This window comes from Microtus oregoni, unplaced genomic scaffold, assembly GCF_018167655.1.
Source record: "Microtus oregoni isolate MIOR12 unplaced genomic scaffold, Mior012 000000F_ref0000247, whole genome shotgun sequence".
Taxonomy (NCBI): domain Eukaryota; kingdom Metazoa; phylum Chordata; class Mammalia; order Rodentia; family Cricetidae; genus Microtus; species Microtus oregoni.
The window spans coordinates 73709439-73781527 of NW_024543059.1; the positions used below are offsets into that span (position 1 = coordinate 73709439).

The 72089-nt window shown below is 42.6% G+C and overlaps 2 protein-coding genes across 4 annotated transcripts in view; both read right to left on the reverse strand.

Moving 5' to 3' along the window:
- Positions 1–3638: 3638 nt before the first annotated feature.
- Positions 3639–31113, reverse strand: Etnppl (ethanolamine-phosphate phospho-lyase). The gene is made up of 13 exons (XM_041634066.1): positions 30946–31113; positions 28112–28230; positions 27727–27886; positions 25838–25912; positions 15315–15405; positions 13642–13758; positions 11352–11434; positions 10620–10845; positions 9364–9518; positions 8194–8283; positions 7347–7477; positions 5524–5591; positions 3639–4389 (listed from the first exon to the last, which is right to left on the reverse strand). The coding sequence occupies exons 1-13, from the start codon at positions 30999–31001 to the stop codon at positions 4270–4272; spliced, it is 1491 nt and encodes a 496-aa protein (XP_041490000.1). The 5' UTR covers positions 31002–31113; the 3' UTR covers positions 3639–4269.
- Positions 31114–49600: 18487 nt separating this feature from the next.
- The window catches only part of Col25a1 (collagen type XXV alpha 1 chain), a 385869-nt gene continuing 363380 nt past the window's right edge, over positions 49601–72089 (reverse strand). For all 3 annotated transcript variants that reach the window (XM_041633950.1, XM_041633896.1, XM_041633829.1), the window contains 5 exons: positions 66738–66791; positions 64254–64307; positions 59620–59697; positions 57858–57896; positions 49601–54401 (listed from right to left, as the gene is read on the reverse strand). In XM_041633950.1, the coding sequence (XP_041489884.1) occupies positions 54399–54401; positions 57858–57896; positions 59620–59697; positions 64254–64307; positions 66738–66791 (228 nt within the window). In that variant the 3' untranslated portion in view covers positions 49601–54398. The remainder of the gene's footprint in view (positions 54402–57857; positions 57897–59619; positions 59698–64253; positions 64308–66737; positions 66792–72089) is intronic.

Below are 72089 nucleotides of genomic sequence, written 5' to 3' on the forward strand. Positions count from 1 at the left end.
GATCTTGGACTTCTAGCACCCAGAACTGTGAACCAATTAACTACTGTCAATTCTGCTTCCAGTCTGTGGTATTTTAGCAGCCCAGACCAACATACAAGCATCACTAGAAGCAAAGGAGGACTCAAATATTATCTTTCCTTTTCCCTTGGAGATTTTTGACTTATAATTCTCCTGACAGCTATAGCCCCTGGAATCAAGCATATAGGGACAAGAATGAAAAATTTTGTTTTGCTTCCCAAATTTTTATGTTTGCCAGTAATGAACTGAACTATCAATCTGTAAAGTCCTAAGGGAGTGGATTTTCCTCTCTATAGTCGATACATCAATAAGCCTGAGTAAAAAAAAAAGAATATCAATGATTGGTCGACAGTTTTCCATAAGAAAAGCTTGCCATTATTGGATTTATCTAGTTTCAGAAAGAAATATTTAGAAGTAGCTTAATGTTTAAAACCCAGATGTCTGTTTCTTACCTCCCCTTTACAGTTGTTTTGGTTCTTTGCATTTAGTAAAGAGAAAAAAAAAAAAAAAGAAAAGGCCCATCCTTGAGGCTTTTACTTGGAAGTGGGTTGGTGTGTAATGGGTTTTGGCATAATTCCCTAAGAGGGCTGTTGATCTGCCTAAGCCTAGTCTTTTTCAAAACCGGCAGACTGACTTTTGCAGAAAAATGTTTATTCTTTTAAGTGTGTAGTAGGTGCACACAAGAAAATGAGCACACACCCCTACACATACTCTAATCCATCTCCTAAGGGTCATTATAAATTCTTGCAAGCGATGCAGACTAAATATATAAAAAACGAACAACTTTCCTAATGACTCATAATGTTAAGGTTTACTCTTCCCACAATAAAACTGGGCAATAAACCCACCCACTTGGAATTTTTTTCCTTCACCAAGCCACTACCCCTTATAAGCAGTTTCCTTTGACACACGATTCTCTTCCTCCAGTCTTTAACCCTATATTTGTCAAAATATCAAGCAAGTTATGTAGGATGACGGTGAAGGATCTAGATACTTGAAATAAATATCTAAAGGGAATCTAAGATGTTCAGGTATCCAGATGTATAGAACACTTACTGTCACTGTTGCTTCTGTAGAAAAACACCGTCTTCACCCACCAAACAATTCCTTGACACTTACATGGATCTACTTTTGAGCTCTTTATCCCATGCCACTGGTGAACTGGTCTACCTTTGTGCGAGAGCAGCCCTTGTCAGTGGCTCGAGCTAATCCTGGGTTTCTCATCAGGCATTTTCCATCTTTTTATCTATGAAATGCTGCATGTGTAAGAACCTTGCTGCATTAGTTACTTTTGCTGTAACTGTAACAAAGTATTCTACAAAAGCTACTTCCTGAAAGAAGGAAGCGTCTATCTTGGCTTATGGTTTAGGGGAACACAGTCTAGCATGGCGGTAAAGTTATGGCTGTGGATTGTGAGGCAGCTGGTCACAGGATTCAGAAAGAGATGAATGCTGGCATTTTAGATGGCTTTCTCCTATCTCTACTTTTAAGTTTGCTCTGAGGTCTCAGCTCATGGGGTTGTTCTGCCCACATGCAGGGTAGATTTTTCTTCTCAGTTAAACCTCTCTAGAAATGCCCTTCTAGACATACCCACAAATGTGTCTCCTAGGTGAGTCCAAACGCAGTCAAGTTGAAAATGAAGATTAAGAACCCAGATATATCACTTTAAAAGATAACATTCCATACCTGGCCCCTAAAACCTCATATCAACTCATCTTATAAAGCAATACACATTTAGCTCATCTTGAAAAGCCATCTAATCCTTAGTAGTGCCAACACCGTTCAAAAGCACAGATTCTAATAATCTCCTCTAGGCTCCAAAGCAATCTCTTATTTATGAGTCCTCATAAAACACAATCAATTGGTTACATCCCACTGATGTTCCGTAGCACAGAATAGACATCTAGCTCTCAAATGGAGTGACGGCGCCGGGGGGGGGGGGGAACTAGCAAGGAAATCAACAAATCTTACCTGTTAAATCTCACCTGTTGCTTCAGTGGCAGGAGAAGCCCTGAGTGGCTACTTAGCAGTCTCAACCTTCAGTTCAGTGGAACCATCATTGTTCCCCTTCCCACACAGCAGGAGAGTTATTACCCTGGGACCAAGACTTCTTTATTAGTAGTGCCCAAAGTTGCAGTTACAAGACAGATGATTTTTTAGTGGTTCACTGGGATTAGTAGTGAGAACTGCCACTGTGTCTGCACCGGCTGATATTCACCCCCATGAATCTTGGCTATGGGAGAAATCAATACCATCACATACTGGTTACTGACTTGGGTCATGCACCTACACCTAGAAGGTATTTCTCCTGCTATGAAAGATGTTGCCCTCTGGCTGATATCATAAAGGAGTCTTCAAAAGTCCATTTCACTGTCCTTGCAACCAAGTTAATTCTAGGTGATGGAGAACAAGGGAAGACCAGTGAATTCCATGAGCACAGGCCTTTTCTATACGTCACTTGCCGTGACCAAGTAACTCCTTAGCTATAAATAGTATAAGTAGTGCATGTAAGATACTGTGCCAATGGTAACCGCAAATGGTAGCTTTAGTGGAAGAATTGCAGACAGGAAAAGAAAGGTCACAGCCGGAGTAACTGTCTCCTTTAATAAAACAAAGCTCTACTCTTGGTATAGTTGGAGGAGTAAACTTACTAAAGCAGGCTGCTACTAGGGCTCTGTCTGGTGCTGCAGGGAACTGTCAGACAGTGGATTAGCACTAAACTCCTAGCCTTGCTGGCTATAGCCAGATTGACTTTAGTGAGTGGAAATCATAATGCTTAGCCTCCACATGGTCTGCAACCTTGCCATTGCTCTGTTCATGAGCATATTGGGCAATAATAAAAGTGCCCAAATGATTGGTTTGGAATGCTGGAAACTGGTGTTTCTAGAAGAGCAATCTGTATGATGGAAATTCCTGAAAAATTTTAAAGTTATTTTACAATATATTTTGTGTTTTTCCAAGATCCTCCTCACCTCTCTACCCAAACAACTTTATGCTCTTGTTCTCTTTTCACAAAATAAACAAAAACAAAACCAACTCAGACACACACACACACACACACACACACACACACACACGAAAATCAAGCTGGGCTGTGGTGGTGCATGCCTTTAATCCCAGCACTTGGGAGGCAGAGGCAGGCGGATCTCTATCAGTTTGAGGCCAGCCTTTTTTACAAGGGCTAGTTCTAGGATAGGCTCCAAAAGCTACAGAGAAACTCTGTCTCTAAAAAACAAAACAGAACAAACAAACAAAAAAATGAAAATCAAAATAAACAAACAAAAGACCAATAAGAAAAAAGCCCAAACAAAGCAAAATGAAACAAAAGGGTCTCAAAAAAAAAATACCACAAGATGAGTTCATCTTGTGTTGGCCAGCTACTCCAGGGCACGGGCCTCCCTGGGGTTGTGATTAACACACCCAATGACACTTTCCCTTTGCCAGTGGGTATCAAGTGCAGATAGCTTCTTGGTTAGGGATGTGACCCTGTGTCTACCTCCCTCTCAGTGGACCCTGTCTGGCTTGAAGCTGAGCAGGTCTGGCGCATGTTGCCACAGTCTTTATGAGCTCACATGTGTATTGGTCCCATATGTGTATTGTGTCTGGAAGGCATTGCTTCCTTAGAGTTAGCCAACTGTTTATTGTGATTTTCATTTAGAGTAACTTAGACTTCACGTGTCCCATTTCAGTTCCCCCAGGGTGGCCAGTGACCAGGTTTCTCGGGGACCACTGACCTTTTCCTCTGGGCTCTGTGGTTCCATTTGGAATGACTTTGATTTCACTGCTCTGATCTGTACTGCTCGCTGCATTTTATAGTCATCATCTTTGTTTATATCATCTTTTATTTGATTAAATACATATATTTTATATATTAACCAATTTAGAGTATTTCTCATATTAAAATACTTTAATGTACTAATTCTCTGAATTTAAGGAATCCACTTGGCTTGTTTCTCTAATTTCAAACATTAAGACAAGAGAAGTGCAGCATTCAGTTGAGTTCTGCATTTGAAAATTCAATTTTAGGAGAACAAATATTCCTAGAATTGCAGGTAAGGAATCAACAGGCCAGAGGTTGAACTAATCATGTTGATGTGGTTTAGCACTTTGTTTATCTCTGTTACTAATCTACCCTTTAATGTACAAACTAGGCAGACTGAAAACTCTAGTTTACAGGATGACTAAGAGGTGAAGTGCATCCACTCGCTCTCTTTATCCATGGATGTTTATCTGCCGTTTACTGCTCATCCTTCATGTCTTGAGTCTTTTGCTGAGCAGCGTGCTCTGATCTGAGCATACACCGTTTCTTTTTCTGCTGTGGTTTTCCCTGGACTCGGTGGCGCCATGGTCGGGCTGTTCCACGTGGACTTCCTGCAAGACAGGCCCACAAAAAGTCCGGTAGACGTCCTCCTCTGCTGTCAGCCAACCCCCTTCCTCTGAGTTAACAGGACATCCCCACCCCTAAGAAAACCCCAGGCATTCGAAAGATGACGGCGACATGGATTCCGAGACTCCGGACAAAATTTTGTGCACGCGCAGTAACTGATTGGCTTCAGGGTGCAACTCCCTGCTGCGAACTCTTGTTTGTTCAAGCTGGTCAGTGAGTGTGGAGTGAATCCATTTTGCAACCATTATTGTGACCCAGATTTGATAAACGATTCCTGCCCTTTCAGTAATAATGGGTCCCTTGACTGGGTTGTGTTGTGTGGGGAGACAGAGGGTGTCTTGTTAGAAATCATTTGCTCTTTTTCAAACACCCCAATGTTTTTTTTTTAACCATGAAAAGGACTTTGCTGACTGCGCTGGGTGTGCAGGCAGGCCCTGGGCACTGAATGTTCCCTTGCCATCTGAGCTATAAACAAATAACAAATTATGCAACAAAGCCTCTCAAGGTTTTGCTTTTCTGTTTCCAGGCCCCGGGTGCTCTTTCTCACACCATGGGCAGCTCGGGAAGAAAACGGAAAAGCTTTCTGCTGGAAGCGCATCAAGAGCAGAAACTAGGCCACTCGGTGCTAGTGATTCCCCGGGGCTCCTGGCTGCTGTGGAAGCTTCCATGTAGCTCATTTCAGAACCAGTTCTTGGTGTTTCAGAGCTAGGCTGCTAAGGCCTGTGTAGATGGTGAAAGAGCATTGTGGGAACTGAACAGCATCATGGGAACCAGAGGCCATTGCAGGCGGCTTTCTGAGCCAGCAGGAGAAAGCTCAGAGCAGGTTAGTCTCTCCCCATTTTTGAAATGAAATCTTAATAGGCCAGAAGAGGGAGGTCCTTTGTTTTTATTTATTTTATGTGAGAATAAACCTGTGAGAATGGTAATTTGGTTTCATTTTTTGCAGACGATACACTATTGGCTCTAGGAACTTAATTGTGCTCTCAGAATTGCAGTGATAACCTTCGTTTAGCAAGGCTGCTTTTGTTCTTAATAGTTATGGTGCATTAAACAGAGCTATCCCTTAGTCCCCCCAATGCTCTAAGCTTTTCCCAGAAATAAAGGAGGCCACCATTTACCTTTGTTCTGCAAACTGTATTCTCAGAGATCACCCCATCACTCTTGGTTTCCGTGACTTCTTCTAAAACTAAATCAAAGAAGATACAGAGTTTGACCAGCATACTTAAAAATAGTGTCTAGGAATATCCTTAGGAAGGAAGGAGTTGAGAGGCAATGTAATGCGCTTAACAAATGTTACTATTCCAATTGCTGGCTTGCATCTTTTCAACCTTCTTTTATTGCTATTATTTCATGTGTTTGGGTGTTTTGCTTGTGTGTATGTTTGTGCACCAAGTAGGTACCTGATGCCCTCTGAAGCCAGAGGGTGATGGATCCTTTGGAGTTGGTGTTACAGATGATTGTAAATTACTGGCTGGGTGCTGGAAATTGAACCCTGGTCTTTTGGTAGAACAGTGGCCACTCTTAACTGCTGAGCCACCTCTCTAGGTCTAGTTTATAATTTGATTTTAGTTTTTCGTTGATAATTTGTTTAGGGAAATGGCACTGAGATTGTTTTACCTGTGTCTTGTTCACATAGTCAAGTTCTTCTGGGCTGCTAGTAATATCACTTAGTTCAGTCTGAGTAGGCTCAGACTTGGTAACAGGGTGTTTTACTCTGTACTCTTCTACCTGATGCTGTGGGACTACAGGACACACCATTTGGTAAGGATGTTTGACAGCGTTGAGTATGAGAGCATTCTGAGTCCAAGGAAAAACCCTACTATGAACAGCAGGATGATATAGAAGTTTCCAAACGTTTCTGAGCTACGATGTGTTGACTTGTGACTTCTCATAATATTTTAACCCCAATGGTTGGGAATTGAGCAGAGAGGCTGAATACATATCTATATAATATGGGTAAAACTAAACAACAATAAAAATTGGCTTACTATTTCAATAGTTCTAGGATTTCAACACTGTTTTACAGTGATTATTTACTTCCAATGCAATTTACATTTATAACAGAAATAAATTAGTTTAGTTCTAGAATATGAAAGAACAGAAGATAAAATGCCCACGGTGGGTCAGAAGTCTAGATGATCAATGTGTTCTCGAGGTAAACAAACAGGTTGAAACCATTTTGACATTTGAGGATTTCTTAAACAAAAATAATTCAAAGTGAAATGATTCAGCGTATGGCCAAAATTTGTTCATCTATACCCTGTGATTTTTATTAAAAAAAAACATTTCAGATCTCTCTTGTCTCCTTGATTTGACTGTATTTGAACTGGGGTCTTTGTGTACAATCCAGGTTGACCTTGAGTCCCTTGTCCTCACGCCTTGTCACCTGAATGTTAGCTCGGCTTGTGAATGGGCCCTCCCAAAGCAGGCTGATGCATTGTTATCTCAATGGCTCAATGTGAAACCACGCAGTGTTAGTGGCGTGATCCCAGTGCAGACACACAGTTTGAAAAGCCTACTTATTGTCCACAGGGAAGAGAAATGGTTAACAAAACAGGGCGAGCTGAGCGTGATGGTGTGCACCTATAATCCCAGCAACTCACAAGGTTGAGGCAGGAAGATCGTGACTCTAAGGCTAGCCTTGGCTACACAATGAGACCTTATCTAAAAAGCAAAACAGCAAACACCATTTCACAATTAACCAAACTAGCGATAGCAATAATGTGCTAATTTACTAAAAACATATTTGGAGTTGTGTGAAGATATAAATGGGAATGTTTGATTTACATAGTTTACTTCTGCAGTTACCTGATTTTCTTTGAAGAGGAAGTTATTCTTTTATATTTTTCCTTGTGTCATGATCCTGCTGAATAGGAGGGAAGGGCAGGGCATTGTAGAGCATGGGAAGGAAGGGAGAAGCATCTTTAAGAGAGTGACCAACCTGTTAAGATGCCATCAAGGTGGTCCACCATGAACTTTGCATCTTCTTCTGTAAAGCACATGGGTGGCTTGATTTTGAGCACATTCCTGTGGGGGCCATCGGCACTGAGAAGCACCCCTTTCTCCTTCATCCTAATCAGTGCAGGAAAGGACCATGAGCATGTGCAGTGGGGATGAGGGACCGTGAGCACATGCAGTGGAGGATGAGGGGCAGGCAGTGAGCACGTGCAGTGGGGATGAGGGGCAGGCAGTGAGCACGTGCAGTGGGGATGAAGGACCGTGAGCACATGCAGTGGAGGATGAGGGGCAGGCAGTGAGCATGTGCAGTGGGGATGAAGGGCAGTGAGCATGTGCAGTGGGGATGAGGGGCAGTGAGCACGTGCAGTGGGGATGAAGGACCGTGAGCACGTGCAGTGGGGATGAAGGACCGTGAGCACGTGCAGTGGGGATGAAGGGCCGTGAGCACGTGCAGTGGGGATGAGGGGCCGTGAGCACGTGCAGTGGGGATGAGGGGCCGTGAGCACGTGCAGTGGGGATGAGGGACCGTGAGCACGTGCAGTGGGGATGAGGGGCCGTGAGCACGTGCAGTGGGGATGGGGGCCGTGAGCACGTGCAGTGGGGATGGGGTCGTGAGCACGTGCAGTGGGGATGAGGGGCAGGCAGTGAGCACGTGCAGTGGGGATGAAGGACCGTGAGCACGTGCAGTGGGGATGAGGGGGCAGTGAGCACGTGCAGTGGGGATGAAGGACCGTGAGCACGTGCAGTGGGGATGAGGGGGCAGTGAGCATGTGCAGTAGGGATGAGGGGCAGTGAGCACGTGCAGTGGGGATGAGGGGGCATGAATTTACTTATAAATGACGTGCTGGGCTTCGGCTGTTGCAGGTGTCCTTTTCTCATGGTCCTTCACCAAATCAATGCCAATAAAAAGGCCAACACCTCTGAAGAAGAGGAAAAAGAGTCCATGTGTACTCTCTGAGCCCCGCACTGTCACCAAATGACATTTAATGTCAAACTGAGTGTGATGTTAAGTGGAAACGCAACTGATTTTAACTAGCTCAAGAGGCCACTAGCATCATAGTTGCTTCTCATGTTTGAAACAAGTTTTGCCATCAGAGATTTCCCACCTCACTTAGTTTTATAAGAGGATCATACTTTAAACAATTGTGTTTATATATGCATGTATGTGTGCGTAGGGAATGCATGTGTACACAGGCACGTGTGTGCATGTGACTGTGGTGGCCAGGGGCCAGCCTCGGCGGTGTTAGTCAGGGGCCATCTCTCTTAACGATAGCCTGTGTGCACTACGGTTGCAGGTGAACACCACTCACCTGCCGTGGTAATGAAGGTTTCGGGGACCGATTTAGGTCCCTGCGCTTGTACAGCAAACTCTTTACCCACTGAGCACACTCTCCAGTCCTCAAACAACACTTGATGCCATTTAATTTCTCAGGCTACTCCTTACAACTTTTTATAACTATCTATGAAAAATACCCAGCAATGAAGATAGCATTTCCCTCCTCATCCACACATACTTGGAATAATCCTATCTTCCTTCCTTTCCCGGGCTTAAAATTATCCTAACTTTACAGAACAAAAGTCTGCAATTTTTAAAAAATATTTATTTATTTATTTATTATGTATACAATATTCTATCTGAAAAAAAAAGAACAGCTATGTAAAAAAAAAAATTCTGTCTGCATATATGCCTGCAGTCCAGAAGAGGGCACCAGACCTCATTACAGATGGTTGTGAGCCACCATGTGGTTGCTGGGAATTGAACTCAGGACCTTTGGAAGAGCAGGCAATGCTCTTAACTGCCGAGCCATCTCTCCAGCCCCCAAAGCCTGCAAATTTGAGGAAAGATATGTACCCCCATGTTGCCAGGGTGGTCCCTGAGTCCTGGATTAAAACCCCTGCTCTCTCTGTTTCTCAGTGTTTTAGAAACTTGAGTTCAAGCTTTCAAGTTTACAAGGTTGTTATGGAGAAACAAATGCATACATGATGGTCGGTCAACCCACCTGATATCCCCTATCAAAGGGTGCTTAGCTTTCTGTGCCTCCAGTAGCTCCATGAGGTAATTCCCCACTCGGACAGCATTTCCCTGAAGGTTTTCTTTCTCAATTACGTCCAGCACAGCCAACCCAACAGCACAAGACACTGGATTTCCTCCATACTACAGACGAAGATGAGAAAACAGCAATGGAATTAGTGGTATTTCTTCATTCATGAGAAATTTGGCATTCAACGTATGTCTGAAAAACAAAACCGATTTTAATGCCTTCAGCAGTCCCCACAAAAGTATATATTATTAAAGATAAGAATGCTTATGTAAATGCCATATATATAAATTTTTAAAATATATTTTATTTTGTAATAGTAACCTATCAGACTTAGAAGACAGAATGATTTTGCTCATTGGAACGGAGTGAAAATTCACTCCTGGAAAATTCTCCAGGATATGTATCTAGTGTGAGGGATTATAAGGGGTTTATTGGTTCCCCCAAGCAACAGAAAATATTAGATTGTGAATTAAAGATTCTGAAGTGTGGTTCAGTAATGGAAGTCAGTGTTTGTGTCCTTAAAGAGCTGAGAGAAAACAGCTAAGCAATATTTTCTCTGAATAACAAGCTCTTTCTGTGCTTGCACCCTTGCTTTTGCTGCTGTGCACACAACAGCGACTCTTCCAACCTAAAGCATTTACTTGGGAGGATAAAGCCAAAGACAGCTTTCCAAGGGTCAACACGGAGTCTCTCTTATGAGAGTTGACAGATATTCACGGTACCAAATCATCTAAAGCTTTCAAAGTGTTTAAGGAATTTCAACACAACACAAGATAAGGAAGATCACATCATCTGTTAATGAAACAACCCCCAAAGATTAGCAGGAAATCTATCCTGACAAAAATCTAACAAGCATGTTATCAGAAAAGGAAAAGTTCAAAGGGAATCCAGGCTGGTGTGATTGAAGTTTGAGTATTAGAATGATATGCTGGTAATTTTTTTAAAGATTTATTTATTATGTATACAGTGTTCTGCCTGTATGTCTGCCTGCAGGCCAGAAGAGGGCACCAGATATCATTACAAATGGTTATAAGCTGCCATGTAGGTGCTGGGAATTGAACTCAGGACCTCTGGAAGAGAAGCCAGTGCTCCTACCTCTGAGCCATCTCTCCAGTCCAGAATGGTATGCTGGTTAATTGGAGCCCTTTTCTTTATTATCTAAGAATATGCATTAATTTCCCCTCTTAGAATTAAAGCTGCGAACCCAAACTTACTGTATTGAAATACTCTATGCCAGTGCTGCTGAAGGTTTCTGCAATTTCTTTGGTTGTCACCACACAGGCCATGGGGTGACCGTTGCCCATAGGCTTCCCCATGGTGACGATGTCTGGAATGAAGTCTTCGCCATGCATTTGGAAGCTCCAGAAATGCCTCCCAGCTCTACCAAAGCCTACTTGAACTTCATCAGCGATAAACACGCCCCCTGCCCTGCGAACATGTCTGAAAAGCAAAGAGATATGCGGAGGAGTGTCCCCAACACTACCCAAAAAAGACGATTGGAAGCAGAGAAGTATTAACCCAAAGCCTCCATCTGAGGACTCAAAACCATGTAGCAACATTACAGGCCAATCGCAATTTCTAGATTAGATTTACCCCATAAGGGATGTATGCTACTTAAAGTAAGCTGTATTGCAACATTCCACTTGGGGAGAGAGTTGGACAAGTGGCTCTATCCAGGGCTATTCTTCATGTCTACTAATTGACAAGGCTTAGTTATGGGCCAATGAGACAGGATGCCCAGCAGGAGCTGGGGTATAGTTCTGCAGGCTGGACTATGTTAAACCCTGTATCTGCTGATCTTGGTTAAGATCAGGGACATCCTAGAGTCCCAAGGCAGCAGGCAGACAGCAGCAGTTTTTTTTTTATTAGCTAATCTGGAAGTATGACCTTGTAGACTTGCCACAGTACCCTCAGTTTGACCAAGGATGCCCAAGTCAAGTACATACTCAGCCACTTTCTGGAAGTAGCCTGCTGGAGGAATAATTTGTCCACCGCAACTCTGCATGGATTCAGCAATAAAGGCGGCAATCTATACAAAAGAAGATGGGGTCACAATCTTTACAAGACACCTACCCCCTAAAAAGTTTCCTATATGACAGGTTTTTATTTTTAAAGATTTATTTTTATTGATGTGTACGTGGGTGTTCTGCATGCCTGTTTTCTGTTCTATGTACATGCAGTACCCAAAGAGGCCAGAAGAGGGCACTGGATTCTCTGCAACTGAAGTTACAGAGCATTCTTAACTCTGCTCTGTAGATGTGGGAACCAAACCTGGGACTTGAAAGAACATGCACTCTTAATGACTAAGCCATCTCTACAGCCTCAAGAGCACACCATGGTAAAGAAGATTTATCTTTAACTTTATGCATGTGTGTGTACATGTGTGCAGGTGTCGGAAGGCATGAAGCCTTCCCCCCTCCCCCGTCCCCTCGAGATAGAGCTGTGAGTAGCTGTGACTTTGGTGCTGGGAACCAAACCCGGGTCCTCTGCAAGACCAGTGTGTGTTCTTGACGGCTGAGCCATCTTTCCAGCCCTTTGAGTAGGTTTAAAATGACTAGAAACAGACCTGTGGTGCGTGCTACACAGTCTGCTAATTAAAAACAAAAGCTGCCTGTGGCCATGACCTAAATAAAGTCCTGCCCCCTGGGGAAATGAAAACCGCACGAGGAGAGCTTAATTAAGGGCCAATCTCTTTTGTCAGGCTGTGCCGAGTAAAAGTATTGTTTTGATGTCTATGACATGAACCTTTGCAAACTGATCGAGGTTCAGAAGGCATGACCTTGGTGCCCGTTCCCTAGTTAGTAAAATAGGACTGTTTGAGGCTAGAGTCTGCACCAGGGGAGCGGGCACACAGCCTGGAGCTCCACACAGCACTCGGTCTGTATTGGAACCAGACTTTCCTCAAAAGTTAGGCATCTCAACAGAAACTACAGGGGAAGCATGTCAGGAGGAGAAGTTCGAAGTGGCAATCACTGACGGAAGAAGAGAAAGCTCAAAAAGGCACGAGGAAAGAAATGTAGAGAACCAAGTCTGCCCCTAGACTCCTACCAGAACCGGCGTAAACGCTTTACTTCAGAGTTACTTAGTGTCTTAGCTCTAAAATGAGGCTGCCGGAGTCTAGAAATTTCTGCTCCAACCTTCCATGATATCACAAGCACAGCCGACATTTAGAAGTGTATGCCCCGTATTTATTTTTGCATAGCTTTCAGCATTGGTAACACAGTGCCATCAGGTCCCAAACTGTGTAGCACTGATATTGATAGAAAACGAAACAAAACTAAAACAACAAAAACCAAAAATCACCTAGACCCTCCATTAGCAGCAGACTCCATATCATTTTGCTGAGGTAAAAACAAAAAAATTTTTTTGAAAGCATCAAAACTGCAGGGAGGAGACTCGGAAGCTTCTATGGAAGGTAGAGATTTAGGCTCATTTGCACCAAGATGTCATAAAGGACCTGAAAGCAAGGCAGGGGTGGGGGTGGCAGTGTGGAGGTGGGGAGGGGGGTAGGAGAGCTACTCTAGAAAAAAAGAACGGATCTCCTGTCACGAAGGCAAAAGAATTTTTAATTCACTGGAAAAGGCAAATCACTTTTATTTAATGAAGCATTCATATCGTCACGTCTGTGCCAAAAACCAGTTTAAAGGCTGCGTGTTGTCTAGTTGCTTCTAATCTGCACCTACGCAGCCCTGCAGTGGTGGAGACTAGAACACGAATCTGCAGACAGTGGGGTGAAGACCGAAAGCAGGAACTCCTTTCCTACCCTCTACAACTCCGGTGCCCTCTGGGAAGTCCGGGCCTGGGGGCGGGAAAGGTCGTTTTTCTGCCTTGGGGTAGTGAGGAGCCGAGCTTCAATTCTGTGGTTCCAGGAGCCCCCTAGCTCCAACAGCATCATCGCTCCCTTGAGGATCTGAGAGCTGGGACTGCCCTGGACACTGAAGCCCCTCTGCCGCTTTGCTTCCCCACGACCCTCACAGTTGGGAGAGCCTGGCTTTAGGAACCAGATTCTTTGCGGTATGTGAGGGATCAGAATTAGCTAGCAGCATTGGAGAAGAGAGTAGTTTTATATCTAAGATAGATAACATTTTACTATGACAGTGTAACACCAAAACCAAGTGAAAATGTAACCAGCAAAGAACAGAATGGAATTTTCGATTTAATCTTTTTTCTTTTCTGTAGAGAAAACTATTATAACTATTTCCGTAAAAGACGTTAAGTGTTTCCCATAGTGCCCACCTTCCTTCCTCTGCTCTGAGCATCTTTGATGATTTTCTTCACTTCGTCGGCATAGGCTGTGGCTGCGTCTTCGTGGTCCTCTCTGTATTTCCCTCTGTAAGTATCTGGAGTTGGTGCCTAGAGCATCAGATGATACGGTTTCTCATTATTTGCCTCTTGGCCAAACTTGAAAACCAAGAGGTCATCTATTCCCCCCGCCAGGGCATGTTGGAGAGTGGTTGTGTTGACCCAAGAACCCCCAGTGCCTTTTATCTCTGTACATTTCTTTTTTTGGTTTTTTTCGAGACAGGGTTTCTCTGTGGCTTTGGAGCCTGTCCTGGAACTAGCTCTGTAGACCAGGCTGGTCTCGAACTCACAGGGATCCGCCTGCCTCTGCCTCCCGAGTGCTGGGATTAAAGGCGTGCGCCACCATCGCCCGCTTATCTCTGTACATTTCTGAAGGCTCCGAAGAACTGGCATCCTTCAATTTTGAGCTGGGCCCAGACCCTCTAAATCAAAAATTTATCCCTATTCACATAGAAAGCAAATACAGATTGGCAGATGCAATTATGTTATATAAAAATAAAAAGAGGTGGAGACTGTACTAATGAGTGTTTGTAGAACAAACTTAGGCTGTCAATTATATCACAAACTACGATCACTTAGAAAACTTGGGTTACCTTAGTGCTTATTCTTAAAGCCTTGAAATAAAGCAGTGAGGTCTCTAAGGGTCCACTGACCCTCAACTAACACAACCATATGAAGTGAATTTCACTGTTTCAACAACTTGTCTGGCTTCTCCATTTGATGTAATATACCTTTAAAACAATTCACATTATTTACATAATTATGATTTATATAAAATTTTAAATTTTATTAGTTTTTAAAACGTTTTGGTCATTCCTTGTGGATTTTATTTTTTTTATTTTTTGGTTTTTCGAGATAGGGTTTCTCTGTAGCTTTGGAACCTCTTCCTGGAACTCCCTTTGTAGACCAGGCTGGCCTCGAACTCACAGAGATCCACCTGCCTCTATCTCCCCAGTGCTGGGATTAAAGGCGTGCGCCACCACTGCCCGGCTTCCTTGTGGATTTTATATCATGCAATTCTAATCCCACTCATCTTCCCATTTTTTCATATCTACCCTCTGCCCTTGCAACCTCTCCCCCCCCAATAAAAGAAACTTTAAAAGAAAAACAAAAAGCAAACACAAAACCAAACAGAACAAAACAAAAAGTCTCGGCATGTGTGCCACGCCAAGCTGTGGCATGACACAGAAATCGCGCAGTATACCCTGTAGTCCATAAACTTCTAAGTATTCATTGCAGTGAGCCATTGGTCTGGCTTGAGGCCTCAGCTTTCTGCTTTATGTAAATTATTTTTATGATCGTCATAGAAACTCTCTTAGCTCTGGGTGTCGATCTAGTACTAGTAATTGGAAGAGTAACTGAAGACCAGTGGGCACAAGAACAAAACAATAGCTGCTGAAAATCTCATCTGTCACTAAACTCTCTGACCAGGATTCTCAGTGTGAGCCACATGCTGCCAGTACGTGGCCCTCTGAGGTCAGCATGTTATATGACCGCTCTGATTCTCAGTTTCTCTCCCATGGGTCCACTCTGCTCCGAGGGTTGGGCTGGATGGCACTAGGCATTCTAGCCCCAGCATTCTGATGATAGGACGTGGGGATACTTACCACATGTACAAATTCCTTCTTGACATCTTTGCCCTTCTGAAACTTATAGGGACTGATCTCAATTAATGATGTCAGGTGACCGTGGTAAGCACTGAAATGGTAAAGAAACGCAATGGAAATTGTTCCAAGAAAGGTGTTTTTCCATATGAAAGCCAATATTGTATACTACTCTGTATTCGTCGTCTGGGGAGAATTTCCTTGCTGGTGCCACATATAACTGTATGACTGGATCCAGCCCTTCCTGTCAGTACCGGCCATTTGATATGTCCATTTTCTTTTCTACATACAATGAAGTACACGAGAAATCTAATGTGTCCTCATAGGCAATGGTTTTTTATTACAGTAGGAAAATAAACATTTTTGAATTATATTGCTAAATTAGATTCTTTAAATTTGAATGTTTTCATATCTTCATGCAATCCTGTGATTTGAGTTTTCTAGATTCTTTTTTGTTTCATTTTGTTTCCTTCCTTCCTCCCTCTCCCCTCCTTTCTTTCTTTTTTTGACACAGTGTTTCCCTGTGAAACAGTCCTAGCTATCCTGGAACTCTCTTTGTAGACCAGGCTGGCCTCAAACTCACAGAGATCCTCCTGCCTCTGCCTTCCAAGTGCTTGGATTAAAGGCGTGCGCCACCATCACCTAGTTTAGTTTTCTACATGCTTAACCACTTTAAGCATTTGTTTATTTCTTGTGTGTGCATATGCAGCCTGGACAACTGGAAGGAGTTAGGGCTTTTCTTCCTCCATGTGGATCCAGGGGCATCAGACTCCGGCTGCCAGGCTTGCCAAGCCTGCTGAGCCACCTTATCAGCCTAATTTTTAATTTTTTAAAAATATTTATTTATTTGTTATATATACAATATTCTGTCTGTGTGTATGCCTGAAGGCTAGAAGAGGGCACCAGACCCCTTTACACATAGTTGTGAGTCACCATGTGGTTGCTGGGAATTGAACTCAGGACCTTTGGAAGAGCAGGCAATGCTCTTAACCCCTGAGCCATGTCTTCAGCCCCCCAGCCTAATTTTTTAAAAAACATACATCTCTCATACTGTTGTCTGGTCTTGAACTCCTGGCTTCAAGTGATTATTCTGTCTCAGTTGGGACTACAAGCATGTGCCACCATGCCTGGTTAGTAAGTCTGAATTTGAATGTTTCCATATCTTCATGCAATCCTGAGATTTGAGTTTTCTACATTCTTTTTTGTTTCCTCCTTCCCTCCCCCCTTTCTTTTTTCTGAGATGGGGTTTCTCTGTGAAATAGTCCTAGCTATCTTGTATATCCCCCACCCCCACTGTGGCATTTCTTTTCTTTTTTTTTAATTTTATTTTTACATCCTAGCCAAAGATTTCTCTCCCTCCACTTTTCCCAGCCCCCTACTTCCCCCCACCCCCATCCACTCTTCTTCCCCTGTTTCTCCTCAGATACAGGTAGGCATCCCATGGATATCAGCCAGCCACAGTTTATCAAGCTGCAGTGAAAGCAGGCATCCCTTCCTCCACTAAGGTTGGATGAGACAATCCAGCGGGAAGAGTAGGTCCCCAAACCTGGCCACAGAGTCAGAGACATTCCCTGATCTCACTGCCATGGCTTTCCATTGGGGATGCTGTCTAGTGAATGGTTGGTTGGGGATACTAGGCTAACACTAGTTTTCTGGAAGAAAAACTTGAACTGAGTGGCGACTGAGTAGCTACAAGATACTTTTCTCTCCCTTAAGGCACAAATGGCGATGATATTCCTCTTTCTATTTCTTGCCCAGAAATATAATCAGCAGATGTGGAGAGAAAGGTCTAAAAACCCATCTACAAATAATTCCAAATAGAGATCCTCTGACCTAGGCTGTATAGAAATCTGCAAAGCAGCAGCAAAAGGAGGAAACTCCTGACTGGAAAAATTAAAAAGAATACGAAAAGGCAACGCCAAGGAATGATAAAATCATAAGATTTTTGAGGAGATTCTCAAATCAACAGTGCCAGTTAAGATATGTTACACCCATTGGATTAGCAACAGTTGGGAAAAACAGAAAGCTGGGTAGTATTGGGTTTGGTTAGACTTTGGAGAGGGGACCTTTCTTGTGCTGTGTCTGGAGTTGTAACCACACTGGAGACAAAATATTGAAACCTTTAATGGCACCTTCATGTACCTTGCTGCCCACCTATCTTGTTTCTGGAATTTATCCCTAGGGAATTCTCGGAATATCCTGTGGAGGACCGTGTAGAAGGATTTCTGCTGGTGCTGGGAGCAGATGCAGTCAGTGACCGTCACTGGGGGTACTGCCCAGTGAGAACAGCACTGTTATAATACCGTAAGGCAGCAACTCCTCGCGTGGAGCTATGGGCACTGGCAGCATCTCTAGTCTGACCTTAGAGGTGCTGTAGTGTAAAACAGACAGTGGACTTTCGATACTCAGTGAAAAAAAAAAAGAAATGAAAGATATGTCAATGTAGTTTATGCTGATTACATATTAAAATGACAGCATGTTGGCTACCCCAAACTACTGGAAGATTTAAAATCCCATACATAGCTCACATTATGTTTCTATTGTCAGAACTGAGTTAGAGGAATGCAATGCCTTTCAGGAACTCTGTGTGGGATGAAACATGAAAAGAGAGATCGACACTAACTTTGGTAAAGCAGATGCACGTAAGATAACATGTTTTACATGATGTAAAAAATGAAAGCACGTGGAAGTACATGCAGAGCTCGTTGGGAAGAGGAAAGGGATCCTTGGAAGGAGGGAGACAGGAAGGGTAATGGTGGAGAACATGATTGGAAAACACATGCACATGTATGAAAATGTTGTAGTGAAATCCATTATTCTAGAGTTACCATGTACTAGTAAAACATTTCAAATAGCATAACATAGATGCTAAATATATTATTATAGTCTTCCATAGGTCCACAAGTATATAAGTAAGTAAGTCAATAAATATATGGTAAATACATTATTATACTTGTCCATAGGTGATGGAGGATGAGAATTTTAAAAAAGAAACACCCCACCTCCTATACACAAAACCTAAGAATATGTTTCATAGCAGAGGTGATTTTTTAGGTGTATTGAGGACCATTCAATGAGAGCTTTATTCTGGATCATCTGGGAGGAGCCCACACAGTAACAAATGTCCTATAAGAGAAAGTAGGAGGCAGGAGCAGGATGGAGGTGTGGGGAATTGAAGCAGAGGCTGAGTCGGGTGATGGCTGACTTTGAAGGTGAAGGCCGGGACTGCAAGCCATGAGACACAGACATAAGACGTGGGAGAGTCAAGAATTCCCACAGATAACCCTGCTTTTAGCTCAGGGAGTCATTTTAGCTTTCTGACTTACAGAAACAATACAGATCACTTTGTATTATTTGAACCCAAAATTTCGTAGCAACAAATGAAGAAGCGACAGAAAATGAATCCCATTAAGAGGAGTCTACATGAGGTCCGTATTTAATTCCACTCTGTAGATTTTTGGGCATAATGTGAACCCATATGTGGTGGCATGGAGGGATACAAGGGCAGACAAAATAATTTTTAAAATGTTAGTAAACATGGATGCCAAATATCTTGTTTAAAATTAGCAAATTCATGTTCGAGAGGTAATAAGATCATTCGTAGCCATGAGCAAATAAAAATACTAAAGTTTTAAATTTGCTATAAATTGCTGTCTTTAATATTAAGTACAGCGGATAATCCCAATAGAGAAGCAAATGTTTGGATTTTAAAGAAATTATTCTTATTTTTTTTAAAAAAAAAAAAAATTTTGGGCTCTTTGTTTCTATGGCCTGCCTGCACCAAGCAGGGTAGGCGCTTTGTTTGCAACCTGCCCACCAGCACGGAGGCCTGATCTCTAGGCGCCAGGAGACCCAGCGTTGGGGTGAGTTTCTGACCCTGCGGCGCCAGCCCGGGAAGGGGAGTTCAGAGGTTCCTTGGCCCCCTGTCCTTCTTGAGCTCTCGGCAGGGCCCCCACTCCCTGCATACCTCCTCTTTCTTCCTAGCCCACCCAGCTCCCATCCAGAACCCTCCCCACTTTGCCCCACCGCCTTCTTTCTGCACATAACATCACCCAGCCCAGCCAGTCTGGGCACTGGGTCCGAATCATCGGGGCACCCAAGCGGGCGGGAGTCTCTTTGTTTCTATGGCCTGCCTGCACCAAGCAGGGTAGGCGCTTTGTTTGCGACCTGCCCACCAGCACGGAGGCCTGATCTCTCGGCGCCAGGAGACCCAGCCTTGGGGAGACCCAGCGTTGGGGAGAGACAACGTTGGGGAGATCCAGCATTGGGTAGGCAAGGAGACCTGATCCGGTAAAGAAGATCCATAAGGGAGCATTTGGAAGAAGAGATGGGTAGACGCCAAGGCAAGAATTCGCCCAACAAGCTGAAAAGCAACATGAAGCCACCAGAAACCAGCGACCTCACAACGGGAGGACATGAACACCTTAATCAAGAAGAAGTAGAAAAGGTTGACTTCATGAAAGTGATTGACGCCCTTAAACAGCATGTAAAAAATGCCCTTATAGAAATGGATGAGAAATATAACAGAAAGTTTGAAGATCTGAATAAATCAGTGAATGATACCCTAGAAAACCAAGGAAAAACAATCAAACAGATAATGGAAACGGTGCAAGACTTGAAAACTGAAATGGAGGCAAAGAAGAAAACACAAACAGAGGGCCGGCTGGACATGGAAAATTTAAGTAAACAAACAGAGTCTACAGAAACAAGCATAACCAACAGAATAAAAGAGATAGAAGAAAGAATCTCAGATTCTGAAGATACCATAGAGAAAATAAACACTCTGATCAAAGAAAACAGCAAGTCCAACAAACTCTCATCACAAAATATTCAGGAAATATGGGACACAATAAAAAGACCAAACCTAAGAATAATAGGAGTAGAAGAAGGAGAAGAAGTGCAGCTCAATGGTCCAGAAAATATATTTAATAAAATTATAGAAGAAAACTTTCCCAACCTAAAGAAAGATATACCTATGAAGGTTCAAGAAGCATACAGAACACCGAATAGGCTGGATCAAAAAAGAACATCCCCTCGCCATATAATTATTAAAACACAAAGCATACAGAATAAGGAAAGAATATTAAGAGCTGCAAAGGAAAAAGGCCAAATTACTTATAAAGGTAAACCTATCAGACTTACACCTGACTTCTCCATGGAAACCATGAAAGCCAGAAGGTCCTGGATAGATGTACTTCAGAAACTAAGAGACCATGGATGCAAGCCCAGATTACTATACCCAGCCAAGCTTTCGTTCACTATAAATGGAGAAAATAAAATTTTCCAGGATAAAAACAAATTTAAACAATACGCAGCCACAAATCCAGCCTTACAGAAAGTAATAGAAGGAAAATCACTAACCAAGGAGTCCAACAATGACCACAATAACTCAGACATCTAGAGACCCTTCACCAACACAAATCAAAGAAGGGAAACACACAAACTCTACGACTAAAAAAATGAACGGAGTTAACATCCACTGGTCATTAATATCACTTAATGTCCATGGACTCAACTCACCTATTAAAAGGCACAGGCTAAGAGATTGGATACGAAAACAGGATCCAACATTCTGCTGTTTACAAGAAACACACCTCAACCACAAAGACAGGCACCTACTCAGAGTAAAGGGCTGGGAAAAGGCTTATCAAGCAAATGGACCTAAGAAACAAGCAGGTGTGGCCATACTAATCTCTAACAAAGTTGACTTCAAACTTAAATCAATCAGAAGAGATGGAGAGGGGCATTTTATACTCATAACAGGAATAGTTCAGCAGGATGAAGTCTCAATTCTGAACATCTATGCCCCTAATTTAAAAGCACCCATGTACATAAAAGAAACATTGCTAAAACTCAAGGCAGCCATCAAACCGCACACACTAATATTAGGAGACTTCAACACTCCTCTCTCACCAATGGACAGGTCAATCAGACAGAAACCTAACAGAGAAATAAGAGAATTAATGGAGGTAATGAATCAAATGGACTTAACAGACATCTATAGAACATTCCACCCAAATAGGAAAGAATATACCTTCTTTTCTGCAGCTCATGGAACCTTCTCAAAAATCGACCACATAGTCGGTAACAAAGCAAACATCCACAGTTACAAAAAAATATTAGTAACCACCTGTGTCTTATCAGATCACCATGGATTAAAGTTAGAATTCAACAACAATGCTACCCCCAAAAAGCCTACAAACTCATGGAAACTGAACAGTCAACTACTGAACCATACCTGGATTAAGGAAGAAATTAAGAAAGAAATTAAAGTCTTCCTGGAATTCAATGAAAATAAAGAAACAACATACTTAAACTTATGGGACACTATGAAAGCAGTCCTAAGAGGAAAGTTCATAGCACTAAGTGCCCACTTAAAGAAAACAGAGAAAGCTCACATTGGAGACTTAACAGTCCAACTGAAAGCTCTAGAAAAAAAAGAAGCAGACTCACCTAGGAGGAGTAGAAGACTGGAAATAATCAAACTGAGGGCTGAAATCAACAAAATAGAAACACAGAAAACAATCCAAAGAATCAATGAAACAAAAAGCTGGTTTCTGGAGAAAATCAACAAGATTGACAAACCCCTATCCAAACTAATCAAACGGCAGAGAGAGAATTTGCAAATTAATAAGATCAGAAATGAAAAGGGGGACATAACCACAGACACAGAGGAAATTCAGAGAATCATTAGATCTTACTACAAAAGCCTATATGCCACAAAACTGGAAAATGTAAAGGAAATGGACACTTTTTTAGATAAATACCATATACCAAAGTTAAACCTCCCTACCAAAAAAAGCCCAGGACCAGATGGTTTCAATGCGGAATTCTACCAGAACTTCCAAGAAGACCTAATACCTATACTCCTTAATGTATTTCACAATATAGAAACAGAAGAGTCATTGCCAAATTCCTTTTATGAAGCTATAGTTACTCTGATACCAAAACTGCACAAAGACTCAACCAAGAAAGAAAATTATAGACCAATCTCACTCATGAACATCGATGCAAAAATCCTCAACAAAATACTGGCAAACCGAATCCAAGAACACATTAGGAAAATTATCCATTATGATCAAGTAGGCTTCATCCCAGGGATGCAGGGCTGGTTCAACATACGAAAATCTATCAATGTAATCCAGCATATAAATAAACTGAAAGAAAAAAACCATATGATCATTTCATTAGATGCTGAAAAAGCATTTGACAAAATTCAACACCCCTTTATGATAAAAGTATTGGAGAGATTAGGGATACAAGGGTCATACCTAAATATAATAAAAGCTATATACAGCAAGCCGACAGCTAACGTTAAATTAAATGGAGAGAAACTTAAAGCCATCCCACTAAACTCAGGAACACGACAAGGCTGTCCATTCTCGCCATACCTCTTCAATATAGTACTTGAAGTTCTAGCAATAGCAATAAGACAACATAAGGGGATCAAAGGGATTCAAATTGGAAAGGAAGAAGTTAAACTTTCGTTATTTGCAGATGATATGATAGTGTACATAAGCGACCCCAAAAACTCCTCCAAAGAACTTTTACAGCTGATAAACACCTTTAGTAATGTGGCAGGATACAAGATAAACTCCAAAAAATCAGTCGCCCTCTTATACACAAAGGATATGGAAACAGAGAGGGAAATCAGAGAAGCTTCACCTTTCACAATAGCCACAAACAGCATAAAATATCTTGGGGTAACTCTAACCAAGGAAGTGAAAGATCTATTTGACAAGAACTTTAAGGCATTGAAGAAAGAAATTGAGGAGTATACCAGAAAATGGAAGGACCTTCCTTGCTCTTGGATTGGGAGGATCAACATAGTAAAAATGGCAATTCTACCAAAGGCAATTTATAGATTCAATGCAATCCCCATCAGGGTCCCATCAAAATTCTTCACAGATCTTGAGAGGACAATAATCAACTTTATATGGAAAAACAAAAAACCCAGGATAGCCAAAACAATCCTATACAATAAAGGATTGTCTGGAGGCATTACCATCCCTGACTTCAAACTCTATTTCAGAGCTACAGTGATGAAAACAGTGTGGTACTGGCATAAAAACAGAGAAGTTGACCAATGGAATCGTATAGAAGACCTGAATTTTAACCCACAAACCTATGAACACCTCATTTTTGATAAAGGAGCTAAAAGTATACAATGGAAGAAAGAAAGCATTTTTAACAAATGGTGCTGGCATAACTGGATGTCAACCTGTAGAAGAATGAAAATAGACCCATATCTATCACCATGCACAAAACTCAAGTCCAAATGGATTAAAGACCTCACTATCAGTCAGAACACAGTGAACCTGATAGAAGAGAAAATGGGAAGTACCCTACAGGAGATGGGCACAGGAGATCGCTTCCTATGTGTAACCCCAACAGCACAGACTTTAAGGGCAACATTGAATAAATGGGACCTACTAAAACTGAGAAGCTTCTGTAAAGCAAAGGACACTGTCACCAAGACAAATAGGCAACCTACTGACTGGGAGAAGATCTTCACCATCCCTGCAACAGACAAAGGTCTGATCTCCAAAATATATAGAGAACTCAGGAAACTAGACTTTAAAATGCTAATTAACCCAATTAAAAAATGGGGCACTGAACTGAACAGAGAATTCTCAGCAGAGGAAGTTCAAATGGCCAAAAGACACTTAAGGTCATGCTCAACCTCCTTAGCAATCAGGGAAATGCAAATCAAAACAACTTTGAGATATCATCTTACACCTGTCAGAATGGCTAAAGTAAAAAACTCCAATGATAGCCTTTGCTGGAGAGGCTGTGGAGGAAGGGGAACACTCATCCATTGCTGGTGGGAATGCAATCTTGTGCAACCACTTTGGAAATCGGTGTTTCGGTTTCTCAGGAAATTCGGGATCAACTTACCCCTGGACCCAGCAATACCACTCCTGGGAATATACCCAAGAGATGCCCTATCACATGACAAGAGCATTTGTTCAACTATGTTCATAGCAGTATTATTTGTAATAGCCAGAACCTGGAAACAACCTAGATGCCCTTCAATGGAAGAATGGTTGAAGAAAGTGTGGAATATCTACACATTAGAGTACTATGCTGCGTTAAAAAACAATGACTTCTCAAATTTTGCATGCAAATGGATGGAAATAGAAAACACTATCCTGAGTGAGGTATCCCAGACCCAAAAAGATGAACATGGGATGTACTCACTCATAATTGGTTTCTAGCCATAAACAAGGGTCACGGAGTCTACACTTGGTGATCCCAAAGAAGCTAAGTAAGAAGGTGAACCAAAGGAAAAGCATATAGTTGCCCTCTTGGCTATGGGAAGTAGACAAAATTGCCGGGGAGAAAATTGAGATCTTGGGGGTGGGGTGGGATGGGGGTAAGGGGAGATGGGGAGAGAGGGGGGAGAGGGGGAGAATGGGGGGAGCTTGGGGAAGGGGGAGGATTGGGATGAAGGAAGGTTGGATGGGGGAGCACGGAAGCACGGTTCTTAGTTAAGGGAGTCACCTTAGGGTTGGCAAGAGACTTGAACCTAGAGTGGCTCCCAGATACCCAAGCCAAGGTCCCCAGTTAGTTCCTTGGGCAGCTGAGGATGGGGAGCCTGAAATGACCCTATCCTAGAGCAATACTGACGAATATCTTGCATATCATCATAGAACTTTCATCTGGTGATGGATGGAGACAGAGACAGAGACCCACACTGGAGCACTGGACTGAGCTCCCAAGGTCCCGATTAGGAGCAGAAGGAGGGAGAACATGAGCAAAGAAGTCGGGACCACGAGGGGAGCACCCACCCACTGAGACAGTGGAGCTGATCTATTGGGAGCTCACCAAGGCCAGCTGGACTGTGACTGAAAAAGCATGGGATAAAACTGGACTCTCTGAGCATGGCGAACAATGAGGGCTGCTGAGAACCCAAGGACAATGGCACGGGGTTTTGAACCTACGTAATGTGCTGGCTTTGTGGGAGCCTAGCCAGTTTGGATGTTCACCTTCCTAGAAATGCACGGAGTGGGGAGGACCTAGGACTTACCACAGGGCAGGGAAATCTGACTGCTCTTTGGGCTGGAGAGGGAGGGGGAGAGGAGTGGGGGGAGGGGGAGAAGGGTGGGAGGAGGGGAAGGGAAATGGGAGGCTGGGAGGAGGAGGAAATTTGTTTTTTTTTTCTTTTCTCAATTAAAAAAAAAAGTTAAAAAAAATTTTGGAAATGATTGAGTTATGCAGAGGCCGCCGCAGGTGCAATTGTGTAAAATGTCAGCCTGGTTTCACATCAAGCCCACAAAGCTGCAGGCTTCAAGATATGCTGGAAAGCCTCCTGCATTTCCAGGGGCTTAGAAAGTAAGTTAGCCTCTGGATTTAAGCTAAGTTCAGCCCCTTATTGTGGAATTTCAAATCGCTGTTCCGTGACAGTTCCATGACACCCTTCTCCACAAGTGCCTGTGTTTTGGTATAGATAGGTTCGGTACAGATTGGTACACTTCTGGCTCTGAGGGGGCTTCTCCCTTAGAAACCCCGTGCCTAAGACTTACTGGTCAAGAGTGATCACATCCTGGTGGCCTCGGAACTGCCGTGCCAGGCGCAAGGCTAAGTCATTGGCTTCGGATCTATTGAGATAAGACAGAGAAGGGACAGGTGACAATCTTTTTTTAAAATGACTCAGTGTTAGTTACAAAAATTGTAAGACGACCTTTATCCAGAGAAGCATAATGCAGAATTTAAATTTCTTTCCCACTCCTTCTTGGTCACCCTAAGTTCTCAATATCATTTTTCTTTCTTTCTTTCTTTCTTTCTTTCTTTCTTCCTTTCTCTTTCTTTCTTTCTTTCTTTCTTTCTCCTTCCTTCCTTCCTTCCTTCCTTGTTTTTGTTTTTGCTTTTGCTTTTTTTCAAGACAGGCTTTCTCTGTAGCTTTGGAGCCTGTCCTGGAACTAGCTGTTGTAGACCAGACTGGCCTCGAACTCACAGAGATCTGACTGCCTCTGCATCTTGAGTGCTGGGATTAAAGGTGTGTGTCACCACCGCCCAGTTCAATGTCATTTTCTAACACATGTCACAGCCATTAAGGACTAAGACACAGAAGAAACCCAGAAAAATGACAGCCAAGCTTCCCACTTCTTGTAGCTGCACCAGTGATGACTAGTTTTAAAAGGATTCTGAAAACCCCATTGAATACTCTATCTAGGAGGGATGGAAGACCCTTAGCTGCCATTGTATACCCTATCTAGAAGGGATGGAAGACCCTTAGCCGCCATTGAATACCCTATCTCAGGAAGGATGGAAGACCCTCTAGCCTGGCTACCAATCATGTCGCAGGGACTCATTATTTGATTAAGGAAAGAACATCATCATGTTATTGTACCTAGTTTAAGAGTCTAAATATACTTTCCTTACTTGGATAAACACCGCTCAAGGGGTGCTTGTGATCAGCTGAGCATTTGCTTCTGTGTATTCTCACAATAATGCTGCAAGGCAAGTATTGCCATCTCCGTTTCTATGGGAACCAGAGCAAGGCTTACAGCTGATTGGACATATAGCCAGGATCTAGACAGACGCCTGGACGACTTTGAGACTATTGCTTTTGCAGGAAGTATGCAGCATCATGTGTGTTCTCTCACGACTGCACTGTTTGGCACCCATTTCTCTTTGATAGTCTGGGATTCTCTAAAGATGGCAAACACTATACTTCACTTTACAAGGCAAGGAGGCTTCTAACAATACAGGAGATCTTCAAAGGCCATCTCAGTTCTTTCTAAAACAAAATAATGATGTGCTCATTATAAAATACCTTATGGAAACAGGGGCCACAGAAAATCACACAAGCAGACATTATAGCTTTCTAAATAACAAATTCAATACAGTTAACCCTTTAAAAACAGAATGCTGTATACTGCTTTTCTCTAACATGACTTCCGGCTTCACACATCCTTGGGCATGCATCTGCATACCACACTTTCTGATACCTGTAGAGTTATCCACAGGATGGGTGCGTAACCATTTACGCTTACAAAATGTAAAAGTTGGAATGTATCTTCACTTGAATTTCCTCATGTTTGTGTTGGGAAAATATGCTCAATTATTGTAGGAACGCAAGTTAGTAAAAAAAAAAATCTTACGAAATTACCACTTGGTTAGGAGGGTCATTTATTTGCTGAGATCTGCATTTATGTATTGAATAGACTATGTGAGCCTGCCATTTATATTGCACATTTTACTGAGTGACAAGATGATGTCACTGTGTCCTCTTATGCTCGGAGTCTTGAAATAAACGATACAGAAAGGTCTGCTTCTAATCAAGGTCCCTTAGTGAGTGGCAGAATTTCCTTAATTTTTTTTTATAGACATCTGTATCACACCACGCATCAAAAGGAAAAGGTACGCAGGCGTAAATGGGGCGTGAGGATGGCAGAAACCAGACACGTACCCCGAATTTGTAAAGTAGCAAACAGAGAGCGTCTGCGGCAGGGTGTCTGTAAGGCGCTTGGCGTACTCCACGATGTTGTCGTGGAGGAAGCGAGAATTCGTGTTGAGTAGTTCCATCTGTTTCGCCGCGGCTTTGACCACTTCTGGGTGGCAGTGTCCCACTAAAATGTAGGACATAAAGGAACAGTCAACAGCCATAAGAGCTTGGGAGGAGAGGGGAATTTTGATGGAAAAAGAGAAAGGGGTTGGCTTCCTTCTCCCCGCGTTTTACGGAAGCTTTCCCCTTTTAGGGCGACTCAGCAGAGGGACAGCTGACATGAAATTTCCCCGAGATGAACCGGGCTCCACAGGCATTTCCTCCAAAGCTCTGCGCGCAGGTTGCTTACCGTGAGCCACGTTGTTGATGCAGTCCAAGTACCTTTGGCCTTTCTCGTCAAACATGTACTGTCCCTGGGCTCGCATTATTTTGATGGGATCCGCAGCAAAGAAAACTTTGCAAGAGGGCCTAGACATAGGCAAAAGAAATACTTTGGTCCCGTCAGACAATGCAGTATTTTTCCTTCTCAATGGAGGTCAATCATCAGTTGAAAATTAAAACAAATTTCAATTATAAAGGAAAGGGAAAACAGAGCCCAAGTGACCACATCGTTTGTTCATTCTACATTAGTGTGAATCTCTCCTCTTAATTCGCCGCTGGAGTCACTGCTCACATTTCTTTGTTAAAATATCCACAGTTTAACAGTTCTGTTTACAGGTGTACCAATCAGCTTACTTAAAACTCAGCTCTCTTTGGGACATTTTATTCTACTGGAACAAAGTTGGCCACCCTCACATAGGGTGATAACTATTCATTTCCTTATAATTTGGAGAAAGAGAGGAGGGGAAATAGGTGGTCTTACATGAGATAACATCTATTAACAGCAGTTTCTGACATTTCCTGAGAGCCAAGGTGGAAAGTACCTTTAAAAGGCACAGAGCCCTCTGCAGCCTGCAGCGTTCAGTAAGACCCAAGGTTCTCTGTGGGCCTCTTAACTTGTAGATACAATCTAACTGTTGAGTTTGAGTCCACAAGAATTTTCTCTCTCTCTCTCTTTTTATTTTAGCTGATGCTGAAAAAAAAAATATAAACTAGTCTACCGGTGGTGGTCTCTGAGTTCAAGGCCAGCCTGGTCTACAGAGTGAGTTCCAGAACAGCCAGGACTACACAGAGAAACCCTATCACAGAGACAAAACAAGACAAAACCTACATAAACCAGGAGATGGGCTATAGCTCTCTCATGAACTGCTTCTCTAATAGACGTAAGTGCTAAGATCTAATCCTTAATATTGTACAAAAACCTACAGCAACTTTTACGATAGCTGTAAGTCCTTTTAAAGTTTGAGGTTACTCACTACTCCCGATAATCAAAACACTTTTAAACAGCTGCACTTCACCTTAATAAATATTGCAAAGTCTCCACAAACCCCTAGGATATATGCAGAGTTCTTTTACATATGCAAAAGCACCAAAATAAAAACCATAGTTTTAGGCTTAAATGTCCATTGGGCCAAGATCAGAAACTTCAGTAGCATTGTGCTTGGCCATATATTACGCCATAAGTGTTCATTGAAATAACCAAGAATTATGGGGGCTTATTTTGCTCACAAAAGCATCCCTGAACAAACGAATTTAAGTATTTAAGATGGGAAAGTCATTTATTTGATACAGGACAAGTGCCACTCAAAATACATGAAAATTCTCTTTGTAGTATTTAGCTCTAAGTTATTTATATTTAGTTATAAAGTTCCTTATAATTTGGAGAAAGAGAGAGGGGGGGAAACAGGTGTAGGTATTATATAAGATAATATTTATTAAAACATCTATCTGTTTCTGACATATCAGGTGTTTTTGTTGTTTTGCCTGAGACAGGGTTTCTCTGTATAGTCCTGGCTGTCCTGGAACTCAGAGATCCGCTTGCCTCTGCATGCGCCACCACCAGTAGACTAATTTATATGATTTTTCAGCATCAGCTAATATTAAAAGAGGGGGGGGATGAATTCTTGTGGACTCAAAGTCAACGGTTAGATTGTATCTACAAATTACGAGGCACACAGAGAACCTTGGGTCTTACTGAGAGCTGAGCTGCAGGCTGCAGAGGGCTCTGTTCCTTTTAAAGGTACTTTCCACATTGGCTCTCAGATTGTAAAATTCTCCCTTATCCCATCTCCAATACTACTCTTCTCCTTTCACAGACTTTGCCGGTTTCCCTCAGAAATTATGTTTCCAAATGAATCTAGTTTAAAAGGTGTCAATCAGTGAGTGGGGGGAGGAACTTGGGCCACTGTGAGAGAGGTCTTAGTCTCCTCGACCTTTTAGAACCCTCCTGATGGAAGCCAGGAGCTTTTGTACCAGAACCTGCTCAGCATTTCTGCCCGGAACACATTGCTTCTTTCCCTTATCACTTGGTCTGTGCACTGTGCATTGACGACAGCACCAGGTACAAGCGCACTATGGATAGCTGCTTCCACAACGTTAGGGCACAGTCCGTATTGTCCTTTAAAAACCCATACACAAGATATTATCTCCCTCATTCTCTTTTGCTCCTGGAATGTTAATAATAAGACTTGACAGGGATGAACGAACACGACACCTAGCTGGGACCAGAGTTCAGGCCAGTCTTTTATACACAGTTCTATTATTAACACATAACACGGACAAAACAAACGCCAGGAGAACACAGCATTTAAAAATCGACGTGAGGACCCAGCTTAAGAAGAAGCTATAATGTGCTCGCGAAGCCCCCCGCGTTTTATTTAGGGGATTTAAGTTTTCTGCTAGCTGCTGAAACGCTTTATTGCCTCACCAAACACATGGGAAAAGTTCACTTTAAACAGAGGTTGTCAGAATGTGTTTGTTTTCGGAGCCATCACTCAAATGATTTCTGAGTTCAGCTGTAGAGTTGATGAGCATGGAGGCGTGTTCCCCCAGCCCTCTCACTGCGCTCTTTCCCAAGGCTGGATACCCGCCTTCAGGAGAGTGTGAGTTGGAGGAGCCGGCACCTCCAGCCACCTGCTTCCCGGCCTCTGGGAGACACAGAAAGCTCAGGTTGGGGCTTCTAGGAGTACCTCTTGGACAGGCAGAACTCTCCTTCCAGAGCCCGGGGGGTGTGGCGCTCTGTCTCTCCCACCCAGCTCCAACTGTTTTGTCCTCTGCCCCTTTCTGCCCGCTAAGGCTCCTTACCCGATGTGCTTGCCCCGCAGCGCCAGGGTGTCCGGTTTGCTATACAGCTCGCACATGGTCGTGCTCTTCCAGTGTGCCTGTCTCTGGAGGAGCCTGGGACACAGGATATATTTTCCTCCTGAGGTCTCCTGCCCTGGGCATCGGAGGTCACTGGTGGCATTAGCCACCTAGTGTCATTCCCCTTTTAAGTGTTGCCTGCCTTTGCCCTTTGCCAAGTCCCTCCCTCCCTCGCGCTCCCCTCCTCCACCTGGTGCCTGCTTGGCAAGTCAGCAGCCCAGCAGCCGGCCACCTCAGTACCTCCCACAGTCGGACTGGCTCCAGTCCCTTCTCTGCAGACGTCCCCTGCCCCTCCCCACCTTGTAATTCCATTTACCTCACCTTTTGTTTTCCTAACTTTGCCTGCTTCTGCTTTTCTTCCTCTTCTGCCAGTAATTTCCTGCTTTCCCACTTTCTGCCTTCTTTTTAGTGCACTTATATATTATCTTGTGAATCAAGCCTGCCATTTACTGTACACAAGAGCAAACAGGTCGTGCACTCCCTTGTCACAAGACTGGGACTCAGCCACAGCTCTGACAAGGAGTGGTAGATCTGGCATTCCGAACATCTACTCTTTTGTTGTTGTTGTTGTTTGTTTGCTTTTGTTTTTCCTAGACAGGGTTTCTCTGTGAACTGGAATTAGCTCAGTAGCCAAGGCTGGCCTTGAACTCACAGAGATCTGCCAGCTTCTGCCCCTGCCCCAGTGCTGGAATTAAAGGCGGGTGCCACCACCATCCAACTCCAAACATCTACTCTTAATAGTTCCAGGTAGACACAGACCTTCAATCTCCGAAGTCAGGCTATTTCTTATCCCTTGGTTCCCAGTAGTGAACTTGGTACTCATTCCTGCACCCCCCCCCCCCCCCAACCCCAAGGATGGCTTCTCATACCGATGAAATTTGAAGTTAAATTGAACTTAAAAAAGATTGATTGACCTTAATTAAAAATAGCCACTGGGGCCGGGCGGTGGTGGCGCACGCCTTTAATCCCAGCACTCGGGAGGCAGAGGCAGGCGGATCTCTGTGAGTTCGAGACCAGCCTGGTCTACAAGAGCTAGTTCCAGGACAGGCTCCAAAACCACAGAGAAACCCTGTCTCGAAAAACCAAAAAAAAAAAAAAAAAAAAAAAAAAAAAAATAGCCACTGGGTCATAAATGACTTTTAGAACCAGAGGTTATGTAGTAGGTTCTGTTGATAAGAACCAGAGGTTACCTTGTAGGTTCTGTTGATAAGAACCAAGCGGCCTTAGGGAAGGAGCCAGCAGTTCAAGATTCCACAGCTGCTTAGCCTGAAGCCAGGCTGTAGAGTTCCAGTTAATTCTGCGCCTTGGGAGGCCAGCAGAGAAAGCCTAATTTGTTTTAATGCGTCTCATAATCATTTGGATAAAGATATTAATTTATACTAAAGTACATCTAGGACAATTTATTTTTCTAAGCTAGGTGGAGGAAAGGAGCAAAGGGCGCCAGGGTATTTGCATGAAATCTCATGTATAATCCTGCTGTAATGTTGAAAGATGTTGCCTACTGAAGGTCATAGCAGTAGAAGTCATGAGTGGCCACGTCCTTTCTATCAACCCCAGGTTCCTTGATAGTCTCCGTACTGAAAATCACGGTCTTTACACAATCTCTCAAGAGTTTTGGGTTCCAAGTCTGGCTCATTCATGAGCTGGCTGGGCTTCTTCATATTTGGGGATCGTCTTTCTTAGTATAAAAAAAATGATCTCTCTCGGCTTTAAAGTAATGCAAATAAGTCTTAAATGAAGTCAAGACTTGGTGTCTCCGAAGGAGAGTCCCAAGCCCCTTCCTTTTTGGTTACTTTGCATTCTTTCCCAGTGATCTGATGATTCTTTTGGCTTTTGATGTCAGCCATGTGCCAAGTTTACATCTCCCTGCCTACCCTCCCTGCCCGCCCGCTCTGCGCCTTTCTTCTCAGTCCCAGGCTCACCCGCTTCCTTTTCTGGCATCTTCAAGTCTTCTAGACTATCAGTCTCAGCTAGCTCAAAATGAAAGCTTTGTTCTACCTCGCTGGGGGCTATTTTGAAGTCCTAAACTCTTGCTTTAGAAAATCTTGCTTTACTAGGCCTTTAATCGCTCACTTACTATCAAGTGCTCACCCTCTTCCAGGAAAGATGTCCTGGAGGTGGGACAGTTAACCAGACGGGGTAACCCTACCCACCAGAGTTCACTTCTCTCAACCCTCTCCCTCCCCGCCTGCAGAGGCTCTCTCACTCCCAGGGATTCAATAGCTCTGGCTCTGCTCTGTCCGGTAGACAGGCAGTAGACACAGGTGGTTACAGATTGACGTTTGGAGCAGTCTGAGCCGAGACCTGCTGCACCAGCAAACAGCTCACACTTAAGTTCACCTCTCCCCCCCCCTTTTAGTATGTCCATGAACACATTTCAATTATGAATATAAACTTGGCTTGTCTTTCTGTTAATCAACACGACTGTTGAAGGACAGAGTGATGAATAAATAATAAATTATTTAACAACGTCATAGCTTAAATGGCCTCAATTAATGACAAATGACCCCAAAGAAATAGACCAAGAAAGTGTGAAGAGTACTAGAAAATTCTGTGCCTTCATCGCATTCCTGTATCAAATCACTTCCAAGCCCCATCAACCGCATTCCAAAACCCTCTGCCCATGGCCACCTGCCGAAAATGCATCTGCATTTCTGTAATTTCTTTCCATGATTCCCTTCCTCCTCTGCATGGTGGTGGTGATGTCCCCTTCCTTACACCCCCAGCGACTGCCAGTTTGCTTCCCCAGGCTCCTCTTGGACCATTCCACACAGGTTTTAATGACCCTTTGTCAGCTGAGGACTTTGCCTTGGCTTCAGATTTCCGTTTAAGTGTCACAGACAGCCTGAGAGAAGTCATTCTTGATGACCAAAGCCTGTTCTCAACTAATTTAAAAACAAAACCAAGGGTTCCCTCTCCCCTTTCCCTGTCATGGCCCATGCTCTTCCCTCTTGATGGATGTTGTTTTCCATTGTACTCCACTAGCACAATGCTTCCAACACAGTAGACTTTGGTAAATCTGTATTCACTGACTGACTGACTGAACACACATTTTAATCCTTATAAAATAAAAGCAGTTATGAGCCTCTACTCATTGGTCATTTCTCGAGACTTAGATTCATTATCTCTTACGAAGGGATACTTCATAAACTATTGCTTTAACATACCATCATTGTTTAACTTATTTCACAATGTGGAATATATAATATTAACTAAGTACAAAGGCCAGTCTTAAATCAAGAGCTAGCACAGAACGCATCCAAATCAAGGTGGATGAAAAGAGAGTAGACATCTAACCTCTAACAAAGCTCTACCAAAAAGAGATTTCGTTTTTGGGGCACATTTCCCACCATGTTTGCTAGGAATGCATGTGGTGGTGCTCCTTCCCTCTCCAGGTTGATGTTAACCTTGCTTGGGTCCTGACTGTGTTGGTTGACTGTCCGTATTTTTGAGTGAATTCTGACCCGAAGGCCACAGATTTCTCAATAGCCAAGGCTTGGCTAAATCAATTGTACATGTATTTGACTGAAAGGAGGGCTAGTCTGCCAAGCAGGAGACAATCAAAATGACATTCAGCAGTCCAAGTGGCAGGTTTAAATTTTCTTCTTGGTAAAAATATGCTAACGTGGGTGAACCATTTGTGCAGAACAGCAGATTCTCTGGCATGTGATATGAGCCTCGCAGTGGAATGTGGGCATCCCATAGTTCCTTGCCATCTCCCTTGACCTGCCTGGCCCTAACCTCCCTCTCTTGCACAAGGATATGCCCTTTTGAAAACTGCCCATCATCTTCAACAAGTCCTGGGCGTGGTGGTTTCCTGGGGTGGCATACTTCCAGAGGATCTTATTTCTCTGGGTAGCACATTGGAATTTGTGGGTTGTCTATCCAAGTTCTACCTGCTGTGAACATGGAGGTTACCTTGTGACTATATTGCATACATATGCCTGGTTCGGATCAGGAGGTGCTTGACAGATCAAAACTGTGGGTCCTACCCCTGGGAGCTCTGTAAAGAGGATGTTCAACCGTAAGTTGCATATATACCTATTTCTCTCAGTACTGGTTACTTCTTTTGGTTCTGTGATCAAAATACGTGATAGAAGCAATGGGGTGAAGGTTTATTTTAGTTCAGGATTTTGGTCCATCATGGTGAGGAAGCCTGGCAGTGTTCATGGAGGATGGACTGTGTGGGAGAGGGCCTCCTATTCTGGCAGACAAAATCAGGGTTTAGGATATAACTTTCAAAAGCTTGATCCTAGTGAGCTGTTTCTGCCAGTTATCCCTGACTTCTTAATGGCTCCACAGCCCTCAAAGTAGCAGCATTGTCTGGGGACCAAGTGTTCTAAGCCATGGTCTGTGTTGAGTTCAAGCTAGATTCACAACATAACACTTTTTTTCTTACCCCCTAAACTGCAGGAGCCTTCCAGACTTGTGTGTAGGTGGTGCGGTTTGAGAGTCTGTAGGAAGGGTTATATTTTAAATACTGCAAGTGTACCACAGTTCCTGATGGTGCAAGTCACCTGCCTGGAAGCCACATACAAACTCCAGAAACAGATCGCTGGAGCCTCTGCTTTTCTCCAGATGAGTCTGGGATCCAGAGGATAGAGACGACTTCTAATATCAAAGGGGTCCAGGAATGTCGATTTGAGCTGAAGGCATTTGAGAGTCGACAGAGGCCAGGACTTCCCTCACTGTCTAAAAGCAGAGCCTCCAAAAGGAACCCTGACACCACACACTTCTCCAGAGCTTAGGACTAGAGAAGATCGACTCTTGTCCCTGCTCCTGAGAAGTCGGCACCAGGACCAGAGCTCTCAGGAGAGGCACTGTAACAGGCCACCTGTTCTCCCTCCTGTCCTAAGGACCTATCTTGTTCTCTATGGTCATTACCCAATTCTTTTCTCTTTTTGTCTTCCATTTCCTTTCTCCAATGTGCATATACGAATGCAATTTCTCTCTCCTTTTCGTCAGTTTGATTCAAAGGCCCAAAGCACTAAATCTAAATGAGCAGAAGGAAAAGTTTTCGTCTGTGACAGACAGCATCAACTTTTTAGAGCAAAGGCTTGTAACCAGGACCTGTTTTTATATGGCCTATGAGCTAAGAATTATTTTTACTTTCTTAGACAGTTAAAGAAATGAAATCCTATAAAATTCAGATGAAGTTTCATTGGAAGATAGCCATGCTTAATGGCTTGTGTAGTGTCTCTGCTCGCGCTGTCTCAAGTGGCATAGCTGGGTCCTTGTAGCTAAGCGGGGAATCTAAGCCAGCCCACATCTGCTCTATCAGTCCGCTCTTCTAGTTTGCCGAGCATCTTCTGCTGTCTTGATTTCCATCTCTCTGTTTTTGTTTGTGCCCATTAGAACTAAGCTTCCAGAGGACAGAGCCCTTACAGTTTGTTCACCAAATCACTCTACCCTACAACATCACAGATAACAGCTGCTTGGTGTAAAGCAGGGGCCAGTATGGCTATTCATTAAACACCACACGCCAATCACCCATGTCGAGTCTTTCCATCCTGGCAATCACTCTACTCTGGATCGTACCATTTGTTGCGTGCTTTGGCTTGCCCCTCCTCTGTTCGTATGTTGCAATTCTGACCCTCAGTATGGATTTGAATGTGACAGTGTAGATCCTTTTGACTTATGAAGGGCTTATGTGCCAATCTTAAACTGAAAATACTGTCAGTCAAAAATGGGTGGAGCATCCTTAGTCCATCAACATCATAGCTTAGCAACGCAGAGCACTCTGGAGTGTGGGCTGGTCTCTCCTGCCTGATCTTCAGGCTGTCTGGAAATTTCAGCTCATTGTTGCTGTCTTCTTTATGAGGCAGAATGAACTCATATATTGCTAACTCAGGAAAACATGGCAATTCCGTGTAAAATTTCTGAATATTCAGTTGTCAAGTTGAAAATTTTTTCTCTGTGCCACAGTGACTCAGGGCCTGTCTGTGCTGGAGACAGAGTCTTTTAAGGGGTCAAATGGGGTCAATGGGAAGGCTACTAATCTGATCTGTTGGGGTCCTTACAAATCTAGAAGACCTATACACGTGCACACAGGAAATACCATGTAAACACACAGAAAGATAATCACCTTCAGGCCAGATTAGACAAAAGTCAACATGACCACACTTTGATGATCTCAGATTTTATGAAGCCACAATGTTAAGAAAATGGGTTTCTGGCTGGGCAGTGGTGGTGGTGGTGCACACCTTTAATCCTAGCACTTGGGAGGCAGAGGTAGGCGGATCTCTGAGTTCGACTTGGTCTACAAGAGCTAGTTCTAGGACAGGTTAAAAAAAAGAAAGAAAATTGATTTCTACAATTTAAGTCACCCAGCCCATAGCGTTTTGTGATGTTGGTCCAGCAAATAAATATACCACTGTTCAGTTTCCTTCTTCAGATGAGAAGAGTGGAGTGTGTGGAGATGAAGTAGGACCTACAGTTAAGGCATAGAGAGCTAAACCCTGAACACTGGGAGTGTGTCTCTTGTTTCTTAAAATCCCTGCATCATGCTGCCTCTCTGTGGAGAAGTAGACAGGAGTATGCCTGGGTGGGTAGATACACCGTGTAAATATAAACTTTCCTGCCGGGCAGTGGTGGCGCACGCCTTTAATCTCAGCACTTGGGAGGCAGAGGCAGGTGGATCTCTGTGAGTTCGAGATCAGCCTGGTCTATGAGAGCTAGTTCCAGGACAGGCTCCAAAACCACAGAGAAACCCTGTCTCGAAAAACCAAAAAAAAAAAAAAAACCCAAAAACTTTCCTTCCCACTGCAGAAAGTGTAACATTCCCAAGGACACAGTTAGATCACACCACTGTCCTCCTCCTCTCCCTCCTCCCCTCTCTCGTCCTCTCCCTCTTTTTCTCTCTCGTCCTCTTCCTCCTCCTCTCCCTCTTCCCTTCCTTCCTCCTTTTCCTCCTCTGCTTCTTTCTCCTTTACTTTCTTCTCTTCCTCCTCCTCCTCTTAGTGTCTCAATATTCTGATTGCAGCACAAGGGAGAACAGGGGTGTCATTATGAATGTGGAGTACTATGTACATATACCCAACAGCTGGGCAATGTGTTCCCAGTCTGCTAGGATTTGCATAACCAAATGAAATCTCTTTCAAAATCTGCCTCAAGTTTTTTGTTTGTTTGTTTTTCAAGACAGGGTTTCTCTGTGCTCTGTAGACCAGGCTGGCCTTGAACTCACAGAGATCCACCTGCCTCTGCCTCCTGAGTGCTAGGATTAAAGAGGTCACCACCTTAAGTTTTATTTGTTGTATTTTTTTAGTTAGCATAAAAATATTGTTTCATTGTTGTTGTGATTTCATACACACATGTCAATTTATTTTGTTTTTATTGATCTGTTTCCTTGTTACCCTCCCCCACCTTCCTCTGCCCTTTTCTTTCCTTCCCACAAAGTGTCTCCTCTACTTTCATGCCATATATAATACTATACTTCATCGTGTGTACATGCGTGTGGAGGTCAGAGGTCAACCTGCTGGAGTCATGTCTTTCCTTCTAGCACGCAGATCCTGGGACTGAATTCAGATCTTCAGGCTTGGTGGCAGGCTCTTTACCCTGAGTCACCTTGCCAGTCCCAGTACTGAACTTCACAATGCCTCTCATTTTCTTTAGTAATAAAAATCCATGACCATGTGTTAGACTTGTGAGTCTTATACCTCGTAGCCTCACCTCTTTCCTGCTTCCTGCTCTTTGTCTCAGTTCAGCCACACCAGCCAACAGCTGCATTCTTAGCTGTAAAGAGCTCTTGGCATCTCAGTCCCTCTCCCCATTGAACTCCATACCTCAGGCATCAGCTTGACCGAGGCTTGCTCATGGTACCTTCACAGCACTATAGTACCCCTTGCTTTTCCTAAAAAGGTAGCACTTTTCATGACTGGGGTTGGATAATAAATTACCTGCATCAGGGCTCAGTGATAGGATGTTCCAGGCCATGAGTTTGATCCCCATTCCCCAACATCTCTCTCTCTCTCCGTCCCTGTCTCTTTTCCTCACACATAAACACACACACATATACATTCACACAAACATATACATACACTGACACACACTCAAACCCACACATACCCACAATACACACACACTCACATATATACATTCACACAAACATATACACACATACACATGCACATACCCACACATACCTAAAATACACACACACGCTCACACACATAGACACACACACTGACACACACACATACACACACATGCACACTCATATAAATATACACATTCATTCACATAATCTATCATTAGGTGTTTATAGCCAATTTTTTTTCTACCTGTTTGGGTAGATTTAAGAGGTGTGGTCTTGCTGGAGGAAGTGCGTCACTAGGAGTGGGCTTTGAGGTTTCAAAGCCAAGTACTCTTCTTGGTTCTCTCCCTCTGCTTCCTGTGTAGTCTTTAAGATGTGAGCCATGTCAGCTTGTGTTCTAGCAGCTGTGTCTGTCCACTGCCATGCTTCTCCACCATGATGGTGATGCACTTGTATCTCTCTGGAACTGTAAGCCCAAATAAGCTCTTTCTTCTTGGTCATTAAGCAACAGAAAAGTTAGAGTTCCAGGCTAGCCCAGGGCCTCACCTGTCACGGAACAGCATGGATTTATCCTGTATGGATAGGCCCTGTGCTAGCTCCTCTTGGGTGTCCATACGTTCCAGGAGGACTCTCAGGCAGTGGGAACCCCCCTCTTTAGCACCCCTCTGACCTTGAGAGTCACCATGGTCCAGAGTCATCCTCAACCTTAGGCTCAGGGAAGCCCTGTGTCTATCAACTCCTGGACAGGCAAGTAACTGCTCTGCCAGTCCATCATTAATGCATCTTTGTCCCTTTACCCTTACACGGAGGATTTAAATATAAACACCCACTTACACGAACAAACTCATCTGTAAGTATACCACAGCGTCTGTTAAACTCAAGTCAGAAAGTGGTCATTTGTAAAGAAAATCCTAACTCAGGGCTGAAATACCATTTTCTTCAGTTTGGTTTTTCGAGACAAGGTTTCTCTGTAGTTTTGGAGCCTGTCCTGCAATTAGCTGTTGTAGACCAGGCTTGCCTTGAACTCACAGAGATCCACCTGCCTCTGCCTCCTGAGTGCTGGGTTTAAAGGCGTGCACCACCACCGCCCAGCCCCATGATTGATTTTGTTTCTGCAGATTGCGAGTACCTTGAAGGCAGCAACCGTGTGTCATCAGTTGTGGTCTGACTACTACATCTGCTCCAAACTGGGGAGTTTTCTACTCATGTAAAATAGAGACTAGGGGTTGGAATAGAGAGTAGGTGGAAAGAATAGACAAAAACATGAAACAAGTCTCATGCTTTAAAATAGTTTATGTCAGGTGAGTTTTTAGATCTGTCAATTTGATAATGGTGACTTTTATTGACATTATTTTTCAAAATGTGTGAACATAATTTATTTAGTTTGGAACATTAAGGCTTACAGTAACCCTCAGGCAAGTCCTTCCTGCTCGCTTGACAGGAACAAATATTTGTTTGTAATTTATTCATATTAAAAGCTTTAAATTGATGTATAAATCTTCATTTTAATTACCGCCCAGATTTCTGGATTCTATCAAGAACACTTTCTCCTTGAATTATGCACATATTAAGTCATATTCTAATCTTGTTTTACTTGTACCTTGTAGATACATTTTTAAAAATATTTCTTTAAAAACCGAGGATATCATTTATAAGATAAGATGTATATGCAGAGGAAATACATTTCAAGTGAATTAGATTCAAGGTCACTAGCCTTAGTAGAAGAACTTGAAGATGTCCCGGCCCTAAGCCCTATTATTTATTATGTGATGCTTAGGAACTTGGGCTCAGAGACTCTCACGAACGTCCAGCTCTTCAAGGCATTCAGGGTCTGCCCTCTATTGGTGAGCTGTGCACAGAAATGCTGCTTGTGGGCTGGGGTGCTAACTTAGTACAGTGCTTGCCATACAAGCATGCAGGTGGAGTTTGATCTTAGAACCTATATAAAAATGCTAGCCATGGCAGTGTGTGCTTGTAATTCCAGAGAAGGGGGAGTCCAGGGAGTCCTTGGGCCTCACTGGTCAGCCCACCTAACCAGATTGGAAAGTTCCAGCCAGCGAGAGACCCTGTCTCAAAGAGCAATGTGGATGGTCTTCAGGAGAATGACACCCAAAGTTGGCTGCTAGAATCTACATGCATACATACATACACACAGGTGCACATGCACAGGCGTGTACACACACACACACACACACACACACACACCATGCACACAATATACCATGCTTAAAAAAAAACGTATTCCTTTAGAATTTTGTAGTAAGTTGAAATAAATTTTATTGATTGATCAGGCATAGTGTATGTTCTTTTACAACTCAGAATCAGACTGTGATGCTTCTAGTGTGAGATTTATAGTTAACCCAGGAGGGGACTGAGGTGATGCAAAGCTCAAATAGAATAATCATGGGGTGTTTTCAGTTTTATAGTTAAGAGAATATTGTATTAGTGCTTCTGAAAATAGATCCCTGTAACCAAAACACTACTAAATTGTAACTTAAAGAAGTGTTTCTTTGGAGCCACTGTTTCAGGGGTACAGCCTATGGTTGCCTGTGACCCCGTGCTCTTGGGCACAGATCACTGTGGCAGAAGTCTGTGCTGGAGGAACTTCTTTTCTTCTTGGTTACAGAGAAAAAGGGGAAGGGCAACAGGAAGGGGCGCAGACAAGACATCCCCAGGGCGTGACCCCAAGGACCTAGAGCCCGTCTCCAGCAATTTCCAGAATTTCTCAAGATAATGCCACCAGCTTGGGAAGCAACCATCCAACCACGGGAGCCCGTGGGGGACATTTTATACTCAAATGATTGCAGAGGTCCACTTAAAAATTCAAACAATGGATTGGGAATTTTAACTGAAGGAGGAATAAAGCTCACCCCGATTTCCTTGTGTATTAAGTACCTATGTTCATTTTTCATAAAGGTGTTTCATCCCCTCTCTAAGAATAAGTGAGTGTTGTTGTTTGTCATTAATGAGACTCTGGATTTATTTCTTATTTTTGGTGAGGGAAAGAAAGTTCTTGGAGCTCAAACCCAGGTCTCATACTCTACCACTGAGCTACAGGCCTAGCACAAGTCTCTAAAAATTTTGAGCTACACAAATTTTCAGTTCATTGTGGATACACCAATTTTTATTCATTTCTAATTTATTAATTTAATCATAAATTTGTAATACAAGGTTATATGTTTATTGAAAGATTAAAGTCTAGGTGAAATCTCTAAAATTAATATGCAAATATTTTAATTATGTACTCGGCTTTTTATTTGTTACATGATTTTTTTCACTTGAAATTAACTTATGTGCAAAGTTCTAGCAAGGGAAAAATTTTTCATGTCTTTCTTCCTATGTAGAAGACAACCAAATTTTAATGTATTTCTCTTCAGGAAGTAAATGGTTCAAGAATGGGTTGCGACTCCCAGCTGGGTTTTTGTGTGGATATTTTCATCATTAATAACTGTCTTTGGTGACTTCAATTGCTCCTTAATCCCAGTGAGTATATCCTTTTTTTTTTTTTTGAGACAGGGTTTCTCTGTGGTTTTGGAGCCTGTCCTGGAACTAGCTCTTGTAGACCAGGCTGGTCTCGAACTCACAGAGATCCACCTGCCTCTGCCTCCCGAGTGCTGGGATTAAAGGCGTGCGCCACCACCGCCCAGCTCCCAGTGAGTATATCATTTCACTTACTATAATACATTTTATTTTCAGTATGGGAGGTCAAACCTAGGGCTTCACAAATGCCAGATAATCATGCCACTACCACTGACCTATCCTATATACCCTTAGCAGTCAAAACCCAGCTTTGTGGAAACACGTGTCATAGGTTAAGCCTTTTGCTTTTTAAGTGATGGTTTAATTCCTGGATTGTTACTCCAAGCTTCATAGCAGTTGGCTGTGTCTCATGATTTGGGAGTCAGAAAATCAAACTTCCTAAGGTGATTCTTGTGATGTCTGTTAGTTGCTTTTACATTACTGTGGCAAGAGCCCATGACACCTGGACCAAGGTGATTTATCAAAGAAAGCATTTCATTTGGGGCTCATGGTTCCAAGGGTGATCGTCGTGGTGAGGAGCATGGTAGCAGGCAAGCATGGTGCTGGAGCAGTGGCAGAGAGCTCACATCTCAGTCTACAAGCAGGAGGCAGAGAGCTAACTGGGAATTGCTTGGCCTTTTCAAACCCAAAGACTGCCCCAAGTGACATTTCTCCTTCACCAAGACCATATCCTCTGACTGTTCCCAAACTGTTCCAAGTATTCAAATAAGTGACCTATGGAGGTCATTCTCTACCAAACCACCACACCCACCCCTACATTCTACTCTTTTTTCCTCCTTCCTGTTATGAGTTAAATTGTGGTTCCCCTTCCTCTAAGATTTTTTGTTTGTTTGTTTTTTGTTTTGTTTGTTTGGGTTTTTTGAGACAGGGTTTCTCTGTAGCTTTGGAGCCTGTGCTGGTACTCACTCTCTAACTCACAGAGATCCACCTGCCTCTGCCTCCTGAGTGCTGGGATTAAAGGTGTGAGCCACCACTTCCAGGCCCTCTAAACTGTTTGGAATGCTGATCTTGGTTGTTAACTTGAATAATTCTAGCAGCAACTAAAACCCAAGCAGCCTGAGGATTTCTGGGAGGAATATTTTGATTATTTGAGATATCGTAAGAGCATGGTAAATTTAAAAGTCACACCTTGATTATATAATGAGTTGTCTCTACTTTTCTTTCTTAAACACACACACACACACACACACACACACACACACACACACACACACACACACTGAAAACAGGATCTCATTTAGTGAAGCTGACTCAGAACTCACTACGTACCTGAGGATTGCTTTGACCTCCTGATCTTCCTGCTTAAACCTCCAAAGATCTAGGGGATTGCAGGTATACTAGCAGGACTAGTTCTCCGTGTGGAGTTTAGAATGTTGAGAACATGCTTCTGTACCACAAGAGTGGTTCTTGCTGTCCCAAGGCACAAAGGCTGTGTGTCTATGGGTCTTCTCCCACAGAGTATTTATGTCTCTACATTCTTTCACTTAATATTTACAAGTGTATATATTTCCATAGATATTCAAATTTAAAAGTTATTTGTGTGTGTGCGTGTGTGTGTTGGAAATGGAGCCAGAACCTCTCATCAGGCCAGTGCTCTCTCCTTAAGCCCCACCCCTATTCTGGTCTGTCTAACTCTCAGTTCCCCTTGGAGGTACTGCAAACCAAACCTGGCCTTCTGCAAGAGAAGCAAGTGCTCTTAACCATGGAGTTATCTCTCTAACCCTGCACGAATCCCTTTGTATCATAGTTATACAGAGTGTGGCAGCAACCTTCACTATTAACTGCACAGACTAGGGAGATTTTGGTCATACAGTATCTACATTGTATAGGCCTAAGTAAGTTAGACATGGTTCATTTGCTGATTACTTAAATTCACGCTACAAGTCTCAAAGAACAAACAAGTTTTTCTTTCTTTCTTTCTTTCTTTCTTTCTTTCTTTCTTTCTTTCCCCTTCCCTTCCTTTCCCTTCCCTTCCCTTCCCTTCCCCCTCCTCCTCCTCCTCCTCCTCCTCCTCATCCTCCTCCCCCTCCTCCTTCTACTAGAACCTCTCAGTGGTATTAGAAAAAAACAAGCTAGCTGCATATGAACCGAAGGCACTACCTTTGTGGGGGTAGTGCCTGTGGGTTACCTAATGACCATGGGGCCCTGCTAGCTTTGCTTTAATCAAATTGTACATGCATTTATGAGGATTGCTGGGAAGTTATGGGGAGTCTTGCAGTCCTCTGTGAAAACAGTTTAGGAGTTGATCTGCATTGTATGTTGACAAAATTCTGTCCTATGGCTCAATAAGCAACCGAGTCAGGAGAAGCTCATGACCTTGAACTAAGTGATGAGAACCTTTGTCTTTGTCAGTATCACAATGTACAGCCCATCATTGTGCCGACACTTTGACGCTAGGGGTTCTGGGAGGGTTCCGGCATGTGCTGTGGCTGGAGTAAACTCTGGGAACTGGAGCTTGGCTCTGGCTCTGCAAACATGTGGGATGAAATGCCACAGGAGTCTTCTCTCCCAGGGGTTCTCAGTACAGTTCTCTTTGATAGCTTTTGCCTGAATCACTGATCCATGGTAGGATTCTCTTTCTCCTGTCAGTGGCTTACCAGTTTTGTACAGTGAAGTTTGTCAAGTGTCTTGGGAGGTAGTAGCATTACTTTTGAATTCAAGCTATTGGAAGCAAACTTGCTTACTCATTATACTGCGTGCCAGTGGTAGGGCTTAGCTCCTTGACACGGTGCACTTGGATACCGTTGGAGTAGGGATAGATAGACTCAGTGAGATGCGAGGAACAGCATTCAGTTTTTAATGAGGGATGATTCTTTCTCAATGCAGAACTTTTGCTCACTGCAAGAACTCTACTAAGGGGCTGGAGAGATGGCTCAGCGGTTAAGAGCCCTGACTGTTCTTCTGGAGGTCCTGAGTTCAACTCTCTGCAACCACATGGTGACTCACAACCATCTGTAATGGGATCTGGTGCCCTCTTCTGGTGTGCAAGCATACATGCAGGCAGGATACTGTATACATAATAAATCTTAAACTCTGCTAAGTCTATGTTTAATTCTAAAGGCAGTGAAAGGAGCTGAGGAAGTAGCTCAGCTGATAGAGGGCTTGTCTAGAATGTGTGAAGGTCTGGGTTCAATCCCCTAGCACCTTATAAACCGGGTCTGGTAGTGCAACATCTGTAGCCCCAACCTTGAGAGGTGGTGGCAGGCGGACCAGAAGTTCAAGGTCATCCTTGACTACTAGCGAGCTCAAGGTCAGCCTGGGACACCAGAGAGAGAGAGAGAGAGAGAGAGAGAGAGAGAGAGAGAGAGAGAGAGTGAGAGAGTGTGAGTGAGAGAGAGAGAGAGAGAGAGAGAGAGAGCGCCTGTTTTAAGACTTTAAGGGAGGAGGGAGAGAGAGGAGAATAGAGAGTGCTTGTGCTGTGACCCTCTTCTGCACTAAGCACATATTTGAGCTAACCCATTGATATTTGTATTCCATGCCACCTTGAATAAGGTAATTTCTTCATTCTCATTCTGTAAATGTAAAAATTGAAACTCATTGAGGTCAGACAGATTGTCTTAGTAAGTGGCTGAATAGCCATTCAAATTCATCCCCTTGGATTCTAGTGATTACATTGCAAAGTTTCTTGTCATCCAGCAGACTTCAAACATCAACTGAGAACATTCTAAAAATAATTTATAACTAATATGAAAAGGCAAAAAGAAAGCTTAACTTAAAAGAAAACAGTGAGAATTTAGAAATTTTCTTGCCTGAACATCTTAGAGAAACTCCGCATTAAAAAGACTTTCATATCCAGTGCTGCTGGGATGAGAGGATAACGTTCTCAGACTTGGAAAGTTCTGGTTGCACAGTCCGCTGTAAGAGTCATTCCCCATTGGCTCCGTCACTCCTCCTCTCTTGATCTTTTCTCAAGAGAAACTACTGACACTCTGTTGTTCACACCATCCAGATATAATAAGGTCATAGACAGGACCGATAGAAAATTACTTAAAAAATACAACTGTTAGAGAAAGAAGCTGATATTATTTCTCCTTGTCCCCAGTCATGGACGGAACTGCATGATCTCAGAACTGGAAGGAGCATGTTTGGTTACAGTTTGGATCTGAAGTGCCCTCCCCAAGGCTCAGGTGTTGAAGGCTTGGTTCCAATAGCAGCATGGTTCAGAAGTGTGGCTTTGGGGTGGTGAGGAGACCACAGGGGCTCTTTTTCGGTGGGTTGGTTAATCTATTTTAGAGAAGGCTTTATGTCTGTGAATGGATAAGCGTGTGTAAAGGAAGATGTAAGGAGCAAGGCAAACAACCAGCGTTCGTTCCCTGGGTCAGTAGGATGCAGTGGGAGGGAGCTACGGGACAATGGTCTCAGAGGAGCAGGCCAACACACTGACAAGGCAAGAAAATATTGTTCTCAATAGAGGAAAGCTGCGATCTTTGCCTTGGGACACTTCAAGTTACACAGGTAATTAAAGACACAAAGGAGAACAGACCGACAGTTCTTCTAAGGGTCGGCCTTGGGCCGAGTTCATGACTACCACCTAGGAGCTATGAAAATGTAAAATCTCCAATTTCAGACCTACTGGGTCTAAAACAAAGCCACTTCACAAGGTCTCCAGTGATTCTGATGGATGCTGAAACTGGAGAACTAGAATGGGTCTCGAACTAATGGAGAGGAAGGCGAATAGAACCTCCCTCCAGTCTGCGGTGTTTGAAGGGATGGCGACCCTGACACACTGAGCAGAGATAGACACTTGTACCAGAACCAGTTTTTTTCTAAGCTTTGATGGCCTCTAACTCACCTAGCAACCACCCCAAGCTCCTGATCCACAGTGCACTGGGTCGACGTGAGTATCGTTACTCCAGAATCTTGGCATCTAGATTGGCTTCTTCAAGAGGCAGATACTCAATTTCCAGGAATTGGAACCCTATCTCAAGTGAAACAAAGCACAAGGTGGGTTGAATGCATATGGCCTCAGTCTTCCTTTCTGTCCTCTGGCCTTAGTTGTGAACTTTTCATCCTCTCTGGCATCTTAGATGACGGTACACCAGCTTGGTGATATTACTCCAACTGCATAGCACGTACTTGGGCCTAGGAAGAGTCATAACGTGTATTCCTTTAGTTTCAGGAATCACATCCGTGTGGTTAACAATTATGCTTGTTAAATCCATAAACTCCAGTGAGATTTAGCTTTGTTACTTTGGACCTTATTTTTCATTTGTTGCTTCGGGTTCAAGCTCCCCCCCCCCCACTATTTATTGGAGGAGGCAAAGATATAGTCACTAGAAATTCGGTATATGTTACGTGGTGATAAGCACAAGAGATGACAGGAGCATGGGAGTATCTCGTCTTGGCAGGCAGGCCATTTCTGTAAGTTGATGCACATGTTCCTTGGAGGGGCAGCATGTGTTTTTCAGCTGGATGGCGGGCATGGGAATAGGGACGACTCCAGGCTCAAGAGCAGTTAAGGAACTGTTGACTAGTTTGCCATGGGAAAACTTTGGGGTAAGTGTTTCTGGCCTACAAGACAGGATGCCATACGCAGCTAGGCATGTGTGGTCACGTGGGCTTCAGAGTCTATACACAGGGTCCGCAAGAAAGTGGGTGAGTACCAGAGGGTTTCAGGCAAGAGATGGAGGGAGCGCAGCAAACGTTCCCTGCAGCGCTGTCTCCAGCAAAGCTGCTTGAGCCCATGCTCTTGGGTTATACTGAGGCACACTCTCAAAACTACAGCTCATTTCTAATGGTTTACATTTATTTATTTAGCGTGTTTATGTGCACGCCATGGTGTGCGTGTGAAGGGCAGAGGAGAGCTTTTTGGAATTGGTTCTCTCCTTCTACCATGTGGGTTTCAGGGACGAAAGTCAGGTTGCTTAGGCTTGGTGGCAAGTGTCCCTCTGTTGACCCATCTCCCTGGGCTCTGAAGTTGTAATGGCATGGGGGTCGTCCAAAAGGCAATGGTCATGAGAAATCTCAGGTGGCTTTTTTTTTTTTTAACTTTCTTTGAAACATTACCCTCAAGATGAGACAATATGAAAAAACAGGGAAAGAGGTTATTAGTCTCAGGGGGTCTGCTTGGAAGACTCTTCTAAAGGTCAGGAGAGGGTTGAGTAGAGTCTAGACTGAGTCTGTGTGTGTGGTGGGGGATGGAGAAAAGGGGTGGATCTGAGATTCAGGAGTTGTAGCATCAAAGCACAGTGACAGGACAAGCCATTGTTCCACATAAATTAGCAGAATGGGTGGGCTATGAGAAGTGGGCATGTCCAAAGTGGCTGAAGTTTCCATCTCATTTGCCTGGGTGGAGGGAAAAGTGGCTTCATTTCCTAGGATTTGCGAGTCTGGAAGAAAAGCAGGGGTGAAGGTGAATAGAATGAGCGCTTGTTGGTCAGGAAGCCAGCATGGAGTTAGGAAGAGCTGACTCACTCTCTCAGTCTGCATCCTGGAAATGAAGGAGCACTTCCAGGGAGAACAACCGGAAAAAGAGGGAGATCGGAGCCTGAGGGTGGACAATTAGTGAGCAGGTGGAGGAGGAAGACCTAGCAGAGGGCACAGAGAGAGCATGGGGACTCAGCGTGTTGAAAAGGGCAACAGCAAGAAAGGAGTACCGGAAGGGCTTTGGCTTTTCAAATCGCCCTTGCCTTCTGCAGGCTTCCAGTTCAGGGCCACGTGGTGCATCGGTGCCTCGTGCAGGCTTCCAGTTAGGAATAACGTGGTGCATCGGTGCCTTGTGTAGGCTTTTAGTCACATGGTGGATGGGTATGCTGTGAAATTACGCACTACACTCTGATGTGGTGATGGTGTCAGGGGGAGGGGAAGGAGGAACAGGTAACCTAGTGTGAAACTTACATCATCCAGATAGGGAATTCAAGAACAAAGTGACTTTGGAGTGGAAGCTGAGTTTGGAAGCATTATTATATGACCCCGAAAGCATTTGTTTAAAAAAAAAAAATATCACCACACTACGGTGTGGTAAGAAAAGTAGTCAACTGTTTTGTCGACTGTTTCTAAATAAAAGAAAATAGGACAACGTTCTCAGGAATATCATTAAAACTTTATAACAATACAATTTATTATCACTGTTTGGGTTAATACTGTAATAATTACACACTTTTTACATTATGAAAATAAGTCATAAATAGTGTAAAAATAATTCCGAAGATCAACTTCTCACAAACTAGGAACCCTGAAAACAAGTTTTAAAAGTAAATTAAAAACAAATTAGAAAATGAACCCCAAAGCAATTCTCTCCAAATTGCAAATCAGAGCCTTCACAGGCCATTGAGTCAGTAATGACAGCGGGAAAAATTACAATTGAAATGAGAAATCAAATGGGAAAAATTCAATCTTTTAAATATTTACACTACCAAGACAATCAGGTTTGCACCATATATACAGTGAAAAGATACAACACATTATTAGAATAACCGAGAACATGAGACTGGCCCATGAAACATTAAAAAAACAAACCTACAAGGCAACACTTGTCATCTTACAAATACTTGTCATTTTTTTCCATTTCCCTCTTACTTTGCATTTATGTGAGTTTTTGGCAATATAAAAATAGCTGCACATAGAGATGAACTTTAAAATGTAAAAAATACAAATAAAAAATATAATATTTCCAAAAGATAAATCAGATACATACATCTTTTTTAAAATGTCCACCTTAATGAAACATTTACAACACAATGAAGAACTCCACCCAAACACCAACAACATGTGTGATATTCTTCAGGAACCCGACTCATGAATAGTTCTGAGATATGTCAGAATATCCACTTATTTTGAGAAATGTTGGCATTTTCTTTGTTGTCAAGAAGTCAAGCATAACGCAGTCCATCCTCGTCTCCAAAAGTCTGCCAATAAGCGGAGTAGGCAGCTTACACATGTAAATGCATTTTAGTGGAAAAAGAAGCCATTAAAATGTTTGTTATTATAGAAGTAACCAAAACCCTAAATAATTTCACCAGCAACGTAAGTTAGAGGAGTGCCTCTGGGCGAGAAGATGCATTAAGAGAACAGAAGTAGGGACAGACAGCCTTTACATCCGAACACAGGTTGGCGGAATTTTAACTGGTCAGACCTCTCAACCCCCGGGATCACAGCTGGCCATTTTTAGTATTTTTGGAATGATAAGGCACCAGGAAGCCTTATAAAATAGTAGGACTTTTTGTTATTATTATAAAAATCATTAAATTCTATGTTTTGGTAGGCATTAAACATTAAAATAATCCGAATATCATCAAGAAAGGAAGAAAATCAAAGTTTCTGATGTCAGCATCCAAGTTTCCCACCACCACTTATGAGAAGATGCTGAACTCTCAGACAAATATAGTGGGAGGGGGCTTAAAGTGTTATTTTGTTATGTTAAAGAATACTTGGCAATTAGGCACATTTCCTAAGTGACAAAAATACTAAGGACAATTTCCCCAAAAATACAGAATGGTGATCTGACCATTTTTTTTTAAGATAGCAGATATACACACAAAGTACACACATGCATACTGCCCATGAACACATCAGATACTCAGAGTATAAGGCTAAAGCCAAGAACTTTCTATTGGTAGGAGTGAGAGACATTCCAATATTCTCCATAAAATAACAGGTAAAGGAAAAACCCTCCAAAGCTACATTTGATAATGGGAAAGGAAAGATGGGAGGGATTCAGGCATACTTAGGTACCCTACGTGTCGCGTGCAGACTTCTCTAGCACTGGCTGCGTCAGGCAAGCTTACAGTGTGTAAGCTGGAAGGTGAGGGAACTCAAAAAAAGAAAAAGGTAAATGAAAACTGATAAAGGCATATGGTATATATGATGAACACAGGATAAGGGGCACCACAGAAGGCTGTTTTACATGAGGAAAGGCTGGTCATTGAAGTACATTACAACAGATTCATGAACTTCAAAAATAAAGCCACACAATAACAGCTTAGGAATGCCATTAAACAGAAATAAAATCGCCAGCAGTAGAGGTCGACTATCCATTGAGAAAAAAAGGAAGGGTATTTCCCAGCAGCAACCGAGGCTAATGGAAAACGGTGGAGAGAGGCAACGTGACAGTGGGAGTAAAACCTGACCTTGACATGTCTCCAGTGAGTGTCCCATACCCTTTTTCTTCATTTCCCTAAAAAAGTCTTTATGAAAAAGAATGCAATCTATAAACATATGTATCAACACAATAATCCATTATTGATTCCTTTGGAAATTACTCGGTTAGATGACAAAATGGATGAGTAAATATGTTTCCATAGTCCAAAGCTCAAGGTTAACTCATGGCGGGTAACCTAGCAATCCACTGAGCATAGAGAACTACCATCATCCTGTTGTTTGTTCCAAGGAAGTACAGAAATAGAAGTTTACACGTTCCTTCAAATGTGCCTTACAAGGAAAACCCCAGTACACACACACGCTGTGCAGTATTTTTCTACAGGGGTGTGTCCAATACTTTAAAGAAACTAGTTCAATATTACAACCATCGTTAGAATCTCTAAATGTGAAATAATGATCCCTCTCAATACCTCTTTCTAGTGGAGAAACAGAAAGGAAGATAGGAGGGAGTATAGTCACCAGACTGTCCTCAAGATCCTATATACAGTTATTTTGTTTTTTGTTTCTGAAGATAATGTGTCATCTTGGGCTCATTTCTGTGACCCAAATGATTTAAGACGAATTGTTTCATTTATTGTGAAATACCTTACCCTAAACATATCATACAAGAAATTGTTAGAAACACTCTTCACTTAAAAAAAAAATGCTGAATTGGCTTAGGAGTGCGGAATGTTATTAGAAGTATTACTAGATAGTCTGATCTAACATTTAAATTCTAACCTCAGAAATGACAAAGAAAAAAGATGACATCATTTTGTATGACTGAGCATTTGGTTACACAATATGAAAGACATCTTAAGATCTATTTTGAAATTGTATCTTCACTGTTGTAAGCCTAAGTGTGAACTAATTTCCCTTCTGGTGGTGAAAATCTAAACACTGAGCTCAAAATGTTCCCAGAAAAATGACATTCAATCACCAAGGGAAATGAAATTCTCTAAGGAGCTGCTAGGACCACTGCTCCCACGGATGGTGCTTCTCCAGACCACCCTTCCACTTAGAATAAGTCATTTCAAAACATGCCACAAACTCAGCAAGGAATTGCCCAGTCTAAGTCTGCATTGGTATGTTTTGAGCAAGTCAGTAAAAAAAAGACCTTTTCTGGCAACTATATTCCAGGGCTTTCTGAGATCTCAGATTTGGTCTGTGGATAAGACAAACACTTAGAAATGTAAAAACAAAACTCGAGAAATAAACTTCAATATAGAAAAAAAAAACCTAGAAGAAGCAAGTTCATGCTATCAAATGTGATAAAATCTTGACTTTCACGTTGATAACAAATTTGTCAACGTCAATCAAAAAGTAGTAAAAAATGCTTGTCATACTTTATAATGAATTAAGTAAAAAAAATGAAGCCTTATAATCTCTTCAATTATCTTAAAACAAGGAGATGGTAAGGTTATTTTTACTATTGGATTCAAATCATTACATGATTTGAAAACTTTTCTTAAAAATAACGTTTAAAAACCTGTGAGGCCCAAAGTGAAGCAAATAGTTTCTGTTCCTAAGAAAACAAAAAGTATGAGAAAGAATGGAAACTACAGTTTGTTTCTGGAACTTGTAAAAAAAAAAAAACCGATTGGTGTGTGTCAACCCCAGAAGGAAGGGAGAGACGGACACTTTCCGGCTACCTTTGGTAGAGCCAGCACTAAGGATTCCCTGGCATTTGAAGCACATCTTATTCTGTCCTTCTCAGGACACGGTGTCTTCAGCACCCTGAGCTCTGATGGCAAGTCTGCACCTTTCCATCTGCATGAACAGGGGCTTCCATTCCAAGGCTCCGCTGTCTCGGAAACACAGCTGCATTACCTCTGACTTTTTCCCAAAGCACCGAGATCAACACCCCTGGGACGTCAGTTCATCTAGAAAAACAATTCCTGCCTCTCTGGATTTCCGTGGTTATAAATCTCCTTCCAACTCAGTCACACGAGAGACAGTGCAGGATGCCGAACCGGGTCCTCTTCCGACGTCTTCACTGCCAAGCGCAGCCCAAGGAAAACAAGTGGCAGAAACCCACTCAACCCTTCGGTTTTCAACCAAGGCGGTCACAGGAGCCTGCATTATTAGGATCTGTGGATCTGCAGTCGGGACTGCAGCTCCCTCAAAATATAAGACCAACTGTGTGTGTGTTCTCCAGCAACTTATCTCTTTTTGGCAATGAGCCACGGTGTAACCCCCTTGAGATGACAAAAGGAACAAAGGCTCAGCTGTAGTCAGAGAACTTGTGAGGTGGCATGCAAGCATCTGCATTTGCACAAGCAGGGTTGGCACAGGGTCATGCTGGTTTTAGAAGGTTTCAGCAGGTGGGGTGGGGGCGAATGGGTGTTCCTAGGGAATGTGTGCTACATGTTCATAGCTTTGAGTCCGTATTTGGTCACGATTTCATGTAAACTATTTCATGGCACTTTCTGTCCATGCAGTCAACAAGCTCCAAATAGGAAACGAGCGAGGGCAATCATTCTTTGTCACTGATGTCCCTATAAATACGTATGTTCACGTAAAATAGAGACACCGAGTTATATTTCCTGTGGCCTCCTCACTTCCGTACACTGCCTAGTTTCAGATGTGAGAAGAGATGGGCGCCTGTACTACTGTGAACAGGGAGAAACAGTGCGGGGGGAGCAGATCCCACACTTGCAAAAATCTGCAAGTCACAGTTTTTCAACTATAAATATAACAGGTGGACCATTATATACACAACTTCATGCTTGGAAGGTTAGATCCATCACTGCAGAAAAACAGACAACAAACAGACACACGTGGAGTTAGTGGTAACTTTGATAAAAATTCCAAATTAACATTTATTTTGCAAACACTGGAAGAACCCTGTAGTCTTTTCTTTAGGTCAGCAAGCCAATTTGATCGTCTGATGTTTCCCAATTCATGCTATTTAAAACTCCAGTTTACCATGGTTCTCATCTTAGCTCCACCTCCCATTTTTCCATGGCCAACCAAGAACTTTATGAGAAGTGATTGTATTAGTCACTGTGCTGGGAAAGCAGAAAACTGGGATTTTTTTCTTTGTTTTGTTTTTTCGAGACAGGGTTTCTCTGTGGTTTTGGTTCCTGTCCTAGAACTAGCTCTTGTAGACCAGGCTGGCCTTGAACTCCCAGAGATCCGCCTGCCTCTGCCTCCCTGAGTGCTGGTGCTGGAATTAAAGGCATGCACCACCACCGCCCGGCTGAAAACTGTGATTTTTATTAAAGGTATGCTTCCATTACTGCACACAATGTCTCCAGGCATGGTAACATAACCTAATAATGGCCAAAGGGTCTAAGTTCAAAGGCATATTAACCTACAGCTTCCTGCATAGAGCGCATGTGCATTTCCTAGTCATGGTCCCTTTGTCCTATAACTAGCCTTGCCCTGAAAGGCACCTGACAAGACAAACCTGCCTGCTATCAGTTCCACCGTGACCAAAAAACAAAACAAAACAAAATTCCCCAGAATCTTTGGTTCCTCATTTAGAAGGTCTTTCCAGAACCGCCATCAACTCAGACTAAGAAGCCTTTTCACAGGGCTATTAGCTTACAGAGCAGATCTTAGAGACTTCTTTAGGATTTTGTTTCATTTTGCTTTTTTTTGGGGGGGGGGGGGGCGGACAGGGTTTCACTGTATAGTTCAGGTTGGCCTTGAACTCACAGCGCTCTGCCTGCCTTCTGGGAGCTGGGACTAAAGGCATGTGCCACCATGTCTGGCGCTTCCTTTAGTTTTACTCAAAGAAAAAATCAATGAGAAAAGTACAGTGCAGAGGGGAGTGGGGTGATGGCTGCCTTCTGGCCCGCCCTCCACAGGTGAGTCGTCCAGATTCCCCTTTCAATGAGTGCATTAATAACATCCTAACGGCGTAAGAATGAACCTGTCATTATCGGATCACGGAGGATCTATATGTAGTTGCTGGTTGATGGGGAGACGTTGTCTTAAACAGTCTAAGCACTGTTAAGGTGCCCGTCCTCCTATGAACAATCCTCTAAGTGACCTAATGAAATTCATTAGACCATCAAAATAGCAGGGGGACTAGTTGGAAAGGAAATCAATGGGGGGAGGGGAGAGACAGGAGAAGGTAACGGGTGGGCGAATATGACCAAAATATACTAGATACATGTATGAAAACGCCATAATGGATTCATTATGTGTAATTAGTATATGCTAATAAGACACTAAAATGCCACAAACATGTTTATACTGGATAGCCCAAATAAAACAGGACTAGCCAAAGGCCACCTACATGCTTTATTTAGAACATATAAATAAAAAATTACTTGACTATTTGAGATATCTAAATTGTCTATCGAAGAAATCTGAGAAATTTTCCTTTTTCTGATTATTTCATTGCTATTCGGAGAGGGGAGATGTTGATGGAGTTTGTATGTGCTGTGTGGAGGTTCTAAGCAATACCAAAGTTTTATAATTGGGTTATTTTTCTTTGCAGGAGAGGTCAGATTCATGAGATTCTCAATCTTATGTAGAATATAGTACCTATTTAATAGAAAGCTGAATATTCCTATGGACAATTCCGGTTCAGTCACAGTATTTGTGTTACTACTGGGTTTTCATTTCAGGGGCTAACGAGATGAAAAAAGCCTCTCGCTTGTTGCTCTTACATCTATCTCTTTATGAAAAAGAAAATGATTTAGAATTGTCTCAGACCACAGTGACTCCAAGTTTTAAGTGGTGCCCAGTGTAGGGGAAATGAACTGTTGGCATCTCTGGGTGCAGTGTGCTAATGACCAGCTTAAAAAAAATCATCTTAGTGAATTACAGCGGAGAGGATAGAGAGCAAATGGCCATCCCTGCATAGGATGGCGTTACAATGTCTGTGCACAGCACATCCCTGCATAGGATGGCGTTACAATGTCTGTGCACAGCACATCCCTGCATAGGATGGCGTTACAATGTCTGTCTGTGCACGGCAGGTAAGCCGGCAGGAGGCTAAGGAAGGCGTTGATGAGGGGGTCTCTATCCAGAGACCCTCTTGACCTCAGATGCAACCGAGTTAATTATCTGATAGGCTCAAAGGAGAGCTAGGGAAGCTAATAAATAAAAGACGCTGCCATGAGAGGAGGCGTTTTTGTCCCCAGCTAAGTGTGTGAAGTTAGTTGAGAAAGCAAATCACAGAAGATTTCCTGATGGTTGAGTTGCTGACTTGAGAGGCAACCAAGATCCCATTGTCTCCTCATGTTTCCACACGCTGGCTTACACGGTTTGTTCTAATTTTCCAAATGACGTGTGGTTGGCTACAATTACTGGATAAGCTACAAAGTATTGGAGATAAAATTTCAGAGCCATCGAAGCACCCTGGATGCTTCCCTTATCACATTGCTCTTTCTAGGCATTTCTTTGTCCTCCAGTAACCTACACACTGAGGTCACAGCATCACTATGTAAAACGTCTTCACTCCCGGGGCAGTGCAGAATGCACAGAGTTCCCGTCTGTCTGCTTGAAATGCTACCGCTACTGCCTGATGTTTCTCCTTCCTAGCCTTGCTACCTACCAGCTTGCTGCTCTTGGAAGTTTCTTCATGTTTCCAAATTTCTATTACTCATACGTAGGCTACTATATGGATTAATTGACACAATAGGGCATGGCATATAGCCTTTGTGCACAGAAGGTTCTCTGGGTTGAGCCATTTGTACTGAATACATTCACAGTGATGATGGGCAGTCATGTGATGAAGATGAAACAAACCAATATAAAGGATGCCAGCATAGACTTAAGCAGACACTACTAAACAAATCGAGACATCACTGAGAAGTGTTTATATTTTCTGCTTTCCCAGTTGTGTGACTGCTATGCACAGGGTTCGACCATATATCTGCATATTTGTCAGTGCAACAGATACAGGGAAAAATCACAATTAAAATAATTTTTAAACAATAGGAGGAAAGAGTTCATTGGCAGAGAGCCAAACAATCTTATCAGATACATGGCACCTTTCCATCACAAACAATGACCTTGAGGTTCCAGATCATATTTGCCAAGATTATAGTTGGTTTTTGCCCACGGGTTTGGGTGGAAATCAGTTTAAACACATTCATCAAAAAATTGGCCAGAGCTGGCATATTTGCTTTGAAATACCTGGTTTTCAATAAGGTCAAATGTAAAAGGTCTGTTCTGCAATGGAAAGGGCCTGGTCAAGATTAGGGTTTCTTTCTAGAAAAAAAAACTTTTAAGGCCTACCTACCTTTTGCCAGCAGCCAGGCATGGGTAATCCATCAGGTCCCTGGATTTGAAGGGAAGAAAAAGAATTCCTTAGGTTCTTATAAGTAATCAGATATGTAAGTCGACATGCCAAGAGACTTCAAAAATTGTTTCTATCAGGTGGCTTCAGTCATAGGCATCTTACACTAAGCAGTGGCTTGTGATGTTTAATTAAAATGAACGTAATTCAAATGCTTTCCAGACTGAGCACACCTCTAGAAAAGACGTGAGTACAGAAAGGGCAGTGTCTAATTCTGAAGACAGAATGTACAAAGCGTAGTTGTCTCATGTGTTGCTCACAGGCAGAGCTGTAGATAACACATCTGCACAGTGCATGGCACCTCTTAGTGCCCTCAAAACATCTCACAGTCATCGTTGCCAGAGTTTCATTTCCTTGGGGTCACTATGGACTATGGTTTGTGGCATTGGCAATCAATGGCAAAGCATTTCTAGCTGAAGTTTATAGCTCTCCGTATGCCAGTGGATATTATAAAATATACTCATTTGAAACCCGGCAGTCTGTCTGCATATTAAAGTACATGCCATCCATTGTGTTTGCCAGCGCTTCTGTTGAGCTTTTCAGAAGCTGGTGAACATTCCGAATGAAGGTTTCTAAATACTGCAGAATGCATTTTAAGGTGGAAGCATCTTCAGATCCACATGAGACGGGAGGCTGTGTCATGTCGAAGGCATGCATTTCCCTCCGATGAAGGGGCTTATAAAATGTGGCTTATCAACACAAGCAAACAAAAGGCAGAGTTCTCCATATTAACACGTTCTAACTATCACAGTCGACTGAATAATATTTTTTCTATACACACAATCTCTTAAAAGACTCACAAAATATACATTTCCCTTTAACGAATCATGCTTATAACTGAAGAACTATGTGAGGTCATGCAGACCAAGTGGAACACGACGATAAAAAGCTTTCGTTTTACTCCTCAAAATATAATTACGCTACCCTTTTTATTGTAACAAAATAATCTAGCTTTGTAACATATTTGGGAGAAATTGGTGATGCCAGATTGGTACAAGGAAAAGGATCAGCCAGTAGAATTTTAGATTTTAGTATAAGGAGGATTTTGAGCTCATGCCAATGAAGGAGGGAATTCTGTCTACTTCGGGAAAGTGAGTTTTACAGGGAGAGACCATTACGTCGAAAAGGTTATGTGATAGAGAAGAGGGTTTGGGCTGCAGTCAATGATCATCTTTAGATATGCAGGGCAGTTGCTTTCTTTTCTATGGTCTCGTAATAATGTTGCTTCGGATTGGTTAACTTCTGACCACAGAAGCTTCGTTATGTAGGTTTGGCCTCGTTTATGGCCCTGATAAAACTGTAATGGGAGAGACAAAAACATCTTTATTTCTTTCAGAGGAAAGGAAAAAGTTAAGTAGGGTAATCATCCAAACTTCTGGCCTACCAGTGCCTTTGCATCATGTATTTTTGTCTAACTCATAAATAATCTCTGAATATTTATTGGATAAGTTAATATTCCAAAGAACATGGAGATGGACACGTCAGTAATGAGAACAATGTTAGAAGATTAATTTACATTTGTTGATAACACATGCTTGCTCTCTCCCCTCTGCAGAGCCCAGGGAGGAGTCCGCTCATGCACATGCATGTAGTATGTTTATCATGTAAAGTTTACTCCAGAAAGAAGCACTTTACACTGATACAGACGAATACATAGTAAATAAAGGAATGGCATGCAGGATGGTAGGAAAGAGAAATACTGTACCAATTGGCAAGGGGCATCCAGCCCATCCAGGCCAGGCTGGCCTGGCTCCCCCTTTTCCCCCTTAACGCCACGGAATCCCTGTTTGTAAAGATTAACTCATAACGTTACTAATCCAAGAAGTCACTGAAGGCAAACATCTGCTAAAAGAAACAACTAGAAGAAAAAGTCGGGAGAGGAACAATTTAGAAGGGACATAACATGCAGAGACGGTTCTCATCATCATGACGAGGCCTTGTCAGGAGACCATAGCCTCCTCTGTGGAAGGGCATGCAATGGCATTGGCCCTTCTTCACATCCTATAGTCAGGCTCCAGCCTGTATGAGAGTTTAGAGACAGAGCAGCGAGAATGGCTGGCAAATAAGATGTGAGGCACATCTGTGTATCCTGAGCATCCGTCTGCAGGTCCATGTTCAATGGCCCTCCTGGGAAGCTGCTGTTACTGGTCCCTCTGGCTTGTTCCTCTCCCATTTCACCCCTCACAAAAAACATCTGGAGACAGTTGCACGAGTTAGACATACCAACGGGCAGGGTGCATCTAATCCAGGAGCGCCCTGTTCTCCTTTCTCCCCTTTAGGCCCCTTTTTGCCTTTCTTTCCCTTTTCCCCCTGTGAATACAAGGGTTTAAATAGAAGACAGATTTTATTTGGGTGGGGTGTAGAATAAAAATGATTCAAAATATGGTTTAGCTAAGGATAGTCTGGAAGGGCATTTACCATTGTTTTCTGACGTAGAGAAGAGTGATACTATAAAAAACCTGGCATGGTGACAGTGGATTCTGGCAACAGAATGGATCTATCTATCTATCTATCTATCTATCTATCTATCTATCTATCTATCTATCTATCTATCTATCTCAACAAGAAGAAGGAGACCAAAAGGGCTGATGCATCAGAAAGGCAGATCAGTGCTGAATTTGAAAAAAATGGAATTTATGCCTTGGCAATGCTGAAGCATGCATGGGCAGCCATAAATATGGCAATTCTGTTGAACTTGTCCGTATTGGGTTTTATGGTCTAAGTTGAGGATGACTGACCTCAAGAGGGCACCATATCTCATTGCAGATGGTTGTGAGCCACCATGGGGTTGTTGGGAATTGAACTCAGGACCTTTGGAAGAGCAGGTAGTGCTCTTAACTGTTGAGTCATCTCTCCAGTCCCAGATCAGTGCTGACCACCACAATGTTGGAGTCAAGTGTGAATTAGGGATTTGTGCTGTGGATGGCAAGTATCAATGGTACAAAGCCAGTCAGTAGCAGGTGGAGTGGGGTGGTGGGTAATGGATAATGGATACTCCACCCAACTGTGAGTCCCTTTCAAACTTGCTACTTTCCCTACTTGTTAACACGTGTTGTCTGCACAGACTCAGAGGGAGAGGCAATGTCTTCTGTCTCTCCCAGGGATGTTCAATCAAACCCTATTTTACAGCTCTCAGTAATACCAGAACATTTTCTGGGATTAAAATGGGCTTTCATGGGGCTTCACTTTTTTCTTCCTAGCAAACATAAAAGTGAATACTCGACTAATTGAAAGTTTTGGGTGCTAATCCTCGACATCAGTGCCGACTGGAGAAACCGACATCTATAGACCTAGGTGGTCTTCTCCCATCTCTTGTAGACCCCGTGTCAGTGTTCACAGTGGTAAATGAGTTTCCAGCTCACAGTTCTGCAGATAGGAAAAGCAGTCTGGGCTCATTAAGATGAGGTAGGCAGGATAATTATACAGTGGGAATGTAGCTGTGGGAATTAGTATTTGGGAATCAAGGTCAAGGTTGTGGGGTGTCTGCACAGATCATAGGGATGGAGGAATTGAAAGGAGGCAAAAGGAGGGGAAGGAAGGAATGCACCCCAGCTGTTTTACATTAACGTATACATCTGCAAACACATAGACAGGGAGTTGGCGCGGTGCAGAATGCAGAAGATGATACGTAGATACATACTTAAATGAGAACATTCGCTCTACAGCCTGGATGGCAGTTACAATAAAACCGAACAGTCTTTGAAGCAAGCGGCATGAATATTCAAAGAGAAAAGACAGAACAACCCACACCACAGACATGTATGAGACACCCATTCAAATTAGAACACTCATTGTGACAGCGTGAGCTGAAGCGAAGCTCCTCCTTGTTCCTCTCCCGTGTGCCAAAAACATTGCAGCAGAAGGCTCGAAATCGAAACCACGTGGGCTTCTTGAATACAGGGGAACGAAATTCTGTGTGGTTTAGCTGTGCACGACGGAAGACAAAGATGTGACAGGAAAAGGTGAAGAAAAAGCAGGTATGGAAGAAATGGGTGATGCCTTCAGAAGCCCTCATTCATGGAGACTCTACCTCCCACACCAAGTTGCTTCCAAACCACGACATAAACTGAAACTTTTTGGGTGTGCTCTGCCCTCTATGGAGCCATGGACCCATCTTTGAGTAGGTCTAACTGAGGCCAGGCATGTTGTTTAAGTGGAATTCATGATTTGATTGTCAAATGGGTTTAAGATTAACTACTCAAATTCCGTGATAGGCAATGTTATATTTGTTGTTAAAATTTTAGTAAACAGCAAGCTTTATGAAAAAGAGACATTGGAATAATACAATGTCAGTGTTAATAACCAGCATCACATGATGAAATAGTGTATCTATGTACCACGAAGTTACCTATCTCTCACTGTGTGTATGAGCAGTTAAAATGTGATAATTATTGTCAATTTTTACTTCTTAAAGAAAAAGATAACACAAAGTGCTTAATATTCAGAATCTGATTTTCCTGAATACAAATCTTCTAAGCATGGAAATATTTTCATATGGGCGATTATGCATTTTTCCGAGGATGGGATTGTGACTTTTTGCTTTTATAAGCCACACTGATGGGAATTTCTCTTCTTGTGTGCATACACTCCTTCGTCCCTTCATTGCAGGGCCGGGGAATGAAATCAGGGCCCTGCACGTGATAGATAAGGTCTCTACCATTGAGCCAATACTGGTGATTTCTAACTTCTTTAAAGAGCATAAAATTTCGTACTACCTACTAGGTAAGTATAAGGTAAGCGAACAAACATAGCCTCTAAGACAATGTGCCTGTGTCCAATGGTCCCGCACAAAACTGATCTCAAATCACATAAAGCTGGTAGCTGGGATTTACAATGTGAAAAAAAAAAAAGAGAACGTTTTAGGGCATACTTCTCCTTGTTTGTGAAGTGGGGAGGTGATAGCACCCACCGTAGGATGGCGGTGTGAAGATGTCAAGGGTTATCATGTAGAAAGCCCTTGGGGAAAGGAATGCACACATGCTTCACATATGTGATGCTGTTGATGGCGGTGCTTTGGGTTGACCACTGTGTGGACTCTTATCATTGAGAAAGTGAGAAGCTGAGTAACTTAACTCTTTTTTTCCCCTAAGACGGTTTTTCTGTAGATTTGGACCCTGTCCTGGAACTAGCTCTTGTAGACCAAGCTGGCCTCAAATTCACAGAGATCTGCCTGCCTCTGCCTCCTGAGTACTGGGATTAAGGGCGTGTGCCACCACTGCCCAGCTGAATGACTTAACTCTTAAAACATATGCAGCAGGCTGCAAGCCCTTTCTTTGGCATACCAGAGTTTCACTGTTCAAGAGAGTTTACTGGGTTTGAAAAAACAATGCATTGCCAAGTATATCAAGGCATGAATTAATCAAAGGAGGAGATCTGGTTTAAACTGGAATCGTCAGGTACATAGTCAAACACTTTAAGGTTTTCATTATTGAGTTTTTGTTGCCATTCATTTCATCCAATATAAAAACTTATCTGATTTACTACTAGATTAAAAACTATAGCAAACCAGAGAGAGGGAGGGAGGGAGGGGGAGAGAGAGAGAGAGAGAGAAAGAGAGAGAGAGAGAGAGAGAGAGAGAGAAAGAGAGAGAGAGAGAGAGAGAGAGAGAGAGAGAGAGAGAGAGAAGATCAGATGGAACAGAACTAAAGAGAAATGGAGAAAATGATGTTTAAAATTTAAAATCCAAACTTTTCTTTAGTTTATAAAATCATGTTGTTTGATATCGGCCCCGTTAACCTATGGAGTTGACTGATGGTCCCAAGAGATCTTTAATACCAACCCATAAAATAACCAATGTCTTCACTCAAAAGCCTACAACTATTGGCTTTACAGCTAACAGAGTAGCTTCTGCATAGCAGGCATAATGTGGTCTCTCAGTCACAATGCTTGCCTTCTACCTCTGAATTAAAAAAAATCAAAACATCCCATGCAGCAGTCTCTCTCCTAGGAATATCATGTATATAAATGAGATACTGGTCTGCAGATGAGATGGGCTTTGCCAAAATATCACTGAGGTTTGCGTGATGTGATTTTACTTTTGTGAAAAAATATTCAATTCCCCTAGACATTACATTAAAAAAATTGGGGTCAGGCAGTTGAAAGACGGTAGCTTTGATATCCAGGGGTCAGAATCTTCCTCCTATGCTGGATGTGCCCTCATTTCTAGCCGGGTAGCCTTCTTTAGTCCTCTTTGAAGACCCGATTTCTTAGATCAGCCATCTGTATGTTTTTGGAACACAGGACTGAGACAAGAAAGGTGTTCGATGGGATCACACAGGTTCAGCAGCAGAGCAGACAGTGCTAGCAGAAACACCCAAGGTGCATGCTGGGAGAAGTCACCTTTTCTCCCTTTTCTCCCAGGTCACCCTTCTCGCCTCGAGGACCAGGGAAGCCCTAGGGGGTGAAAAGCAAACTCAAGTTAGCCATTGGTGTGACCGTGGCAAGATCATATCAAAATTATCACCGCTGCTGCTGCCACCACAGTTCATTGGTCTGCACTCAGATAGAAGAAAGAACATGTCAATCTTTAGACTTACAAAGAACAGTAGCACTTAGAAACAGTACTTTCTACCATCTCAATGAGCTATGCAAGTAGGGTCCTTGGTTTTTTTCTTCTCCCAACAATGCAGGAGAAAGAACACAGGAATGCTAATTTGGATCCTGGCACATTTACTGACTTGTGTGGGTTTGGGCAAGTCATTTACCTCTGCCCTTTAGTCCCTTGACTATAAAATGAGGTTCATGACTACCACACAGCTGTGGTGGATGTTAAATGATGGTGGATGCAAAGTGCCAGAATGATGCCTGCACATAGCAGGTGCTCAATAAACGGCAGCTACTGCAACTTCGTTACTCACACGGTACAACCAGCAGCGACTGTTCCTAGGGGCATTTGCTTTAGACAGTCTGTATTGTTACACAATCTTTTGGCATAAGAGAAAATGCACGTAGAGACTTAATGGCAAAAGAAAAAAGAACACTGCATAATAACAGCTTTGACAAAACGCCATTCCCCAAGGGCAGCACATGAGAGGCAGACTGACTTGATATATGGTTATTTTTTCCATAACTGGGTCATACTGATGCTGAGCATCCTTAATTTAGGAAAGGATTTTGAGGTACCACTAACCAGGGTCAGGCTACTAATTTTATTTTAATTATTTTTCCTTTGTTTATGTTGTGCAAATACTAGTATATTTTATATTGCTATTTATGTGCACAGTAATTATATATATGGTGTGCGTGTGTGTGTGTGTATACACGTGTGTACGTGCATAACACATGCACAAACAAAATATTCTGTATTCTTCGTGTTCCCTGATGATGGAGACCATTGAATGTATCTCTTATAATTGGAGGATGTTTGCTGTGTAGATTACTTACATCAAGACCAGGCTCTCCATTTTTACCCTGCCAAAGAACCATAATAGCTACATTAGTGTTCCTGCGTTTCATCAGTAGGTTCTTGTTTAAGGCTGCTCTGGGCATGCAACATTAGTGTTAAAAAGACTATGCTAGAATTGTGAAAAAGGCTCCTTGATTAGTCAGATTTCTTTAAAAAAATCAAGTGAGGGGACTGTTAGTTGAAGTTATGGGGCATGAGGGATTTAAATTCTTTACTGGGTTAAACAAGTAATTTTGCTCAAATTCTATGCTTGGTCTGACTTAGCTCATTATTAAGGAAGTGCAAAACAAAACACAACAAAAAATGTTTAGTTGAGTTAAAAAGCACACCAACACTAATGAAAAATGTAAATCAATGTTTCTTTAGTTTGATAACTCAGCTTTTCAATTAATGGAGAACCTAAACACTGTCTATCATTAAATATAGTTTGAATTTGGCTAGACAATCACCTTAAATATAAGGAGTGTGAACATCACAACTTCAGAAGCAGTTTTACAGTGAGCTTTGTAAAAGAGGAATTCCTAAGAGGGTTGGTCTGACTATTTACACAAGAGGGTAACTTCATCCCAGCATGGTGGGAATGCGGGATCAGACTATGCTCAGCCCAAAGTTCCCAACAGCTAAACTCATTCCATTAAGTACACTTTGACATCTATGTCAAAGCCAGCACCTGGTTAAGCCCTGAAATGATTGTGAATGAAGTTTGTTATCTGAGTTCATAAAAAAAATCTGTGGAAAGTACAGGCAGGTTAAAAACCTAAAGGCAATACATGATCCTTTGAGTCCTACCCTCCGCAACTGAATGGAACCACAGTGCAGGTCATTTCTGCAGAAACCTGTGGCCTCAGTTTGCTTCTGCAAGGTTCGGAATTTAGAAGACAGAACATTGCCAACTTTCTATGTTCTGAAGGCCATCTGTCCGCTCAAAGATTTAGACAGATCAGAAACACTGTCATCATGAGTAGCAATTCAATTTGGATCATAATTTCCACTTGTAAGATAATTTTTTGCTAATAGTCTAGGAGAATAGACAAGGAATAAAGGCTGTTCTAAATGAAACTTTCCCATCCAAGTGATGCGAGTGACCCTTCAAGGGAGTGCCAGTTATGGATGCCCACCCAGAAGGCAAGGGAAGGGTGCCATCTGTCCGGCAGGACCTTGTTTTCCTGTTAGTTATCTTTAGCCCCTTGTCTCTGATCTTCGATCATATGACATGATTGGGTGTGTCTGTATGTGCAGGGACCATTTGAGACTGAGGATGACCTAACTGTAGTTCAGAAGTCCCTGTATTGGTGACTGCTCATTGAATTGCCTTTGCTCCTATAAGGAGATTAGTGTGCCCACTAGGACGAGTTAACCATGTCAGTGGCAGGCCACAGGAGCATGCTGATGGTGGCGATCACATGATATGAACTCACAGGCAGCCCATAGGGTCCTCTGGGTCCAGGCTCTCCCACAGCTCCCTTCTCTCCCTAAAATGAAAAAAAAGTTCCAATCACACACAGACCCTTACATCCCCATATAGCTCTCATAGAAACCTGCCATTTAAGTGTTCTAGCAGAATGCCAACGATTCATACTCCTTTAAGATTGTAGTGACAGTCACCCACCATCACAGATTTTACTAGATGACCGTTGACAGGACAGGAGGAAGCCACCACTGCCAGGCACGCTTTAGAATTCTTATGTGTAGAATGCTCTGCTTGGGTTCTTCTGCAATTGGTGGAAAGTATTAATGTTTATTTTAAGCTGCAGGTGCCTATCCCTCACCCGAAATGTTTAGGGGTAGAGCTGACTTTGGATTTGATATTTTGGGGATGAGGCACCACACAAACTACATTCATTTTAGACATGAGTCCTGTACACAGACCCTACACATTTATTTTATACAGTATCTTTTATTGTGCTTGTGTTTCTACTGCAATGTGTCATATGAGGCCAGGAGTAGAATTCCCGTCTGTGTTAGTGCTCTAAGGTTCTGGATTTTAGAGGATTCACAACTTGGCCTGTCTTGCCTTCTTCCCTGTTTAAATGAAAGGTTTCTTAAAAATCAAGTCTCTCTCCTTGGAGAAGCCCTCCTTTGACGACTCTGTCCATTCCCACAGCTTTCCGTCACTTCTGGCCCTTGAACTCTGTGAGGCACACACAGATGTTACCATTATTTTTTGTCTGTGGTTCCAGCTCAGTCATGTTTTAGAATAGTGCTCAGCGCATTAGTAAATATTAGCTGAATAGATTAATCACATTGGGTCAGACATTGTTATATATATCTTCTTTTTTTTTTTTTTGAAAAAAAGAAAGATTGAAAATCCTTTATGCCTTCAGTGAGTGCTTGGTGGGTAGACACATAGTTATCTTTACCTACTCTAAGTGTGTGTTTAATAGGGTTATGGTAAGTGATAATTTAGAATGCCTGTGGAAGAATCAGGGTTATTGGAGGTGCTCTGTGAGTAGAAATAGCTTAATACAGATATAATTTTCATTTTAAGAGTGTTTGTGCTGCTTCCTCCAGATTAAGGTGTGTGTTATCATGCAGCGTGAAAACATCAGGGACAATGGTAATGGTAATGCTTGCATCAGCACCTCTGTAGAAAGTTCTATCGTCTGTCTTTTATTTTGCCATCAGAAAGGCTTAAAGTTTTTTATGTGTGTAGAAGACAGGTCTCCCTGAGAACTCTAGCAGCAGAGGCATGGGATAGGCTTTTCCTTCTCTGTCCTGAAGGTTTCCATGTGAATAGATAGCAGGAATTACTAGCATTTTTCTTTTAAATTCAGGGAGTTGGTGAAGCCACTAACATGGTCAGCAAAAAGACACACAGATTATAGTAAGATCACCAGAGATGGACATCTTTAAGAATCTGAGCTTTCACGGTCAACAAGACAAAACAACAGCCTACAGAATGGGAAAAGATTTTCACTAACCCCACATCAGACAGAGGTCTGATCTCCAAAATATACAAAGAACTCAAGAAATTGGTCATCAAAAGAACAAATAATCCAATAAAAAAAAATGGAGTACAGACCTAAAGAGAACTTTCAACAAAGGACTCTAAAATGGCTGAAAGACACTTAAGGAAATGTTCAACATCCTTAGTCATCAGAGAAATGCAAATTCCATCTTACACCTGTAAGAATGGCTAAGATCAAAAACACTGAGAGGTTCTGGGGTAAAGGGAACACTCTTGCATTGCTGGTGGGATATCAGTATAGCAATTTCTTAAAAAATTAGAAAACAACCTTCCTCAAGACCCAGCAATACCACTTTTTGGGCATATATCCAAGAATGCTCAATCATGCCACAAGGACATGTGCTCAACTATGTTCATAGCAACATTGTTTATCATAGCCAGAACCTGGAAACAACCTACATGCCCCTTGATCAAAGAATGGATAAGGAAAATGTGGTACATTTACACAATGGGGTACTACACAAGAGAAAAAAATAACATCTTGAAATTTGCAGGCAAATGAATGGAGCTAGAAAATATCATTTTGAGTGAGGTAACCCAGACTCAGAAAGACAATTATCATATGTATTCACTCATAGGTGGTTTTTAAACATAAAGCAAAGAAAACCAGCCTATAAACCACAATCCCAGAGAACCTAGAAAACAATGAGGATCCTAAGAGAGACATATATAGATCTAATCTACATGGGAAGTAGAAAAAGACAAGATCTCCTGAGTAAATTGGGAGCATGGGGACCATGGGAGAGGGTTGAAGAGGAAGGGAGAATCAGGGAGGGGAGCAGATAAAAATGTAGAGCTTAATAAAAATCAATAAAAAAAAGAATCTGAGCTTTTCTTACCACTTCGTATTTGCTAATAATGAAACAGCAATGGCACTCAGGGTACTGGCTGTCAAAAAATTAGATTTGAATTTGAATTACACTTTTCATTCTTTCTGGTGGCAAGGCCTCCAGAACTTCAGGAACTGTCTCAATCCTTCTGTGCTTAAGTTATATCAGTCATAAGATGAGATACTGATAAATATTTTATGAAAATTGTCAAGAAGATCAAATGTGACAGTAATACATGACATTATACAGTCTGAAATGACAGATGTCACAGGGCTAGCTGCTATACAATTATAGGTCATATTTTTAGTGGAAAGAGCTTTAAAGTTTGCTAATTTGAAATAGACTTCTTTCTGATAGACTTGGCAGTGTTATTTATGAGTTTTAAAATGGTGTTTGTGTGTGCACACACGGGCATGCATTCCTGGTATTTTGGGGTGGAGTTTAGAGGCAGGTTCACAGAAGTAAGCTAACTGGACGTAGACCAGCTCTAGTCTAAACATTGCCATGGAACTTCCTTCCTACCTCTCCGCCCTGCCTCTACTGAGAACTCTGGTCGCCTCGTTTTTAAAAGGAACACACATGGCTTATGGAAACAAAGTATCAGTCACAGCAGCACTTGGCTTCCGGCTTTCTCTTCTCGACTAGCCTGCCCCTCATAGCAGAGCGCCCTGAGAAGGGGACCCAGTGAGCCAGTGTTGGTCAAGGAGGCTCTGGGACACTCAGCTGGAAGTTCCATTAGGATTATTTCCCTTGTGGGGAGCCCTGTCCTTGGTACAAGTCGCCTTGAGTGACACCTGGACCGACAGCTAGGATTTTGGCTGGGTAGAAGCAAAGCCCACACTCTTCCTATGGCTTTTTGGTTATGTGAAAGACACATTTCTTTCTTGTTCAAGTCACATGGAGTCTTGATCTTTTTCTCGGCACCAAAGCACCAACCCCAGCGGTTGCATCTTGGATACTCTCAGAAATGAAATATTAACTCAAGGATTTGAAAGTATAGTGTTTTTCCCCCCTTGTATTAAGGGGTTCCAAAAGAACCTTTGGCTCTCTCAAACTCAAAACATTACAGGGTTCTAAGGCCAGAGGAAGAATTCAGTATTCAAATCAAAACCACCAGTATGCTCTGGAGGACAGACCCAAAGTGCAAGTGGCTTGGAGGAGAAAGTGTGTCGTTTGATGTAACAGGTCAAAGAGGGATCTAGGAGTGGCTTCAAGGGCCTGTCCTTTACTCACATGAAGAAGTCAGTGGAAGGCAGGGGGCATTGGGAACTGCATACCGAAATGTCAGTCACGTATTGAGAAAGTTTGCATGTGAAATGCTTCGTTTCCTTTAAGCTGGCCGGATTTCATCCAGGCTCTTCAATTTGCATATCAGTATCACGAACTTGTTCTAGAATGCTGGCCTTGCCCATCCTTTCTGCTTTCAAATCGGAAACATCTGCAGGAGCCAGCCTCCAGATGGCACCTCCATTATCGGCGAGACCCACATTATGGTGTGGCTTTCTGCGCGAGGGCACTCGCGGCATACTGACACATGATCCCGTTTGAGGGGACACAGTGTGGCGCTTCACACCGCGTGCACCTGGCTTCAGCTATGCCTTCACGAATTCTTAGAGACTTCATTTGCTCTGCTGGTTCATTCGCCACCAGCGCGGAGATCTGATACCCTTGAGACGTGGCTGAGCTATCGGAAGTAGCAGCTGATTTACCAAACAGCAAACCCTCTTGAGCCCCAGGGCGCTTTGCCAACAGACCGCCTGAGCTTTGCTGCTCCAATTTTAGGATGGACCGAGTTTCTTCATCCAGTGCCTGGAAATGAATCTTTATTGCCAGCAGGGCACTCTTAGCTTTGAAGTATTTTTAATGAAGCTGATTACCGGAAGTTGTTGGTTTGATCTTAGAAATAACAATAGTGGATGCAGATAATATATTCTTAAGGACTCCTCTTTCGAGAACTTTTCTTGGATAAGGACAGTCTTTACTGGGAAACAGCCCATATATTTGTATTGAATTTGGTCTTGTTCTCTGGCTATTTTTTGCACAGATTTCTCTGCAATATACACTCTTCAGATTAATGGAGATAGATGTTTTCTTACTCAGACATAAAGGGGAGGTCTCCATTAACCCCCCTCCCCTCAGAAAACAGGGAACCCCATGGAGGAGGCAGAAAGGGTGTAAGAGTCAGGAGGGATGGAGGACACTAAGAATACAAGGCCCTGTAAGTCAACATGAGCAGAACTCATCTGAAGTCAGAGACTGTGACAGCATGCACAGGCCTGCACAAAGGTCTTTTGCATACACGCATACACACACACACACACACACACACACACACACACACACACACATATATAGGCTTCCTGTTTAGTGTTTTTATGGGATACTTGAGCATGCAGGTGAGTGGGTCCTTGATTCTTGTGCCTTCTCTCAGGCTCTTTTTTTTCTGTTGGTTTGCCTTGTGCAAATTTGATGTGATTGTTTTTGTTTTATCTTATTTTTTATTTTGTTATATTTTAGTATCACCTCTTAGAAGCCCATTTTTTTTTCTAATGAGAGATAAGAGAGGATATGAGGAGGAACTGGGTGGAGTACAGGGAGCAGACACCATAATCAGAACATATCATGTTAGAAAAGAATCTTTTTTCTTCAATAATAGAAAAAAGAAAACAGTTGCTTCCTCTGCAACATTATTTATATATTATGCATATATTTATGATTATTAATGAGTCTCTGTGATGATGAATCAATTATAAGGCTATAGTCAGTGTAGCAGAGCAGCGAGCAAAGGGGGTTTCTTTAAGTAGAAGTGTTTCTTTCACTCCTGAAGGATTGCATTGTGCACAGTTGCATCTCATAAGCAATTATTGCATGTATGAATTTACAGAACACAGGACTGGGGAATTAGGAGGCATGTCAGAGACATTGCTACTTACCTGGTCCTCTCTTTAGAAATAAAATTACCCTGGACTGAT

Excerpts from the sequence above, each read along its gene's own strand:
- Etnppl (XM_041634066.1), bottom strand. The coding sequence starts at position 31,001 with ATGTGCGAGCTGTATAGCAAACCGGACACCCTGGCGCTGCGGGGCAAG. Across the intron at positions 27,887-28,111 it reads CATCAACAACGTGGCTCACG|TGGGACACTGCCACCCAGAA; the intron begins GTAAGCAACCTG and ends CCTACATTTTAG. Across the intron at positions 15,406-25,837 it reads GATGTGATCACTCTTGACCA|TGCTTACCACGGTCACCTGA; the intron begins GTAAGTCTTAGG and ends TTACCATTTCAG.